Genomic DNA, 72,089 nt, shown 5'->3' on the forward strand with positions numbered 1-72,089 from the left:
AAATATGGCATCTTGAAATTCCCTGGCAAGTGGATGGAACTTGAAGAAACCATCCTGAATGAGGTAACCCAGTTACAAAAAGAGTAAAATAGTATGTACTCACTCATATACGGATTTTAGATCTAGAGCAAAGGATCACCGGCCTATAATTCATAGTGCCAGAGGAACTAGGATACAAGATGTATTCTAAGAGATTCATATAAGGACCCTCACAAAAGGGAGAAGGGACAAGTCCCCCAGAGCACATGGAAAGTGGTGGGGGCAGTGAATGGAGAGAGTACTAGGAGAAATGGGGAGGAGAGGAAAGCTCTTGTGACTAGAAGACTGAATCAGGGTAGGAATAGAAGACAGAAAAGAGAAAGAGAGAGAGAGACAGAGACAGAGAGGTAAAGGAAGAGAGAAAGATATATATATATATATATATATATATATATATATATATAGAGAGAGAGAGAGAGAGAGAGAGAGAGAAAGAGAGAGAGAAACATAAAAGAGGAAGCCATTAATTGGTTTGAAGAGAAAACTGAACCTAAAGAAATGTCTAGAGGCCTACAAGACTGAGCCCAACAACAATTTGAACAATCGTATAAAGGCTACCAGAAATGCCCTTCCCTGATAGTGAGATCAAAAACTACCTTATTCACCACCATGCAGCCTGCATATACTACCTGTTGGAAACAGAAGTAAACACCTATAACTAACCACTGAGTCGAAGTAGAATACAGATGCAGAAAGAGAGGACAAGACCAGTTTGAAGAAACACATAGATACAGCTGACCTGAACAAGGAGGAGCTAATGGGCTCCCCAGACTGATAGCTGGGAATCCAGCATGGGACTCACTCAGACTACCTGAATATGCGTCTCAGCAAAAGGACTGAGCAGTCTAAGAGACGTCAGACTGTGTTACCGGGATATATTCCTGGTGAAAAAAAAAATGACTACACATTTTAAAAGACATAGCATGCAGATAGAAAAACACATAATTGTTATTGGCACCAAATATTGGAAACAAAGTACAGAGTTCAGAATGCCAGGGAAGTGTCACTCAAAGCAACTAGACAGGTTCTCTGTTTCATTTCCTAGTTTTACACAAAACTTCTGCTTATTTGTTCAAAAGTGTGGTCTTGAGAAATAGAAGTTCTGTTTTCTTTTGATATATGGAAAGCAGGTAAGGTAAAACTCAGAATTACAGTTCTGTTAATTACTCTGATTATTGGTTAGAGATGAGATGATGGAGAACCCCTCTTACTACTCATCTGTAGATTTGTAAATCTCTTCTCAAAATCAGTTTGTCAAGTTTTTTATGGTAATTCTGGGAAAGTGGTTTCACATTAATATGCTATTTCTGATAGATGTTAAGCTGAATTGTTTCACACTACAAGAATGGATTTCAGAAGCACTCAGGTGGAGATTTGTAAGTGCACCACTTTCAGATATTTCAACAGGCTTGTTGGAAGATCTCTGAGAGAATTCTTATCAATTGATCAGCCATAATTATTATCCTCTAATCTTGAAGTCTGGCACAATGACCAAATGGTTCAGTGGTTTACAAGAAATTATCAATAAAAATAAAAACCACAATGGCCAACATAACTGGATTGCATCTCCGGTCTTTAATCAAAACATTGATCCATTTAATTTAAAATAGGCTGAACATAGTGTGAGATAATGAACTGCTGTCAGTATCATCTGTTGACATGAAATGTTAAGATAATTATATATATATATATATATATATATATATATATATATGTGTGTGTGTGTGTGTGTGTGTGTGTGTGTGTGTGTGTGTGTGAATTGTGCCCACACACTATTTCCTGGAACTAAGCCTATTATACCGCTGTATTTTTCACAACATAATGGACTGAAATGTATTTTCTTCCCTTTGTCTCCATTGGTTATTTTGTCACAACAGCAAGAAATATAACCCACAGGCACAGCTACTAAGATCAGGGATGTGACTCATTTACCTGATAAGAAAGCAAGTCTCTTTTTTTTATCATTATGAAGAGTGATTTTATATAGTATTATTGTGTTTGGCTGTATAATAATGTGCATGTATTAGAATGTATGAATGAAGTCTTATGTCTTCTACTTTGTAGCCCAGAGTCAACTCTCAGTCTCACATGGAAAATAATTTTACCCATTGAGCCATTTTTCAGGATCAGAATTACATAGCAAATACATTTACACATTGAGCCATTTCTCTAGATCTGTAAGTGTCTTTTGGAGGTATCCAAAATTATTTACCCAGCCTTAAGCATCCTTCATCACCTCTCAGGCATAGCAACACTACAAATCAAAGAAACTATTGCTCTCCAAAGATATGAGTGCTCCAAGATGATGGTAGACTAAAACACTAGACTGAATGCTCATGTCAACTCAAACAAGAGTATATTTTTCTCTTTATCTAAAACTCATTCAGCAACAGAATATATGAAACAAAAATATGTGGATCTCTGTGAATTTGAGGCTATCCAGGTATACATAGTAAGTTCCAGGCCACCCAGGACTACATAGAAAGGCCCATTCTCTGATTAATTCATTAAATAAAATTAAAATTAAACATATATATATATATCATGGAGGAGATATATGCCTTCATCATACATACAGAGCACTAAAGCTCTCTCTTTGACTCTAATATCTGAGACATGAGCAGCTGCCCAGATAGTTGAAGTGATTAAACTGACATGCATTTGAGAGGGAGGTTTGAAAAAAATGTACAAGCAAGGCTATCTGAGACAGAGGAGCTAGAAAATTCTCTGCACATAGGAAAGGCTTTCTATAAAAGTATCATTAACTTAAACCCCAAATACTAAACAAGAAATATGTAAAAAGTAGAATAATTCAGGATGAAAAGACTCAACATATAATTGTTCCATATGTTCTGAAATCTTCTCTATACACCTGTAGTAATCAATTCCCTCTTAAATAAAGGTGCCATGTTTATAATGACACACAAATATCTAACAAACAATTCAACAAATGGTTGATTATATCCAACATACATCCCTCTTATAAACTGAATTTCCTACAACCACTGTAGCTAAAGAGTTTGGGTCATTTCAGAATTTCTGTTTGTTTCAACTGCAAGGTCATTGTCACTCACCTGAAAACCAATGAGTTCTCTGTGTTTGGAAGGAGGTAGCTCTTCTTCTAGCTTGCTAGAATTTTACTCTCTGAGTAACTGTCACAGTTAACCCACATTTTCTGCTGAAAATAACTATTGCTTGCTTACAGCATTTTAAATATAATCCAACATCCTTACCACAGACTGTATGTTTTGGAAAGTGAAATATGGGCCAAGGAGTTCAAAGCTCCAGTTGGTGGAGGAGAGCAGTGATGAGTATTTAAAGTAGAAAATAAAAATTTATAGGGGTCCTCCTGTTACCCTCTTGCTAATTTCTTTCACTTTGCCCAGTAACTGATTTTGCACTTCAGGAAATATAGTAAAATTGTGTTTGTACCTTTTAAACTATGACGATGTACACAGAGCCTTTCCCTTTTTTATTTATTTATTTATTTACTTTTGATGTGAAGATTCTATGACATTTTTGGCTTTATGTATGAAGAAATAAATTCTATTTAATCATTCAAATTTGTGTTTGAAAGCCTCACAAAACTGGAAAAAGGCTTTCTGTACTTCTCTTCCTGACTGCATCAAAGTGTATATTTAATAAACCATTAAACTTGGCCTGATCTAAACCTCAGTTTTATGGTTTTCTGTATTAGGAAGAACAATGGGTATAATAAGTAGGAAATTCAAACCCCAGTCCAGTGATGCCATTCTCATCCTACAATCTCTCTGAGCCTAAACTTCCTTGGCTCCAAAACAAAAACACCGAATCCCACCTTAACATTGCTATTACTGCCGAATAGGACCAATCACAGAAAGAGTTCTAGATGTAATGCCTTGTTTTAAGGAACATAGGAACAAGGAAAACAACCACTTAGTGTCTGCTTATATGGAAAAGTGAGATTTTGCTTTATGAACTTGAATCAAAGCGTCATGACTTTAAGTAGATGTAGAATTCTATCAATTCATGAGACTGTTAGTGCTGCCACCACGCTCCCAGGACATGTCTAGAAAATGCTAGGAGACAAAATAGCTTGGAGTATCCACTTTTGAGAACTAGAGAGCTGGGCCTGAGTCTCTTTTCGTCCCATAAGCATGATCTCTCTAATGATCAGATTAAAATGCCTAATCACATTCCCAGAGCCAAGTTTATGGTGTCTCTTCACAGCAACAAAAAAGCAGATTCAACAATGCAGAGGTCACATTTTTCTGATGAAGCCTGCCACAGTCTAACTTTGGCTTTCAGAAGAACCTACACAAACACATTTAGAAGAAATCTGTTTAAATTTTTAGAGCTAATTCTACTTCTTAACAAATATCAAACTCCTATGTACATAAAACCTGCTTAAGTCTTCTTTGGCAACAATGAAAATCGATTCTATTGCATAGAAACAAATATTTATTGGACATAAATAAATGCCTTTTGGGATTCTCAGGTGTGTTTATACTGAGAGAAGATGTAATCATTCTGTTTTCATCACCTGTTGCTTTTTAATTTCCTCTCTCATTGCCGCTCATAGTGCCACACAGACAATAACATCACTGTCTGAGTGTATACATACAAGCTGTACTGGAGCTTTGGAGCTGGGACAAGATTCACTGAAATAATAAAGGAAAATAGTTCACACTTTCCAAAGAGCCTCATGGAAATACCAAAGAAGATGTGCTATCAGTTATGTTGTTTACAGAGTAGAAGTCATGAAAATAAAACAGAATTACAAATTTTCTGGAACTTATTTGAACATATTTCAAAGATAATTAAAATGATCTAACAATGCCAACATTGCTGTGTGGTTTCTTATGTATTATTCTACAGAAATACATGCTCATGATTCTGTAACAAAAAATGCAGTTATGAAATTTCAGATAAATGGATGGAGTTGGAAACAATCATTCCCAGTGAGGTAATGCAAACCCTGAACAGCCATTGTGTTCTCACTTATGTGTGGATCTTGGTACCAGACCTTTACTTGACTGTGTATAATTTAGAATATCTATAGAATGCATGAAACCAGAAAGGAACTGAGGAAAACTGTATATTCTAAAAATGACAAAATGGCTGTACTCACGAACTCATGGTGGTGTGTCTAAATGTCCAAGACCTTCCAAATTCAAGTCAATTAGCATTCTAGCATGGATGTGAAGGATCTCATGATCTCTTACCCCTGAATGGGGAGCTATAGACAGTGGTTGGTTCTAAGGATTAAACAGGCAACTTTTTTAAGGACAGGACACTTGGAAGGTTGACATGTTCCAGTGAATAGCAAGTCTAGATAGGAAACAGAGGCCTAATTCAAATAGGAATAAATGGATTATTAAAATGAAAGGGGAAATACAGGAAGTTGAGAGGGGTGATTAACTGAGTAGTAGATCTTGGAGGATAAAGAAAGAAGAGTCAAGGATGAATGTGAGCAAAATACTTTCCCTATTGGGGTAAGGGGAAATTTAGTACAATAGAAACTCCCAGAAATCTGTGAATTTACCCTAGTTATAAGGCCTAGTAATGGGGGATATGAAGTCTGAACATGCCATCCTCTGTAACCAGACAAGGTTTCCATTCTCCAAACTAGCCCCCCCCCCAAAAAAAAACCAAGATCTAAATTTTTTCCTTCCTGCAAGATATGTGGGGGTAAAGGTAGAGCAGAACTTGTGGGAGTGGCCAATCAACCACTGATACATCTTGAGACCTATGCCATGACAGGCAGCACAAACATGACACTCTGTGGAGGGTCAGGAACAAGAAGTTAGGTAGCACAGAGACATAAGATAAAACCAAACCCAATCTGGGTAAAAAGTCAATGAAGTGATACCTAATGGTGCTCTGCTATACTCATACCAGAGCCTAGCATTATAGTCATCACAGAGCTTTCATAGAGTAACTGATGGGAACAGATGCAGAAACCTACAGCTAAGTATTAGGCAGAGAAGGAGGAATCATGAAGAAGAGGAGGAGAAAGGATTGTAGAAGCCAGATGTGTCAAGAATACAACAAGAAAACCCGCAAGGCTCACAGAGACTCACAGAGTTTAAACTAATAATCATGGAGTATCCATGGGTCATCTATGCATGTGTTAGAGTTGTGTAGCTTGGTTTTCTTTTGGGACTTCTAACAGTGGGATCAGAGGCTGTTTCTGAATCTTTTGTCTGCTTTTGGGAACAATTTCTTCCCACAGGCTTGCCTCAGCCAGCCTTTATGTGAGATTATTTGTCTCATTTTATTGTACCTTGATTTTCCATGTTTGGTTGATATCTATAGGAGACCTACCCTTTTCTGAAGGGAATTGGCAGAGGAGTGGAACTGGGGGGAAAAAGGGATAGAAAGACGAACTTGGAGGAGAGAAGGGAAGGGAAACTTTATTTGGGATATAATATATGAAAGGAGAATAAAGTTCTCAAAAAGTTAATAGAATATTTTTAAAATGACATGCTGGGCCCTAGGTTCCAGGAAGTTAAATACAAAGTCACTTGGTGGAATATAGCTGGCTGTTCATCCCCTGTGAGGTCCAGTCTCTCATTTATTAGAAAAAGTGGAAAATACTTATTCAGACGTTGCTATAACTATAAGACTTCTGTTATGAATGTCTATGTCCATCATTATTTAGAAGACAAAATACTGTATTGTTTTGTGATATATCATACTATAATCATGGTATCCAAAAAGTATCATCTATTCTGAATGTCCCTGCTAGTACAGAAACCCATTCTTCTGAATTGTTTTGTATTTGTATGTCATAAAAACAGTTTTAATCCTCTGCCTGGAAACCTTGTCCTACAAGAGTGCTATGGTGCTCGGTCAGGAGGCCACAACTACAGCAGGTAAGTCAAACTGTGTTGTCTGTAGAGTTCATGACCTTAAGGCCAAAGGCATCTCCATCTTCTGTTTATCTCCAGTATGTGCTGATTCTCAGAGGGTATTCCACAAGTTGGATGTATTTGAATAAGGCATGAGCCACTTTCTTTATTTTTATGACAAAATTACCTTAAAGGATGACATACTTTGTTCCATTTTTGTTTCTGCTGTTTCATGGTTTGGGTGTATCATTAAATATAACAAGGAGGTATGGTTGTTGGAGTTGAGACATTCTCATTATACCTGAAGTCAGAGAAAAGATCCTGGTTCTCAGGCCTCTTTTGCTTTCATTACATCAGTGATGTGATGTAGCCATGGCTGCTGTTTCCCACAATGGCATGCATCTTCCCACTCCAATTAACCCAGTATAGAAACTGCCTCACCAACATACCCAGAGATTTGACTTCTAGATGATGCTGTCATAATCACAATCAATAATACCATGATAGACATTATGGCTATCTCTCTAGGATCTACACATATTTTCTTTAGTAGAATTTCATCCTTATAAATAAGTATTACATAAAGAATTTATGTGTGAGCTGCTTTTATAACATTCTGGTATGGGCTATCAAGGTCCATGGAATATAGTCTGTGTTCCTTTCATTTAAGAACAGATGGCACCTTTTTGTGAGATCTGTTTGACTATTTACCTCCCCAAATCATACTGGGTTAGCCAGTCATTTACTATCCCATCACGCCAAAAAGCGTTTGTTGTTGTTGTTGTTGTTGTTTTGCTTTGTTTTCTAAGGTTACTAACTATATCACTGAGATACAAGCAGAGTCTGTTCAGTAGTACATGGTAGAGTGGAAAAGACATTGCCTGTATGGATAAAACATTAAGTAATCATTAAAAATTGGTTAAGACTTTCTGGTAAAGAGTTAATATTTTGAAATCTTTGATATCATGAAAATGTGATTTGAGTATGTTACCACTCAGAATAGAAGACAGTGTTGGACACTCTTTTCCTATCACACAAACACTTATAGCCATAAACATATCTATGAGAATTAGTTATTGTCTTGGAAAGGCAGAGACCACAGATACATTTCTGACACCTTGGGATCTCAGTCAGACAAATTAAACAGTCACCACCTAAGTTTCATTTTCTTTATCACAGTATCCCCAAAATGACCTGTAGCTGCATCTTTATAAATGAGAACTTCCACCCCAAAAGTATCCCATCCTCTAGGAGGTATTTTTAAAGGAAACATGAAAGGTGTTTTTAAATATAGTCCCTGACATTTTAGAGGGGGGGAAGGAAAGACATGTAGTGTAAAAGTGGATGTGTAGGTAGATAGACAAAGAAGTAAAAGTTGTGATAGTGATAAAATTGGAGGGGAAACATGATAAATAATGATAGAATATTGTCAAAATATATATGATCTTATGTAATAGTGATATATACACAGACAGAAAAAGTTCAACACATATGCTGACTGCTGGAGAAGAATGTGGTATTCATGAACAGATAAGTGACAGATGTTTCTACATATGCCAGCAACTTTTCTCCTTGGGACTAACTAAAATGATAATGAGGCATATTCAAGAGTCTCTATCTCTTTCACTTATTCTAATGTATAACTAAAATATTTAGTTGGCTATTCAATATATAGCACTTTAATCCTCAACTCCTAACCTTTTTTGATAAATGAATAAACAGGTATTTCTTTTTGTTCCTTTTTCATATGTAAGCATAGCAATACTGATAGAAACATTCATCATTTTCTTGTGTCCCAGTCATGAGGCAATTCATATATATATATATATATATATATATATATATATCCCTCTGCTGTGATTGTTTATTTACATCTCTTAAAAGAAAATATATGTGCTCAAATTTAAATCCTAGTTTACTGGTATTAAGATCTGCCACTTTTAAGAGTTTTATAAGACATGAGGACACAACTTCATAGAATGAAATTTTCCTCCTTTTAAAAAAGGGCTAATCGAGGTTGCCCCATCTTTCACCAATAATGATGACATGTTGTCGAGCGTTATCGCCTTGCCTGCAAGAACGACGCTCAACAACAGGATTCTTCTGCAGCTATGTTTATTGCACGGCTCATTACAGCAAGTTGAGGAAAGACCCCGAGATGGAAAAAGGGCTCTGCTTATATATGCTCAGAGGAGTCGTGTCCGTTACTAAAAGTTCCAGCCCGCAATGCTCGTAAAGATTACCCCATGATGTGGATCGCACCTTGATGTTTTATGGATAGGAAACCGGCGCCATCTTTGGGAATGGCACCGGTGGCTCTCTACATCTCCCCTTTTTTGTTTTATAAATGCAACAGGCAAGGGTAGTGGTCTGATCTCCAGTAGTGAGATGAACATTGTAATGACCCTGAATCCTGGTAGTCAGCCAAGTCAGTGCCATACCTGTCCGGCATCTTTTCCCTGGAGGTGGGGCCTTGGACACCAACCCACATGCAACCAGACTTGCCCTTCTCGGAGCTGCTCATGGCCAGAGTCAACCCAGAGTGCAGTGCTAAGCCAAACAACCTGAGCGTGAAGAATTTATTACAGTAGGCTAAACTAAAGAAGCACCTGTCTGCGTGCAATGGGAAAAAAAAACCCGCAGAACATTAGGGCACCCTAATGGACACCCTAACCTGGTGCAATGTCATAGAAGACTCAGGGTGCAAGGGCTGTCCTATTGGACAATTAATGTCCATTTTTTAACATGCTTTGCCACACAGTAGGAGAGAAGCCTATCTCCATAGCAGCTAGGGCTTGAGCGATAACCACTTTGTCATGTGTCTGTTGAGCACGTAGCTTACACACCAACCAGAGCAGGAGCACCACCCCACCATATAACAGCATACAACAAACCCCATTACACCCACCCACTCCTTAAAGTGGGAAAAAGCGGTGGAGATCCAGGAGAACGATCCTTCTGATAGAGAGGCGTCCACATGGGTGGAATTCACATGGACGATGGCCATTCGAAGTTGGTCCATCAGGCTATCAAATTCTCCTGTCCATTCACCTAAAAGATACTGAAAAAGTTGTTTAGAAAGGTTTGCAGCTCTTACATAATTTTCGTATTGTACACTGGTGACACATAAACTGGAATATTTCCATTGACAACCCAATTGGGCTAGCTGCCAGAGTGTGTCAATTTGTTCCTGTACCAAATCAATTCTCTGATTGACTATTATCAATCCTCCTTTTAATCGTGAATCAAGGGAGGCCTGTGACTGGCTAAGATCATGCCATATGGCTTTCCATTCCAAATATTGCCCCATAGTGAGGCATGATTTTGTGACAAACATCCAGTCTGCAGGCGTCATAGCCACAGCAGACAGTCTCTACTTGTGAGGAGGTGTAGTTAGCATTAATGCCATAAGCACAGACAGATTCAGCCAATTCCTTAACCTGCTTATGTTCCAAAGGTTGATGATTTCCATCCTCCTCAAAAACAGGAAACATCTCAGTTAACTGCCCTGTTGAAACAAAAATAGAAATCCTTTTCCCCAATAACTTGTTCTTGAACTTAAATTTTGGAGTCAAAGCATTTTTAAAATATATAAATTGAATTAATCCAGCAACATTTCCTTTAACAGTTGTTTCCTCAGCAGTCAAACAATACAAAGACAATATAATAGTGTACAGTATCCAGATTCTCTCCATCTGTGGCTTTTTTATTATTCTGTTTCTTTTCTGTTTTATTTTTTATTTTTATTTATTTTTTATTTTTTTGATCAGTCTCTCAGGGCTCTTTCACTTTCTCTTTGCTAGCCTTTTTCTTTTTGCACGCACCCAACTTTTCCTCATGTTCTGCTTCTGACATGCTTTCCTGATAGCATGTCTATTAGAACTTACCTTATTTTCATGTTCTGCTTCTGACATGCTTTCCTGATATCATGTCTATCAGAACTTTCCTTATTTTATTACCTGTCTGCCACAGTTCTGAATCCTCTCCAGCTGACTGAAGGGTCCCCCTTGGCTCCGGGGTTTCGGCACCACTTGTCGAGCGCTATCGCCTTGCCTGCAAGAACGATGCTCAACAACAGGATTCTTCTGCAGCTATGTTTATTGCGCGGCTCATTACAGCAAGTTGAGGAAAGACCCCGAGGAGGAAAAAGGGCTCTGCTTATATATGTTCAGAGGAGTCATTTCCGTTACTGAAATTTGTAGCCCGCAATGCTCATAACGGTCACCCCATGACGTGGATCACGCCTTCCTGGCTTATGGACAGGAAACCGGCGTCATCATCGGGAATAGCACCGGTGGCTCTCTAAAATATATAGAAGTCATAAAATATTTGTGTTCTACCTATGACTTCATAGCTACATATGGGTACATTTGTCTGAGGACTTGTATACATGCAGTACAACACAAACTGAACAAAGTACTTAATCCATTATGACTTTGTATATTTATATTTACAGTTTTACAGTTCTTTAATACTGTGTTGCAATGTCAAAAAGCTGCATATGCCTGTGTGAGGTCTATTCTCTCTTCAGATAACAAATCCCTTATTCTGTTCTAGAACATTCTGGATTCCAGAATTATGAAAAGTAAGTTTTTATTGTTTATAATATCCAGCTTAAGATATTGCATTAAAGCAACTCAATAAGTGACAATAATCTTTTTGTAGTTCTCTCTCTCTCTCTCATAAACACAAAATATATACACACATAATACACACACACATACATAATCACACAATGCACACCCACAGATACTCTAAGTATGATAGGCAAGAATGTGAAAATAGAAAAACAAGAAAGTTGGAAATGTAGCTGTGACAGTCACCAAAGTGGAGAAAGGGTTAGTGGCAGCAGAATACTGTCTGCCCTAGACATAACTCCCAGGCAGGGAACTCTCTGCTCTCCGATTCTTTGTTTTTCTTATTCTGGAGAAACAGATTTTACACTGCTCATCTCCAGAATATTAACAACTACTTAAATAAATTGAAAAGTGTAGAATTTTATAAATCAGAGAGAGAGAGAATGAAAACAAAGCATACAATTATTTCAGGTTCACCTGGTTGTTGTAGAACATTGTTTCCAACTCAAAAGCCACTAATTAATTATTTCCAAAGCCACTTGTGTCACATAAGGTAAAATAGACAGGCTCTGGGATTTAAGAGGATGCCTCCCTGGATCACAGCTTCACATAATCTACTTTTGGTCTGAGTCTTCCCCATGAACAAATCACTGTTTTCATCATTGCCATCAACATTCTGTCAAATAATCATCTGTATTTTTGTCAACCTGAAGAAGTGTACCATTTTTCATGTACTTATTAATTTTTTCTCCCGTGAATTTCCTGTTAAGTATATCGCAATCTTCTGCTAGATTGGCTGCCATCATTTATTTTCCTTCCATGTACTAAATGTTAATGTTTTGTTTATTACAGCATTGCAAATACATCTTTAAAAATCAGGTTACCAGCCTCACAAATTCTTTCTTCATGCTTCATGCTTTTGGTATGGTACTTCATGAATGTTTCCATATCTGAGGTCAAGCAGATGTTTGGAATCTTTCTGATAGTTTTTGAATCTTGGCTTTTTTCTTCATTATATTTTCCATGCTTTCATTCTGAATCTACATAGAATATATATTTGTCTTGTTTAAAAATAACAATTTATTTATTTTGTTTTTTAATAGAAATATGTCAGTACTAAAATATAAAAGTACCTATTCCATTAACTGTCAATATAACTAGTGTGCTACGCATGTGTATGTATGTATGTATGTATGTATGTATGCATGTATGTAATATTCGGTGCTCTACACTTGTGTTTACATGGGTCTATGTAGTTGTCATATTTTAAATGTCTTTCTGTCATACATTTAACAAATTTTTTTAGATTGGATCATTTATTCAACTGGTATTTACCATATAGGTTAGGCTGCCTTGCCAGTGAGTCTCGGGTAGTATCCATCACTATACCCCCACCTAGTTCTGAGAGCATTTATTTAATATTAATTATACTAGCAATGTAGTCTCATTTCCTTTTTTAACCTTTATCCCGCAGAAGAATTTCAGTAAGCACAAGTCTCTGCAAATAGAAAAAAATTACAATTGTTTCCCTTCTCAAATGATAAGGAGAGTTTCATTAAGACGTCACCCCTCAAAGATATAAAATATTAAATTGGCTTGGAATCTCCATTAGCACATCATTTTCTTATAATATACTAGCTTGCCTTCCATATAGTCACAGAAATATCCTACAATGACAAAGAGGAAGGACATCAGATGCTCAATATTATTATAAATGACAGAACATGAATTTCCCACTTTCCTTCTAGTCTCACTTCCTTTATGACCTTTTTTTAAATTTTAACTTACATTGATTCTTTGTGGATTTCATATTGAGCATTGTGATCATTCTTATGTCCCCATTCCCTCACATCCATCCTCTGGCCTTGAAACCCCCCCCCAAAAAAAAAAAAAAAAAAAAAAAAAAAAAAAAAAAAACAAATTTCAATAGAAAAATCAAAAGCCAATGAAACAAACACATAAAAAAAAAAAGAGAGAAGAATCTTGTCGAGGAAGTTGAGTCACACAGTTTACCCTTTAGTTCATTCATCTTCCCTTATATATTTTATAAAACAAAGTCCATTTAAATGAAAACAAACATTTATAGACAATATTTGGGAACTGCTGGTAAGGGGCTCTGTCATGGGGGGATTCGAAGAAGATTCAGAAATCCTGGCTGTAGTCTATAAGGCTACTTTGTCCAGCTGTTTTGAATGTAGGATCACCTCATACTCTGTTTCAGGCAGACTGGCTTGATCAAACCACATTAGTCTGGAAGGAATCCACATCTTTTAATTTTCTGTGGAAACAAAAATAGAAATCCTTTCCCCCAGTAACTTGTCCTTGAACTTACATTTTGGAGTCAAAGCATTTTTTTTAATTTAATTTATTATTTTACATGTTGATCGAATTTCCCTCTCCCTCCCTTCCTCCCTCCCTCCATATCCTCCTTTCCTCCCTTGTTCCTTCCCTCCCTCCCTCCCTCCTTCCCTCCCTTTTACCCTCTCTGCCCTCTCACATGCACTCTAACCACTCTCCCCTCCCATCCACCCACCCCAATTCCATATGTAGGGGAATGACATCCAGTTGGGGTCATGTAGATCTGACATGCCATGTGAAGTAGGGACTAGGGCTTCTTTTCTGTCTCTAGATTAAGGCAGTTTTCCCTCCATGGGGGATGTGTTTGCAAAGTCCTTTTGCAAACCAGGAATACATCCTGGCTCCACTGTCTGAGGTCCCTTAGACTGCTCAGTACTTCTGGCTGAGACCCATATTCAGGGAGGCCTGAGTCAGTCCCATGCTGGCTTCCCAGCTATCAGTCTAGTGGCTGTTAGCTCCTCCTTGTTCAGGTAAGCTGTTTGTATGTGTTTCTGCTGCCTTGTCTTGTCCTCTCCATCTTCATCTGGGTTCTACTTGACTCATTGTTTATGTATGGGTGTTTGCTCCTGTTTCCAACAGTCATTAGTTGAGGGCTCCATGGATAAGTTAGTTGTTGATCTCACTTTCCGGGAAGGGCATTTATGATAGCCTTTCCAAGGAAGCTCAAATTTTTAGTTGGGAGCAGTCTTTCTGTAAGGCAAAGGACACATTGGACAAGACCAAACGGCAGCCCACAGACTGGGAAAAGATTTTCACCAATCCTATATCCAACAAAGGGCTGATCTCCAAAATATACAAAGAACTCAAGAAACTAATCAACAAAACACCAAATAACCCTATTAAAAAATGGGGTTCAGAACTGAAGAAAGAATTCTCAATAGAGGAAATCAAAAAGGCTGAAAGACACTTAAGAAAATGCTCCACATCCTTAGCTATCAGGGAAATGCAAATCAAATCAACTTTGAGATACCATCTTACTCCTGCCAGAATGGCTAAAATTAGAAATACCAATGATGACTCATGTTGGAGAGGAAGTGGAGAAAGGGAAACACTCCTCCACTGCTGGTGGGAGTGCAAAATCATACAGCCATTTTGGAGATCAGTATGGCGGTTCCTCAGGAAAATGGGAATTAGTTGACCACAGGACCTGGCAATCCCCCTCTTGGGCATATACCTAAAGGATTCACATCCATGCAACAAAGACATCTGTTCAACTATGTTCATAGCAGCACTATTTGTAATAGCAAGAACCTGGAAGCAACCTAGATGTCCCTCAATTGAAGAATGGGTAATAAAGATGTGGCACATCTACACAATGGAATACTACTCTGCAGAAAAAAAAATAATGGTATTTTGAAATTCGCAGACAAGTGGATAGTACTTGAAGAAACCATCCTGAATGAGGTAACCCAGTGACAAAAAGAGGAACACAGTATGTACTCACTCATATATGGATTTTAGACCTAGAGCAAAGGATCACCAGCCTATAATACACACCACCAGAGGAACTAGGATACAAGGTGTATTCTAAGAGATTCATATAAAATCCCTCACAGAACTGTTAAGGGACAAGTCCCCCACAGTTCAGCGGAAGTGGGGGGGGCAGCGAATGGAGAGAGAAGTAGGAGAAATTGAGGGGGAGGAAAGGAAAACATGTGTGACCAGGAAGATTGAGCCTGGTTATGAATAGAAGACAGGAAAAAGACACACACACACACACACACACACACACACACACACAGAGAGAGAGAGAGAGAGAGAGAGAGAGAGAGAGAGAGAACATAAAAGAGGGAGTCAATATTTGTTTGAAGATAAAATTAAACACATTGTTTTGACTTTTGGCTTCTGCTATACCACCAATAATGTACTCTCTTTATCCTTATCCTGCTGTTGTCCTGTTGAGTGGGGATACTGCAGTTTTGGACCTAAAGGTTCTCTCCCTTCACTTACTCCAATAGTTCATATATTCAATGGATGTTGGAGAGAGCCAACTCATATCCCTGGTTCAAGGTAGGCCACTGCACAGCCCTCAGACACCTTCATGGCCTAGAATTGTGTGGCCTTTGGTTGACAACATATAATATGAACATCATCACAACCCCCACATCATCAACCTGAACCCAGTGTCATCATGGCCCCAGGTAGCAATCAATGAAGCAATGCAGGTCATTCAGATCAACATTGCCATGGTGGAAGCAGGGTCCTCAGATACCAACTTGGCCCAAGTTGGCAGCCCAGACTAACAGTCTCTGCATGACCCTCAGTGGCAACAAAGCCACAGACATCAACACAGACCCCCTCAGGTATTTCAAGGCCTTGGACTAAGACCTGGCCCTCTACATTAGCCTCTGCTAGCAAACCATTCACATCAGACTGTTCCTCATTACCAACACCACATCAGATTCACCTCTCTTCCCAGTCCATCAAACATTCTGCCTCTCTCATTCTTATATTTCCCCATTCTTCATTTGTTCACTATAATGGCTCCTGGTGCCTTCAAGGCTCTTGGTTGAGTCATGGGTGGCCCTTGGTTGTTTCTTGCCTGGCCAAGCCACAAGCCAAAGTGAAGAGCTGTTAGTTTTCTTCTCTCATATGCCCAGGCTGTAGGTAGCTCTTGATATGATGGTACCTAACTGCCCATCACAAGAGGTACTCTTGGATGATTGTGCAGACTGAAAGACCAAATGTTCTTGTGGGGAGCCATCTTTGTTCTCTACCAGCTCAGGCTTGGAAAATCTTAATAATTTCTTATTAGCACACATTCATGCAAAACTACTAGAATAAATTGCTGATATATCCATTATAATAGTTTTTAGGAAGAAAAAGGATGGCTATAAAATATCTCTAATGCTATTTATGAGCCTTAGCAACTGGAAAAAAAAACATACCCCAAAGAATCAAAGTTGTCTTACAATAGATACATACATACACACACAAACACACACACATACACACGTTTATCACAGCATCATGTACAGTATGTACATGTATATCATGTACAGGTATGAAGCTAGCTAATGTAGCCATAAATTCATGAACATCCTAAGACAATATGACATATATACTACACAGTAGAATCAGTAGAATTTTACTAAAATATAAAGAAGCACTCAATTGTGTTGTTTGAAAGAAAATAGATGAAGTGAAGTACAACTTGGGTAAGTGAGATAAGTTGGACTTCAACAGACAAGTACATGTGTCTTCTCATAAGTGGGACTTAGAAAAAGAATAACATGAAATTGAAAGAAGGACAACTGGTGACAGGAAGAGAAAATTAGGAATAGAGCAGAAATAATAAGAGATGCAGGAGAATCCCATTAAAATACTGAAAATATTTACAATGACAAGATTGGGAACAGTACTCAGAAGTTAACGTGTGCACTGCACTTGCGAAGGACCCAAGCTAAATTTCTATCACCCACATCAGACAGACAAACATCTGTAATTCCAGCTCCAAGAACCTGATAGCTTCTTGCACACACAGGCAAACAACATCTTTCCATATTACAAAAATAAATGTATAGCTATATGTTTACAATAATAAAAAACAAAGTTTCAGCAATGTTGGACTTTCAACACACTCACATATCCCTACATGGTAGCAACTTACTTTGTTAATTTGGAAAAATCTCTATGATGACAAGGTTGATTAACATCCATCAACTTGCCACAATGACATACCAAAGATGAACTTTCACCAAATATAATCAATTCCTTTAGCATTCATTTCTCACTTGTAACATTACATAATATACATTGATTCTTGTAATTGTACATCAAATACTCTTTAATAAAATCATGCCTCTCATATAAACAACCATAATGAGATACTGATGATTTGTTTGTTTTTTTTACAAGGAAAATAGTGAATGGTTAATCTCTTACAAAGAATAAAAAAACTGCAGAAATTCAGGGAATAAAAGAAAAAATGCAGGAGTGAGGTTACTACAAATCCTTTACAGTTATCCTTTCCACTGTGCAAAACATTTTTATATCTACTGGAAAAAATTCATTTCAGAACACATAATTTTACCGTCATGACTTTAATAAATAGTAAACAGTGCCAATCAAAAATAGATTTACATAGTAACTATAGCATGAGTTCTAATAGGTCATAATAATAAAAACCCAGAGTATGATATCAGGGTAAATACTGAAAGGTCAGATAAGTAAAGGAGTCAGCCACAAGAAAGACCTCTTACCTTTACTAAATACCCGGACCAAAGTAATGATCCTGTCCCTACAAATTCTCAGATGGAATACATTGAGATCCTGTCTCTTTCCACCTTATTTTCCTCTCTCTGCCTGTCCACATCACTCCTGGTCCTGTCTCCACCTCCTTAGTGCTGGGATTAAAGATGTGTGAGTCTCAAACACTGGGATTAAAGGTGTTAGGCCACTCCTGTATGCTATGGGGTGTCTTTCTGTGTGCTTCAAATATGGGTTGCTTTTATTGGTTGATAAATAAAGCTGTTTTGATCTACAGCAGGGAAGAATATAGCCAGGCAGGAAATCCAAACAGAGTTGCAGAGAGAAAGTCAGAGTGAGGTAGAGGCCATATAGCCACCAAAGGAATAATGTGCTAGCACATAGAGCATTATGGGTAAACCACAGCCTCTTGACAATACACAGATTAGTAGAAATGGGTTAATTTCTGTGAGAGATCAGCCAATAATATCTCTGACCCATTAGCCAAACAATTATAACTTAAAATTAACCTCTGAGTGATCATTTGATAAGTGGCTGTGGGAAACTGGTGGGCAGAAGAGAAATTGGTCCAATGGGTCTGGTCTAGACAGAGTGTAGTGAGATAGTCCTTCTGTGGCACTGACCACGCCCATTGGGGGGTGGAGCCATGGGCAGAAGTGACCTGGGGAAGGAGGTCAGAGAGCTGGGAAAAGCTCTCTCTTGCTGGCATGACTCTGACAGGAGAGCATCAGGTTGAATTTCCTGGTGTTCATCTGTCTAGGATGTAAGTTATTTCTTCCTGAATAAATATCTATTCGGCCTATTTGTTTATCCTGATCCTTAATTAACCATGATATCTGGTGTCAGAAGTGGGATTAGGATTTTCACAGGACCTGGGTTTCACCCAGGCAGCAGACGCCGCCCCCCTCCCCCACCATCCCCAAGGGGCAGGTCCCTTGCCTAACCAGGTGGACTCACCACAGCTTTGGGACATTTGTCTCTTCCTTATGGCAAAGGAGATCTTTGTTGCCAAAGCTGGCCTGAGAAGGCACTCACTGCTTCTCATTTTTTGCCCATTTCCGCACTGCACTTTGCATTCGCGCAGAGCTGCTCAGCACCCACCCTGCTTGTACATTTTCCTGCCTTTAGTCTTGTGTTCCAACAATTCTACAAGTCTCCTTTTAACAAAATTTCGCTTGCCATTGTTTGTTAAGAGCTAGAAATGTAAAGTGCAATATAAATTATTCTAAATTGTATCAATATACTATATATAGTTTTATATTTGTGTGCAAAGCATCATAAACAAAAAGAAGACCCTACTAGACAACATGTAAGAATCTAACAATTTATCTATAGCTAATGATTGCTAAAATTAGTTCACAAGAAGATATATTAATCTGCCCATATCCCATCCTAACCATACCTTTCCAATCCATACCCTTAAACTTATCTAAGAGAAATACCCAAGTCTGACCATCACCTTCTTACACATAAAACAAATGATTGTTGTGGTGCTCCAGCCCTAAGGATGCAGACCCTGCCACCCCAATGCTGCTTTCCAGGTCTAAATGGGGTTTCCAACCCGATGCTTTTCCTTTTAACCAGTCATATCCACACCTGTGACCACACCCAAAAGGCACAGTCAATGCTACAGGTGTGAAGACAGATATATCACTATACTGGGTGGCTTTCAACTTAGAGAGATCCGTCTATCTCTTAATCCTGAGTCATAGATTCAAGTTGTGTACTTCTACTGAAGGAAGTCTATAGCCTAAGGCTATAGACTTCAATTTTATGAATCCTCAGACAAGCTTTAACAAATCATAAATAATATACCACTAAAATAACTTTGGAAATACATACATCTATCTCATTGCCCATTTGTTCTGTTTTTCAGATAAAATGCCATAACTGTACAAACATTGAGTTTGCTTAATATTCTTCCCATATAATTATTAGTAGTATAATTGACCCTATTTTCTTTCAAAACAATCTTTGTTTGGATGGGTTTAGATACTGAAAAACTTTGGTAAGTATATCATTTTCCTACTCATATTTCTAAGTTCTTCACAGAGCAGTAAGAATGGAACTTTCATGGTTTTAGAAGCCCTAAACTGAAAATTGAAGTAAGCCAGGGAAGAAAGAGAAAATATGTTCCGTAGGAGTTTTGAATAGAATGAAGATACAATGACACTAACAACTGCCTAATTCTTCCAAAAGGGGAAGTGAGAACATTCCATATATTTTTGATTTTGGATATGTGTTCAGGCAGGCAAAAGACAGAAGAATCTGATCTGGAACTGATTAGCAACACGTAGAAAATAAGACTGAAATCACTCATCAGCCACACTTCAACATCTAAAAATAGCTTATTGTGGCTGAATACATAGTACAGGAACCAAGATGATGAGTGATGCTGGAGATCAAGTTGTAATTGGTCCACTCATAAAATTCTTTACTTATACTTCACAGAGGCAGCAAACAGCCATATTTGCCCTGAATAGAAGGCTGAATTGGGCATAAAGACTTTGCATTATAGAAAATACACATCCACAAACTAATGGGAGTTACTTTAATAGTCATTTTGATGTCCTCTATCTGATGTTCTTTGTGTTGCTTAAACAGGGTGATCAGAAACAACTGAAAGAAATGAGTATTCTTGGACTTTTGGTTCCTTGTGGGTATGATATGTCACAGCAAGGAGACCTGGGAGCAAGTAACAGATTACATCTCACCCAAAACCAAAAAGGAAAAGAAAGCAATCTGAAAGTGGGAAAAGACTAAAAGTTCTCAAAGACCACCACTAATGGCATGCTTTATCCAGCAATTCTTTATTTCCTTAACATTCTGTAATCTCCCCTAAGCATCACTAGGTACCATATGTTCAAATGCATGAGCCTATGTCAGACTTTTCTCATTCAAACCACTACATTCCACAGCCTTGCCACAAAGGCTCATGGCCATTTCATAATGCAAAATGCCGTTAGCCCAACTTCACAGGTCCCATTATTTTTAACAAGCTCAGTACTTTTCGGGACTCTGAAATTCCAATGTTTTATCAATGACTTAATGTCTTTATTATGATCAAAAAATCACATTATAATTTGTAATTATAAAATCAAAATCAAATTAAAGTCTATTATAAATTTGTAACATATAATGGCAGAAAATAGTTATTACCATTTCAAAAGGGAGTTATGAAATTCTGTACCACAGCAAGAACAGAACCCAGGAGTGTAGTGAGATAGTCCTTCTGTGCCACTGACCACGCCCATTGAAGGGTGGAGCCATGGGCAGAAGTGACCTGTGGAAGGAGGTCTGAGGAAGAGCCAGGAAAAGCTCTCTTGCTGGCAGAAATCGGACAGGAGAACATCTGGTGGAAATTGCCAGTGTTCATCTGTCTAGGCTGTAAGTTATTTCTCCCTGAATAAACATCTATTCGGCCTATTTGTTTATCCTGATCTTTATTTAACCGCAATATCTGGTGTCAGAAGTGGGATTAGGATTTTTAGGGGACCTGGGTTTCACCCAGGCAGCAGAAGCAGCTCCCCTCCCCCACCATCCCCAAGGGGCAGGTCCCTTGCCTAACCAGAGAAGGCACTCACTGCTTCTCATTTTTTGCCCATTTCCGCACTGCACTTTGCTTTCACACAGAGCCACTCGGCACCCGCCTTGTTTGTGCCTTTTCCCACGGTAAGTCCTGCAATCCCAGCAATTCCACAAGTCTCCTTTTAACAAAATTCTGCTTGCCATAGTTTGTTAAGAGCTATTCTACAGGGAACAGGATCAGAAGGATCATCTTCTGCCGGACAATATTTGGCAGTACACTTCCTGGCAGAACGGGCATCAGACAGGTCCTCTGTGGCTGGATGCTTTTTGGTGGTACACCTCCAGGCGTAACTACCACAAGCTGAGATCTACAACTAAAAGCATCAAAGTTCCAGGACAGCAGAATTACACCTAAGGTAATAGTAACATCCTTTGCAATTTAAGCTGATATAATATCTGAGATCAATTGTTCCATAACTATGGAAAATAATTTTATAATGCAGGATTTAGGAATTATTTTACTTCATATATAGAAGGGATTTTAGCGGAAGAAACTTATGACTGGACCAATATGTACTTTTATTTTGTAATAGCAACGGGTTTCATCATTAACATGATATTCTTAAAGAAATGGTTTGAGATTACAGCAAACAATAAGGAACCTGTACAAACCATAGGAGACTTAGTAACAAGGATTAGAAACTTTGAAAATGATAGAATTCAAAGCATAGAAAGTATAGGATATAGGATTTTAAAGAACCCCTCAATATAGCTGCTGACTCTCAATACGCAGAGAGAGTCGTTTAACACATTGAGTCTGAAGAATTTATTCCTGACAATACAGAATTAACATTATTGTTTATACAGTTACAAGATACTATCAGAAAGAGGACTCATCCTATATATATAACACACATCAGATCCCATACAGGTCTGACAGGTCCTCTAGCACAAGGCAATGATGAAATTCATCGTTTATTGACAGGAAGTGTGCTAGAAGCCTCAGAGTTTCATAAGAAACACCACGTGAACAGCAAAGGTTTAAAAAAGGATTTTTCTATCACTTGGGAACAAGCCAAGGAAATAGTGAGGAAATGTCCCACTTGCTCTTTCTATAACCAAACTCCTTTACCACCAGGCAGTAACCCTAAAGGTATAAATAGGAATGAAATAGGGCAAATGGATGTGTTTAATTTTGCAAAATTTGGAAAATTAAAATATGTACATCACACTATAGATACATTTTCAGGGTTTCAATGGGCTACTGCTCTGAGCTCTGAAAAGGCTGATTCTGTTATCACACACCTACTAGAGGTAATGGCCATTATGGGCATACCTGCACAAATAAAAACTGACAATGCTCAAGCATATGTCTCCAGAAAATTGAAACAGTTTTTTGAGTATTATAACATAAAACACATAACTGGTACACCACACAATCCTACAGGACAAGCAGTGGTTGAGAGATCCAATCATACTTTAAAAGAAATGCTCCATAAACAGACAGGAGGAACCAAGACACCCAAACACAGATTACATAATGCTTTATTAACATTAATCTTTCTTAATGCTGATGAAAAAGGAAAACAGCTGCAGAAAGACACTGGACAATAGAAAAAACTTCTGAACTAAAGCAGCCAGTGTACTTCAAGGATGTACTGGCCTCAGAATGGAAAGCAGGATATGTGTTACGTTGGGGTAGGGGTTTTGCATTTGTACAGGAGAAGAAAAACTATGGATACCATCTAAGTTAATCAAGATCTGAGTTGAACAATAGAATCATCTTAATGAAGAGAAACAATAAGTCATCTAACAAATTAGGTCCCATGAGGTGTGCGGAGGCCTCTCAGAGGTAGGGGAAGTGTTCTGTTCTTGTTCTTACAGGAAAACAGAGAAAACCTATCATCAAACAGCCAAAAGACACTGAACATGTAAGTACCTACAGAGGAGAAGACAGCTCTTCAGAAACAATCACTTAGTGAAGCAGAATCTGATATATGGTAAAAATACTTAATTGTAGTAAACTATTTCTATGCAGAAATCTATTTCTCTACTATCTAGTATTCCAGAAGTCCCAATTCATGTAAACCAATGCTGGCTTTGGAGTTGGATTTGGCTTTCCTTCTCTAAATTCAAGCGTGTTGTTAAGATTAAATTCATGGTTTCTGCCTTGAATCAAGAAGCCAATTGGTGTAACGCAAAGAAAACAAAATCTGGGGACTCATTCCTTATGCAATTTTCTCTCTGAAATCCTAATTTTCTCACATAACTTTTAATGCTTATTGTTGTCTTTCCCTAATGCATACCTTAAAACTTGAAAATTTTACTTTAATATTGATGTGTAACTTTTCCTCAAGGAAAATAACGATTCCTAGCAGCAGTCTTTGAACTCTCTGGAAAGAAGATGGGGTCCCACATCATCGTTTCCACTTGACTCAACCTGATGCATCTGAACTACAAGTATCACCCTAAAACGGGTTTGATACTGTTTTGCTCGAGACAACTCATGACTATCTAGCTGTAATGTTGCATCTGTTTATTACACCCTGGCCAGAGTTTCAAATAGAACTACAGTCAAGCATTTTCTGCCACACAGTGACTAGCTACATATGTCACAGCCAGTTCTGTTGAGAAATTTGGTTGCTAAAAGTTTTCTTCCTACAGGATATATTGGAGCAATCATTGTCCCATTTCAGGAGGAAGTAACCTTAAGATAATGATGCCCCTTTTCCTTACCCTTGGAATTTTGGGATAATAGTCATCCTCTTTGGGTTGGTTTTGTTATTTAGGGTTGGGTATGGAAGGTGATGCTTACACTCGGGTTTATCTTTTAGACTGTAATAGGGAATGTTTGGGAAAGGTATGGTTTAGATGGGATAAAGGCAGATTAGGCTATTTTCTTGTGAATTTGAGTAAAAATGAGATAGTATTTTACAGCTTACATTGTTATATATTCTTATATGTGGTAAGCTATGTAAAATTAAGTTTATATTTTGATGTATTGTTTGAAATCTTTCAACTTATGATGTTTTATGCACATTATTTTTTACTATATTCTAGGTATATATACTTTTCTTGTATTCAAGACATTTTGTATATTGATACAGTTTGGGATATTTATTATGCTGCCCTTTATAGTTCTACCTCTTGTCTTGACATTTCTACTCTACCTCTATTTTAGGGATTTATATGTATGTATATGTATATAGTTATATTGTTTAAGTATTTGTTCCTGCTTTACTCAGGGATGTTTTAATCAGTCTTTTTAGCTAAGTTCCCGAGTATTACAGATTATCTTCACTCATATTTCCTGTACCTATGAGATTAGTCAGATATAGATGCAGAACATGGCATTTAAATGTTTTAATATTAGTACTCCATTGACATGAGACACTGTTGCTCCTGACAGCACCGTGCACTTTCCCGAAAATATGTTGGACACTGTTGTTGCTCCTGCTGGAGTTCATTCTCACCTCAGCTAATGGCCTGTTGGGCAAAGAATTGCCCCCACCTTGACCACTGATTTGGACATGCAGTCCTATGTGCTTGCAAATATAGAAGACTGCTGGACCTTGCCAAGTCAGAGTAAGACAGCCATTCTACCTCTCTGCTGTTCTTGTGGTCTATCAAGTTCTCTGGGCCTTAGCCAAAACTGGGTATACCAACATTGCTGAGACCTAGGGTGACTGTCCAGGTGGCTTGCTGTTTTTGTCCTTGCTGCACCTTTTGGAAGTTGTCCATCTGCACTTCCTGTCTACTCTAGTATTGTTATTTCCTTCTCAGGTCTTGATGAGGTTGAAGATTAGACTATCACAATTATTTTTCTCTCTTCCTAGTTAGATATATTAGGTACTAGACTTATGTTTCCAGCTTAGGACAACTCTATTGTAAACTCCATTATGCCTTCACCCTAGGAATAGATATGTAGGTCATTTTGTTCTCGATTTTCCTTTTCTTAGAGCACATTTGTTATTCACTGTTTTGTATACAGTTTTGTATTAAGCCTAAATCTTTTCTTTAGATTAAAAGGGGAATTGTAGTGAGATAGTCCTTCTGTGGCACTGACCACGCCCATTGGGGGGTGGAGCCATGGGCAGAAGTGACCTGTGGAAGGAGGTCTGAGGAAGAGCCTGGAAAAGCTCTCTTTTGGCGGGACTTGGACAGGAGAGCATCCAGTGGGAAATTGCTGGTGTTCATCTGTCTAGGTTGTAAGTTATTTCTCCCTGAATAAACATCAATTTGGCCTATTTGTTTATCCTGATCCTTATTTAACCGCAATACAGGAGGGCAAACAACAAATTCTATAGCTCCTAACAATGGAACTAGATAGCTTAAATTCTCTAGCATTGCTGTGTATAGCATACAACTGTCTTACATAAGGTATTCTCTATGTAAGCAACTCTCCTTGGCAGATATCTGACAGCTCTTGAACTTCCAACACCTTGGATCTCTACCACAAACCAGGTTTCACTTTCATGGCTTCACACAATGGCCTCTTAGAGCCTTTTTGCACTGCTACATATTGTCTTGCCTTGACAACACTTTAAAAAAAATGGAGAAGAACTGTATAACACTTTGCTTTTTAGTCTTTCATGTCTCTTAATGAACTTCTACTCTATCTTGATGACACCATTCAGTTTGGCAATCAACTTGGGGTGGACCATCTTCTACTTGAATCAATATAATAGCAGCGACTGTGTGTAGTTGTTTTCTCGGAACAAAACCCTGCCAGATTCTATTTCATAATTGAAAGGTGAGCCTGGTTGTGTGTTGCCCTCAGGATGCTCTTTCCATTGTTATAGTGCAGAACTTGGGGCCATTCCTTAATGGTACTAATCTTTTTAACAGATAATGCTTCCCTTTCACCCAGTCCTTGCCTGTAATATTAAGCTTCCTGTTATTTTTTCCTCCTGAAAACTGTGCATTTTCTCTTTCTTTTGCCTCACATGTTCTTTTTCATTATAGGTCTGCATCTGGGTAGGCAGGAATAACTATGCTAGAGTCAATGCCCTGTTGTCTTGAATTTTTCTACACTGGCTACTTTTTAAATTAGTCTATATAACTTCTCAGGATATGGACATAAACCAGTCTGATATTTGACAAAGTAACACACACATGTCTTTTAATACAGTTGGTAACAGACACCTTTCTTCACTCTTAAACATCATGAGGTAGGCCTACACAGTTCACATTACTGTCAGTGCCACTATTTTCTAGCTAGGCACTTCCTAGGGCATCAATTACCCTCAACTTTTAGAGTATAACTGCTTTTGTAGTACAAGTTCCACAGTCTTTCATATGTTTCCAAAGACAGTATAGTTGGGTTCCTCATAGCAATGCATAAATTCTGATTATTATTTGTTCATTGCTTGTTGCTGTGATAAATTGCCATGTCCAATAGCAACCTATAGAAAGGAGAATTTATTTTGGTTTATGGTCTGGGGGATAAGGGCTCATCATGGTAGAGAGATATGATATTGAGTTACAAGCCAAGAATTGGAAAGACCCTATCTTAACATCAAAGAAGAAACAAAGAAAGAAAACTAAAAATGGGTCAATGCTGTAAGTTATTTTTTTATTTTTTTAATTTATTTTATATAACAAAGTCCATTTAAATGAAAACAAACATTTATAGACAATATTTTTGAATTTGGGTGTTGTTCTTTCCAAACTATTTCGTGCTGGTAAGGGGCGCTGTCATGGGGGATTCTAACAAGATTCAGAAATCCTGGCTGTAGTCTATAAGGCTGCTTTGTCCAGCTGTTTTGAATGTAGGATCACCTTGTACTCTGTTTCAGGCAGACTGGCTTGATCAAACCACATTAGTCTGGAAGGAATCCACATCTTTTAATTTTCTGTGGAAACAAAAGTAGAAATCCTTTCCCCCAGTAACTTGTCCTTGAATTTAAATTTTGGAGTCAAAGCATATTTTTTTTAATTTAATTTATTATTTTACATGTTGATCGAAGTTCCCTCTCCCTCCCTACCTCCCTCCCTCCATATCCTCCTTTCCTCTCTTGTTCCTTCCCTCCCTCCCTCCTTCCTTCCCTCCCTTTTACCCTCTCTGTCCTCTCACATGCACTCTAACCACTCTCCCCTCCCATCCCCCCACCCCAATTCCATATGTAGGGGAATGACATCCAGTTGGGGTCATGTAGATCTGACATGCCATGTGAAGTAGGGACTAGGGCTTCTTTCCTGTCTCTAGATTAAGGCAGTTATCCCTCCATGGGGGATGTGTTTGCAAAGTCCTTTTGCGGACCAGGAATACATCCTGGCTCCACTGTCTGAAGTCCCTTAAACTGCTCAGTACTTCTGGCTGAGACCCATATTCAGGGAGGCCTGAGTCAGTCCCATGCTGGCTTCCCAGCTATCAGTCTAGTGGCTGTTAGCTCCTCCTTGTTCAGGTAAGCTGTCTGTATGTGTTTCTGCTGCCTTGTCTTGTCCTCTCCATCTGCATCTGGATTCTAGTTCCACTCAGTGTTTGTGTATGGGTGTTTGATCCTGTTCTGCATCTCTTTCAAGTAAGTCTTTACATTTTAAAAGTTCTATAACTTCCAGTAACAACAATACTAACTGACAATGGAGTTGTTGTGATACCTTGCTTATACAAATAAAACTTTTCTGAAGATCAGAAGATGGATCTTGCCTCTAGCTAACCATAGATGACTAGAAGTCTGTACAGAAAGGAAGTGAGATTGGTGGGGTAAGATAGTTTATAAACAGGAAGAAACAGAATCTTGCTCTCTTTTCTGCTGGGGAGCTAATCAGGTAAAAGTGGCTTTCGCTTGCGATTTTTTTTTTCTTTCTCTGATCTCTCAGCATTTCCTCTATGTCTGATTCTAGGATTTTAATATTTAGACTAATGAAGAACTCCATCAACACAGAGTATCCAAATGGAGGATATTTTTATATTCAAACAACTATGCCTCCAACTACCTAGGGATAAAAATAGCTAGGCTACATAAGTTAAATATCATCTAGTAAACTATTTGTACACTGGTATAATTTGAGATAGTAAAAATTTTAAAGTGTGCATTCTGGACCAACTCCTTTGAAACTGAAGTGAAAGATGTAATAATGGGTGGAAATCATGTTTGAGTTTTGGTATAAGAATGTGGGAGGACTTAGAAAACTCCAATGGAATTTCTGGATATAAAATGATATTTCATTTTGGATCCACATAGGATAGCCATAGCCAGATATCTATATACTTTTAGTGACCAAATCTAGATTATCCAAAAACCAAGAACAAATTTGAAGATGTCTTGAAAAACGATGCATTCACTAAATGGGTTGGTAGTGGAGGCTCGTGGCCACAGTACTCTCAATAGTAATGATAAAATTCTTGGTGAAATGAAATATAACAGTGTCTGAACACACTCAACTATGGTTAGTCATACCTTCTTTTTTATTTAAAACAAGCTTGTTTTACATATCAATTCCAGTTCCTGCACCCTCCTGTATTCTCCTGTTCCCCACCAAACCCATTTCATTCCATTTCTGCTCCCCAGGGAGGGTGAGTCCTTCCATGGGGAGTCTTCAAAGTCTGTAATATCATTTGGAGCAGGGCCTAGGCCCTCCCCCATGTGTCTAGGCTGAAAGATTATCTCTCTATGAGGAGTGGGCTCCCAAAATCCATTCATATACTAGGGGAATCTTGTTATGCTTATTTATGCACTATCCTCCCCTCCCTTCCCACTTCTATGATATTACTTATTAAAGATATACTTTCTAACTATCCCTAGCACTGCTTCTCTAAACTACTACTACAATGATGTCAATTAAATAAATCTCTTTATGAATGCCTTGCAGAACATCATGAGTATGGGTTAAGTTTCTTATCCAGTGCTCCAAATGTGGAGCCAACCACTATTGCTTCATTCCCCTTGGGATTATAAATGTAAATAAACTGAAAGTATTTCATTAGTGTTCAATATCTAGCAAACAAGATAAAGAGAGAAATAGCAAATGAGGTAAACTAAGAAAATAATAATGTATCTTTGTTTTTAAAAGATAAACAAATCATTGGATGTTTGAATTTCAGAGAAAATGAATCAGAATGACATGTAAGTGTCTCACTCCCAAAGGTTGGAGAACCCATTCTGGCAAGTAAAAACAAGAAAATAAAAACATCAGCTTGACAAAACTAATTTCATCAAAAAATATATAAACAGAAGTGTACAGCTTCATTAATTGATCCTTGATATGGATGGATGCTGGGCCCTAAAACTCCCCTTATATGGTGATTCTTTATACAACTTTGAATCTCACTTTCTTCTTCAAATGTAGGATCTTTTTCAATGATTCTGTGAGTATTAGGTGACTCTCTTAGACTTCAAAATCAAAGTAAGAAATCAAATATTTCTGGATGTAGATATGATGCAGATATTTTGAAACAATTTTCTTTGCAAAGCAGTTACCGTGACTCCCTTCCTTCAATTTCAAATATGAAGGTTTACAAGATTGTGTTTAACTATATTTCATGGAATATATCCTCTTTATTATTAACATAGTTTGTTGTGGGATCTATGACTGTCTACATATTCCTATTCCAAACAAGGAACAGGAAATGCCTTGTTTTGACTAAAAAGTGGCGGGGGGGACAAAATTTTGCTTAAGGCCATGAAATTGGGTAGAATATGTTTACAGAACCAGTACTTTGAAGTCTAAAACAAATAACATTCATATTTCACCATAGCTGGAAAGGGAGTCTAACTATGCTACCTTTAATAGTGATTGTTAGAAACATGTTTGCTTTTTATGGGAAATATATCAGTAAACTGAAGGAAAGCAAAAATCCCTTGTGAATGAAAATAATCTTAACTTTAAAAAGAAATCTAAATACATGGTATTATGTCTGTTTCACCAGTAAAGAAACAAAGGCTTAGAGGTACCAAATCCTATTATTTCAAATACATTCTTCCTGGATCCAAAGCCTTTTATCTTGATATTATGGCTTATACTAAATTCATGTACCCACCAAATTGGGACATTCACCCTCCTTCACACTTCGAAAACAGCATCAACAAGTTTAAATCTGTTCAAATAGCTCTGGTCCCTTTTGGGAATTGACACTCAAGTCCCCACCTGCCATTCTGAGTGTGATTGCTGAATCCAGAGCCATGCATCATTTAAGATCATTAGTGTAAAATCAATAGCTGCAGGAAATAATTGTAGCTGTTCCTATGACCTTGCCCCTGTGGTACTTCATCCTTGAAGGTTATTTAATTAAATTCCAGGCAAGTTAGCTTAGTGCTAGAGTGTTGTATACTGTGGAATTGGCATAGCACCATGGGGAAACAGCTTTCATGTCCAGTACTGCAACACATGAACCCAGAAGACAGCTCACAACACTCAGAGTCAAAAGACTGGGATGATTTATTAAAATATGGATAATTTATCACACATACATTTTCAGTCTATAAAAAAGCTCAATATGGCATCAACTCTAGCCACCATCCAGGGTTTCATATGTGAATGTAGCAAATTAGCTAATCATTGTACATTAGCATGCTATCACAAAACAACACAGATTGGCTCTTTTATTTCAGAAACATGAGCCCATGTGTATACACACAGACACCAAGACACACCACGCGTGTGTGCACGTGCATACGCGTGCACACACAAACACACACACACACACAGAGTCATGCATGCACACATGTACTTAACAATAAAACAAATATTTAAAAAAATAGAAACAATAGAAATTTTACTTCTCAGTGTTCTGGAGACTAAAAAGGCAAGCATCGATACTATAATTACTTGTTCATGTTTATAGGGTGTTTCTACTTCAATTTTTGAGGATGATCTATCCAGTTCATCATTCCAAATATTGATGTTGTGGTTTAAATATTTTGGCACTAATTTTTATAAATCCTTTGTATATCAGAGACATTGTCCTGTTAGTTGTATAATCAGCAAAGAAGTTCTCCATTCTATTGGCTGTCCTTCCACTCAGTTGTTTGCTTGGCCATGCAGAAGTTTTCTCATTTCATGAGGTCCTAAGTACAAATTCTTGGCATTGAATTTTTGGTGATAAGTTCAAAGTCCTTGTATAGAAAAACAGGACAGAATTATGATTAGTGGAGAATGTAAAGGGATTCATAATTTAAAAAATCACAAAAAACATCCAAATGGATGTAACAATCTTTTAAAATAATGTTTTTAAGGGGTTAAAGACATGTCTCAGTAGTTCAGAGCCCAGCCCACACTGCTCAGTCAGAGGACCAGAGTTTGATTTCCATCCCCCATGTCAGGTGGCTTTCAACTACATATATATATCTTTTTGTAAGAGAGTGTTTTTAAAAACAATAGTTTTAATCTTGTTAAAAATAAAATGAAATAATACCTCCAATCTTATTCTATGAGGTTCCAAACTACACAAAGATATTACATTGCAGTCTAGTGGTCTTAATAGGTATAGATTAAAACAATTTTGAAATATATCAATAATTTTACTCTTACATTAGATGGGGAAACTAACCCATTCTTAAGGAAAGAATCAGTTTAGCATTACATGCAAAGATCTACTGAGATCCTACAACATAGGAGTTGATGGATTAAATCCACAAACCTATTTCAGATGCAGGAAAAGTCACTTCAATAAGTCCAATACTTCTCCATGATAAGCTTTTGTTAATCAAAGTAGTCACTCTTTCTTAGAATATGTTGAAAACAATCAATTAAAAAAATCTGAAGATGCTGCAAAAGACTTCTTTAGGAAAAAAAGGGTATATTTCAACCCCTCTCCACTTGCCAAAGACTGTCAGCATTGTCCTGTCCACCATGTAATCAAAATAATTAGAAAGCATTAACATTTGAAAAGAAAAAAATAAAACTACCTTTGCTTACATATAATATTATTATAAGTACCAAGAAAATCTAAGGCAGATACAAACACATAAATGTACATATGTATCCAAATAAATAAATATATCCAATTCATAGAACACAAATCATTATATAAAGGTAAATCACATTTTTATAGGTATACTGGTAGTTGAAATTAACCGAATCCAGTACTTTTTAAAGAGAACACAATACTTAGTTACATACCTAATATAAGAAAGGCAAAACTTATACCATATTGGTAATAGATAATAGATATTAACTGATGCTTGATATTTATGAATACTAGCTATTCTTGGTGATTATCCAGGTTCTATTCCAAGCACCTACATGACAACTCAGAACCATCTGTAATTCTAGTCCCAGTCCCAGGAGATTCAATGCCTTCAAAGGCACCAAGCATACATGTAGTGCACAAACTTACCTGAAGTTAAAACACACATGTACATAAAATAAATAGATAATCATTATTGAAAATCTAAGAAAATTAAATAAACAATCACATAAATGAATAAGTTTTAATTTTCAGGTCTCATGTGTCTCAATATTGTTAAATGCAAATGCTTCTTAAATTAATCCATATATCAGAATAATTGGCATCAGAAAGTAGGCCTTTTCTATTTTCAGAAGTGACATTCAGATAATAAATTTGATATTGAGATGAAAAATACAATTAACCCAAGCAATTTCAGAAAATTACACAGATTGGCAACACCTTCAGATATAAAAATTACAATGAAGTTACATATGACAAGTCCATTACTCTCCCAACCCCTAGCACTATCAAACACCCACCTCCATACACAGAATTGACTAGAGAGCATAGGAAGGATCATTGACCTAGCTGTGTTATTGTGCATTGAAAGCACCTAAAATACTATGAATAGTTTCTTGTCATTTTTTTGTTATTTAAATATCTTGAAACAAAGCAAAAATTCAAAGAGACAAAACTTTCCGTGAATACAGTGAATACAGGGCAGATGTGTGAGAAGTTCTAGGAGAAGATGCATAATGGAATCCCAGAAACCCCAAATAAAACATGGTTTTATGGAATTGGTATTAGGAATTGAGACTGAAGACAAAAGTCTGTGAATTGCAGAATTCAGACAACTGACTTTTAAACATCAGAAACATGTAATCATGAAGTTTCACCCACAACTACCTTGGATTTATAAAGTTACTCACATGTTTTACATAAGTGTTAAGCAAAAATTTGGCAGATGCCTTGATTTCAGTTCGGGTACATGCTATATATGCTTTTTTAAATACACTATAAACAGACTTCAAATGTATTCCCACTCCCAACATTAACTGTACTCAGCTACAAGGTTTCATTGAACTGTGCTTCAAGTTCAGGTCTAAGAAAGAATATGATAGAGTGCTAATACTATTGTTACTGTTTAAGTTTTAGTGATCTCCATTGTAAAATCAATGTGTAAACTTATAGAAATAGTAGCAAGTTCAGTGTCATGAACATTTAGTTCCTCTGCAGGTGACAATAAGAGATGGCAATGGTATTATCAATATGTCTGTTACCAATTTTTAATTCTCTATGTCTGTTAAATATCATATGTTATTGGGCATTAAATAGAATGAAGTGATGAATTAGTAAATGACTTAATACTTAGGTGTATTTTCTGCTATAGCAATTCTTGGATTAATATCAGTTTGTTTGTTCATGATATTACCAGAGCTCTTGTTTTTTCTAGACACCCATACTCTTTTCCTGGTTTGCTTATATTAAAGTAAAATAATTTATGGTTGTTTAATCACAAATCATAAGTTTATAAAGATTATGGTGTCCTATATCCTTACAGCTTGTTTTTATTTTATTTTTTATTTATTTTTTATTTTACATGTCAAACCCAGTTCCCTCTCCCTCCCTCCCTCTTACCCTCTCTAACCCCTCAAATACACCCTGACCACACTCCCCTCCCATCTCCCCACCCCAATTCCACATGTAGGGCAATGCCATCCAGGTGGGGTCATGTAAATCTGTCAAGTCATTTGAAGTAGGAACTAGGACTTCTCTCCTACTGCTCATATTAAGAATATCTTTATTCAGAACCATGAATCCTAGAGTTTTTATTTACAAAATAATATTATGAACACACACACACACACACACACACACACACACACACATATATATATATATATATATATATATATATATAATTGTTTTATGCTAAAAATGTTTTAAATAAAAAGGTATGCACCTAAAATTTTAATTCAAAAATTAGGGGCAATGGTATAAGTGTGTATGTGTTTATTTTAAGGAAATACTCAATTGTTTATACATTTCTAACAAGTACATTATATTACATAAGTTATTCAGAAGTTATTTATATGCTCTGTATACACTGCCATGAGTTTAAAATTTAAACAAATACTTTTTCTTATATACCTTGCTAGCTTCCTAGGTGACAATCAGTTGACTGGGTGAAAAAGAAGACAGAGGCAGATATTTTTACAGTTAGTGCCATCTATATATGTACTATGACACTAATTTGATAAGGACAGGATAAAGGTTGGACAGGTAACTCCACTAGTGAACATTTCTGAATTTTTTTATTATTTGCAACTAAATTTTTAAACTATCATTCATTGCAGTGAACTTCGCCACGCTAAGATCTGAACATGCAACATGGGGCTTCCTAGACAACATAACCTACTGTAATTACTTGTAAATCATCCAGACATTAGCTCAACAGCAGAGCCAAAGGCAAATACAAGGTACCTAAGTTTAAATGTAATAGCTTTTGTATACCAAATGGCTTAAAAGTTACAAATACACAAACCAGTCCACTTTACTTTAAAAAAAAATAGTTGAATCTCACAGGAAACCCACACAATAAGTGTTGTAGAATTTATATTGTAAACAGAAAGCAGTAGCCCTGTCAAGCATATGGAAGAATAGAATGCAAACTCTGGGAACTTAATCACTGAGTAACTTTTCAGACATGTCCAAATCTTGTGATCCTCTTCTCTTCAGGTGTCTGAGTTAAGACTACATTGGTGAGCACTTTCTTAAGTGTCTTTCTGACATTCTGGATTACTGTATTGAGAATTCTCTCTTCAGTTCTGTACCCCATTTTTAAAAATAGGATTATTTGATGTTTTGGACTAGTTTCTTGAGTTCTTTGTATAGTTTGGAGATCAGCCCTCTGTCGAATGTAGGGTTGGTGAAGATTTTTCCCAGTATGTGGGCTATAGTTTGGTCTTTTCAACTGTGTCCTTCCCTTAGAGAAGTTTCTCAGTTTAAGGAAGTCACATTTATTAAATTTCAATCTCAGTGTTGTGCTACTGGAGTAATGTTCAGAAAGCAGTCTCCTATACCAATTTGTTCAAGGATACTTCCTAATTTCTCTTCTAAGAGGTTCAGTGTGGCTGGATTTATGTTGAGATCTTTGATCCACTTTGACTTGGGTTTTGTGCATGGTGATAGATATGGATCTATCTGCAGTCTTCTACACACTATCATCCAGTTGTGCCAGCACCATTCGTTGGCAATGCTTCCTACTTCCGTTGTATACTTTTAGCTGTTTTGTCAAAAATCAGGTGTTCATAGGTGTGTGGGTTAGTATCAGGATTTTGATTATATTCCATTGGTCTACCTGTCAATTTTAATGCCAATACCAGGCTGTTTTCAGGACTATAGCTCTATAGTAGACCTTGAAGTCAGGGATGGCGATGCCTCCTGAACTCTCTTTATTCTACAGGGTTGTTTTGGCCATCCTGTGTCTTTGATTTTTTCATATAAAGTTGGTTATTATCTTTTCAAGGACAGTAAAGAATTGTGCTGGGATATTAATGGGAATTTCATTGAATGTGTAGATTGCTCTTGGCAAGATTGCCATTTTTACTGTTTATCCTACCTGCCCAAGAGCAAGGGAGATCTTTCCATTTTCTGGTATCTTCTTTAATTTCTTACTTTAAAGACACAAAGTTCTTTCTATACAGGTCTTTCACTTTTTTGGCAAGTGTTAGCCTAATATACTTTATGTTTTTTGTGGGTATTGTAAAAGGTGATATTTCTCTGTTTCTCTTATTTCTTTCTCAGCCCTTTTGTTCTTTGTTATCTGTATATAGTAGGGCTACTGAATTTTGTTTTGTTTTGAGTTTTTCTTGTATCCTGCTAGTTTGCTGAAGGTGTATTGTGAAAGTCTGGCTTTCTCAGTAAACATCTTGCTTTCCTCATCTATAGTGATTGAGGGATTTGCTGGGTTATAGTAGTCTTGGCTGGCTTCTGTGGAATCGTACTTGTAGAACATCTCTCCATGCCCTTCTTGCCTTCAGAGTTTCCATTCAGAAGTCATGTGTAATTTTGATAGGTCTGCCTTTATATGTTACCTGGCCTTTTTCTTTCACTGCTCTTAATATTCTTTCTTTATACTGTATGTTAGGTGTTTTGATTATTATGAATCAAGGGGTATTTTTTCTTTGGTCCAGTTTATTTGATGTTGGGTATGATTCTTGTACTTTCATGAGCATGTCCTTCTTCACAATGGGAATGTTTTCTTCAATGAATTTGTTGAATATGTTTTCTTCACCTTTGAGCTGGTTCTTCACTTTCTTTTATGCCTAGTATTCTTAGGTTTGGATTTCCTTAATGTTTTGTGTTAAGGATTTATTGGACTTAAGATTTTCCTTTTGTTGATGATGAATTTATTTCCTCCAGTTTATGTTCATTCACCACCTGAGATTTTCTTTGCCATCTCTTGTACTCTATTGGTTATGCTTGTGTCTGTAGTTCCTGATCGTTTTCCCAGTTTTTCTATTTCCAGCATTCCCTTAGTTTGTGTTTCTTTATTGTCTCTTTCACATTCCAAGTCTTCAACTGCTTACTTCTCCTGTTTGATTGTTTTTTCTTGGCTTTCCTTACCTTTTTTAAAGAGATTTGTTCATTTCTTACATTTTTGGCTTGGTCTTTTACTCTATTTCTTAAAATTTTTGTTTGTTTTCTCTTCCATTTCTTTAATGGATTTTCTCACACCATTTTTGAGGGCCTCTATCATTTTCATGAAGATATTTTTTAAGTCCTTCTCTTCTGCTTCTTCTGCATTATTGCATTCAGGTCTAGTAGTTATAGAGTCAGTAGATTCTGGTGGTTTCATACATGTCTTTTTAATCTTAGGTGTTTTCTTGTCTTGCCCTCTTCCTATCACTTTTTCCAATTGGCACAGGTAGGGTCTCTTTTCCTATGCTACTCCCAATGGGCTTAGGTGGGTTCAGGAGTTTGATGTCTGTATCTCTGGATGGCCCAAGCTCTCTAGGAGATGTCTCCTCAGTCAGGGGCATGGTGATGTGTAAGGAGTATGGGTTTTTCTGCCTGCCGCTGCCCTGTCTTGTCCCGCCACCAAGCCAGCCCCAAATAACACACAGAGACTCTGTATTTGATACAATGCTGTTGGCCCTGTTAATTGTTTCTTATCAGCTAGCTCTGCCTTAATTATTAACCCATTTCTGCTGATCTATGTATTTCTCTTACCAGGGAGCGGCAGCATACTGCTTTCTCCAGACTCTCCATCTTGACTCCTCCTTCCTACTTCCTATTTCCTCCTTCTCTCCTAGTCCCTCCTATCTTCCTTTCCTATTGGCCAACAGTGCTTTATTATTAACCAGTATGAGAAACATATATACATAATGGTATCTCCCATCATCTCCTCTTTTCTGTTTAAATAAAAAGAAGTGTTTTAACCTTAACATAGCAAAATATATAACATATCAGTTATCAAATAAGAATCACAGCTAACAATATTTAGTCCATTAACATTTAGCAAGACTAAAAGAAACTATTCTATCATCTATCCTATATTTGTGAATCTAAAGTCCTATATGTAACTTATCTTTAAACCTAACTAAGGAAAACTATAACCATAACTATTTGTCTTTAACTCCATCAAAGACCACAGAAGGATAGTATATAAACTCTAGAAATGACAGAAACAACTCAATGCCTGGTCACCCTATATTTTGGGGCTAGTCTCCACATTGATCTTCACTTTGCGGTTTTCTATGATGGTCCCCATTTACTCTAAAGAGAGCCTTCTTAGATGAGGGAAGGGTGATATAACTTTGTGTGTGTATAAGGGTAAGATTTAGAATGTGGTTAGGAATTATACTTGTCTAAGAAAGTGACAAGGACAGATATTTTTCAACTCATTTACATTTTTAGCATACCAAAGAATCCCAAAGGTAAGGATTCACACATGCAAGAGAGGCCCTGGCATTTTAAGAAAAGCAGAGATTGGCACTCCACAAGAGGTGAGACAGGGAGTCATGAGTTGAAGTCCAGTTTGGACTATAAAGGTCAAGGTCAACTTCTTTGGGTACAGAGTAAGGCTTTGCAAAACAATACAAAATAAAAAATATAAAAAACAAAAATTACAAAGATCATTTACAGAAATCAAGGAATTTGTATGAAATCAAGATATGCTAAACTGGCAGGTATAATTAGCATCATTTGTTGTCTTCAGTTGTCCTGTGAGTATGTGACAATGGCTCTCCTTTCCTTTTCTTAAAGCAATGACATGAAATTGAGATTACACACATCTTCCATTCAATCCCCAAAACAGATAATGAAATATATAATGACTCTTTAATTACTCTAGAAAAGAAGCCTTCAGCACAGAGTTATATTTAAAATGCCTTTCATAAGCTGGGCGGTGGTGGCACATGCCTTTAATCCCAATACTTATATTTGAAAGAGGAGGTTGATGGATCTCTGTGAGTTCCAGGCAAACCTGGTCTACAGAGTGAGTGCCAGGACAGGCTCCAAATCTACAAAGAGAAACCATCTCCAAAAAATCCAAAAAAAACTCCAATTCCACATAAAAACAATGAATTTGAATGAATTGACATTGTAAATTGTTATAGTTTGCTCTGATTACTATACTTGTTTTCCTGGACTACTGTGTATTTACTGCCATTGTTCCTCATACACATCTTTGAATATAAAAACCCACAGGCAAAACAATTAATGTTGAAATGATTTCTTTGACTGAACACTCATTTAATGGGTTTAGACCTTATTCTATTAAATTACATATTTCTAGGAAAGGTGAAGTAGTATAGGGGGATTAAGTGTAGAATCCTAAGTGAAGCTGCTGTGAAGTACATTAAGAACTTAGGTTAGTCATCATCTAAGCATTCTGTAACTCAAATTTTTTTCACATGAAAAGTGAGGATTATGGATTGTGGCCCTGTAACTTCACAGCAATTTGATGATAGCTAGTTTAGTCAATATTTAAAAATAGTTTACAACAAATATAGTCACAAATGGCAAAACCAAGTGAATGCTATGACAGACTCAATCTGCTAAAATGTTTCAGGACTATCTTCCCCATACTATTCTCCAAGTAAAATTAAAAGTTTATGTCACAAATGTTGGTAGATAGGAGAAAGCCATGAGAGCTCATAACTTAGAGCAGTATTCAACCTAGGATAGTTCAAATGCATATGCCAAGTACATAATATTCAGGATAGACACATGTAATTTATAGTCATCCACCACAAGTGAACACCAGGCTTGAAGTCCTGTCCACCCTCTCACACTGTCTTATGGTTTATTTCATTGTTATCTGTTTCAGTCATGCTTCTGGCACAAACTCTTTAAGCAGCTACTTTGTATGTAGACCCAGGGTGTACACCAGGGCTTTGGGCTTTTGTACCCTGTAGATTCAGGAGATAAAAAGGTTGGAATTAGTATCAACCCTAAACTACACTTTGCAGTTGTATCAATAATGAAATTTAGAGTCAGATAATTATTTAATAAGGGTTGCATATCCTCCAGGTTATGAGACAATTAGCATATCTAGCTAATTGCTAAAAGTGCCAATAGTAACTTTTATCTCCCTTGATAAGACGACAAAAAGTTTCTTCAGATGTTAAAATTGGATGAATGAATAGATAGATAGATAGATAGATGATAGATAGATAGATAGATAGATAGATAGATAGATAGATAGATGAGGACATGACTACTCCAACTACTTCAAAAGTATGGATAAAGTTTTTGTTCCAGATATAAGGGACACTGAACTGGCCCATGTGAGGAAAGAGAGGAAAGAGCAGAAAGGAGGGTGATGAGACCAGGAGACCAGGAGACCAGGAGGCCAAAGGAGCAAAGGACAGTTGGATTGTGTAGGAAAGAGCAGCTTGGGGAAGAGGAGTCCACCATAGTTCCTGGGCTGCAGAGTTCTGAATAAGGGAAGGGTGTGCCTGGAACTGGCAGTACTGAGAGAGTAGTGGTGCTCAAAGAGTGGCAGCCAATGACTACTTTAATATGTAACTATGCACCTTAGTTAGTCTTTTGTCCTAGGTTTGAGACATAATAAAAATGTTTCCTGAAAAGCAAATCACAGCAGTACTGAACAACTAATCTGAATAGAGAAGAAACCGTCTAGCCAGCGAAATTTAAATAGCTGATAATAAACTGCAAAGAAAACATAAGCAGTTTTCTATAAATATGAAAATCTTAAATAAACTAGTTAACAAATAGAACTTACCAAGCATTAAGGTATTAACATAATCAAAACAAGTAACGTACACACTGACCAAAAATGATAGTTGAAAGTAACAAATCTATGAAAGACAATTTACTCAGTAGATCAAATAAGAATAAAAGAACTTAGAACATTGGTTATTTTTAGAAAAGTATTTGCTAAAGTCCAAATTTTCTGTTTGAAAAAAAAACACATGCACAAAGAATAACTTGTGTGACATTTTATTTAACAATATGTTAATGTGAACTTTTGTTATATATATTAATTCAATGGCTGTTACAAATTTATACTATTTGGTGTCATTGTTTTGGGGAGTGATATTATATTTACAAGTTACATTGAGTGAACCAAGAAGTTGGAAATAAAAGGTTATACAAATAAAAACATAAATTGTTTAATAAAGGTCAACCACACTGAATATGTGAATGGAATGTGTTCCACAAAAAATAAAGTTGGTTTTGATCACCTCAAGGTTATTGCTGACCATGACAGGAAGAATTCCAGTATGCTGGTTGAGATAAGGTCCCATAATGGAATGGATTGAAGAGTAAAAAAAACTAAAAGGGAATCTTCAAAAGAGAAAACTATTTAAGTGGTGCATAGATCATATAAGATCTCAGAGCAAACAACATTTCTGAATCATTTTAGCTCAAACATTTAAAACCTGGTGAAGCCTGTGTATACTGGAATATAAGTCTGTGGCAGAAGCAGGGCTTTGTCGCATTAGTGTGAATATATGGGCATGGAGGTGGGTACATTCAAGAAGAATAATGACAAGTGGTCTCTGTTTCCTCAAAGTAGTAAAAAGGAAATAAATTCATGCTGAGAACAAGAGGTAAGAAGTCTGTGAATAGTTTGGAAAATAAAAAAAGTACCATAACAAAAGAAAAATAATAGTATATTGGGTGGTAGACCTGTAACAATTTTAAACATATACTGATAAATAATAAACCAATTTGAAGGGCATTGAAAAGAAAGAAGTAGATAAAGTTGTACTGGAGGTCAAAATGGCTTTTTCTTTCCTTTCCAGGACACTCCCAACTGACAGCAATTCAGTAAAATGGCTACATATAAAATGCATGTGTAAATTCCAGTTGTAGATGCAGGCACATATTCTTGGAAAGATAAAATGGACAATAATTATTCCCAAGTTGTAGCTGTGTGTTGTATCATGGATGAACTGTACATTGAAATATCTATGTGTACATTTGCAGTTTATTTTCTTCTTTTAGATGTTTCCATGGTAAATTGAGAGACATTTGTCTTCATTCTCTTCCATTTGTCTATTAAAGCATCCAAGAGTCCAGCATCCCAGGAACCAGAGCAGGAAATTCAAATGGATAAAAACAATGAATTGTGAATGGCATATAACTTTGTTCCTGTGAGAGGGAATCCAGCAGCTGTAAGCCCCTCCAATGAAGGATGGTAATCTCTACACTTTGATACCTCCATAACCTAAAAAGAATGGAAACTCCTGTTGTGTATGTGTCCTTAATAAATCACCTCGATTCATGTATTTCCTATGTATCTGTGTCTTAGTTATGACCAAGGTTACTCTTATAAAGAAAAAAATTCAATGGAGCTGCTTATAGTTTATGAGTTTAGTCCATTATCATCATGGCAGGAAGTAAGGTGGCATTCAAGCAAACATGGAGCTGGAGAAGCAGTTGAGACTTCTCCATTTTGATCTGCAGGCAGCAGGAAAAGACCACAAGCAATTGGCCTAGCTTAAGAATCTGAGACCTCAAGGCCCACCCCCCGTGACATAATTACCCTAGTAAGGCCATAGTGACACCAAATATACCATGTTTCCTAATAGTGTCACTCCCTCTGAGCCTATGTGGCCAATTTTTTTCAGTCCACTCCAATCTGTGGTTTTTATATCTGTCTGGTCAATTCTAAAGAATAAATTATTACTCTTTATACTTCTCTCAGCAATGAATGTAGCAATTTTTACCAAATTAGAAATTATTTTAAATTTTTTGCATAGATTTTGCATGAGAAAATATGGCCTTTAGAATTATAATATTTACATTGCATCTGAGTTTGTTTCTATATATGGTCTGTTGGCACTCAAATATTTTAGATAAAAAATTCCTAAAAATGAATTAGTTAATTAGTGTATTGATTTTTGTCAATTTAGTATTTGAAATTTTTCTACCCAAATGTAACCTGAAGTTTTCTACATATCTTAGTTTGTAAACATTTAATCAAGACAAGCTGCAGTATGGGGCCCCTCTCATATTTGTAATTTGTTGGTTTAAATTTGAGCATCCAGAAGGGTAACTTATGTTACAACCTCTTAGTTCTAGCTCAAATACTTCTTCTAGGAGTGACCTGGTTATGAAGCCAGTGTTTCTTTTTGAACTTGAGGTTAACTACCTCCAATCTTCAAAGGAAACCCATGGGACAGTTGCTTTCATCCGTTGGTATTCCACTTTGTATAAAATGTACCTGCTCTGCACTGCTTTCTCTATTGCCTGGATTGCATCTGCTTTCTGTGTATTTAGGGGCATTGTATGCAATGTATCATTTTCTATATTTTTAGCATGCATGTGGCTAAGGTCATATACCAGGGGATAATGGTGAGTGTTCTCCCCTGTAGCTTTCTACATTATTTTTGCCTGAACAAAACTAAAGTAAGTACAATTGCTGCTTCTTGGATATGGATAATAGAATACATTAAAATTGACATTTTTGATGGTCAGAGGTGATACAGACCTTTAATCTCAGCACTTAGGAGATAGAAGCAGGAGGATTTCTAAGTTTAAGGCAGTCTGGACTACAAAGTTTGTTCCAATATAGCCAGAGCTACACAGAGATAATCTGTCTTGAAAAACAAAAATATCATTTTGTTCTCCTTTTGAATTTATCAGCTTATTTAATCTATATGTCTACAATGGCTTGACTGTTTATGCCCTCACAAAATTTACGTGATGGAATTTGGATGTAGCACACTCATGAGTCAATTTGGAAAGTCTTAATCTTCTGGAGTCCCAGGCCCCTCTCATAGACCCAACTATCTCTGCTGGACCACACTGGGTTTCTGCAGGCATCTTCTACTGGATCCTCATCACTGACCCCATCCCCAGGTCTCTTTCTGCAGAGAGACTTCCTATAGAGCAGGCACCACCCAGAGCTACAGATATTGATCCTCTGACCCACATAAACCCACTGGGGAAGTACCATAGAGAGAGGGGAGACCCCACCAACACCTACTGGAAGAAGCTATGGGAAGACGACAATACAAGAAAACACCTAAAAACAGAAAGACAAAAATGACACCACCAGAATCTAGGGAATCTATGCCAACTAGAATGGAACACAACAACAAAGCAGAGGTATCAGAAGGGAATGACTTAAAAATTACCATCATAAAAATGATAGAGGCCCTCAAAGAAGATGTGAGAAAACCCCTTAAAGAGATGGAGGAAAAAACAAACAAAAAAGAGTAAGAAATTAATAAATTCCTTTAAAAAAGCAAAGAAAGTACAGAAAGCCAAGAAAAAAACAATTAAGCAGGTAAGGGAAACGGTTCAAGACTTGAAAACTGAAATAGAGAAAATAAAGTCAACATAAACAGAAGGAATGCTGGCAATAGAAAAACTGGGCAAAAATATGGGAACTACAGACACAAGCATAACCAACAGAATTTAAGAGATCGAAGAGAGAATTTCAGGCACAGAAGATAAACTAGAAGAAATAGATTCATCGACCAAAGAAAATCATAAATTCAAAAAATTCTTAACAAAAAAACTTCTAGGGAATGTGGCACATTGTGAAAAGGGCAAACCTAAGAATAATATGCATAGAGGAAGGTGAGGAAGCCCAGCTCAAAGGTACCAATAACATATTCAACAAAATCATTGAGGAAAACTTTCCCAATCTGAAGAAGGACATGCCCATGAAAGGACAAGAAGCATACCAAACCCCAAATAGGCTTCACCAAAGAAAAAAGACCCCTTGACATATAATAATCAAAACACATAGGATACAGAATAAAGAAAGAATATTAAGAGCAGTGAAGGAAAAACAACAGGCAACATATAAAGGCAGACCTATCAAAATTACACCTGACTTCTGCATGGAAACACTCAAGGCCACAAGGTCCAAGATAGATGTTATACAAGTATTAAGAGAACACGGATGACAGCCCAGGCTACTATAACCAGCAAATTTCTCAATCACTATACATGGATAAAACAAGATATTTAATGACAAAACCAGATTTTCCCAATACGTATCAAAAATGCAGGCCTACAGAAAGTATTGGAAGGAAAATTCCAACCCAAGGAAAGTAACTATGCCCACAAATATGTAGGCAACAGATAATCTAACTACATCAGAAACCAAGAGTAAAGCAGAACAAATATATTCTGAAAACAGCCTGGTATTGGCACAAAAAGACAGGTAGACCAATGGAATCGAATTGAAAATCCTGATATTAACATCCACACCTAAAAACACCTGATTTTTGAAAAAGCAGCTAGAATCATACAATGGGGAAAGGACAGCATCTTCAACAAATGGTGCAGGCACAATAGGATGAGGGTGTGTAGAAGACTGCAGATAGACCCATGTCTGTCGCCATGCACAAAACTCAAGTCCAAATGGATCAAAGACCTCAACATCAATCCAGCCACATTGAACCTATTAGAAGAGTAAATAAGAGGTACCATTGAACAAATTCATACAGGAGACTGATTTATGAACATAACTCCAGGGGCACAGACACAGAGAGAAACAATTAATAAATGGGACCTCTTCAAACTCAGAAGCTTTTGTAAGGCAAAGACACAGTCGACAAGACCAAACGGCAGCCCAAAGACTGGGAAAAGATTTTCACCAATCCTGTATCCAACAAAGGGCTGATCTCCAAAATATGCAAAGAACTTAAGAAACTAGTCAACAAATCACCAAATAACCCTATTAAAAAATGGGGTTCAGAACTGAAGAAAGAATTCTCAATAGAGGAAATCAAAAAGGCTGAAAGACACTTAAGAAAATGCTCCACATCCATAGCTATCAGGGAAATGCAAATCAAAACATCTTTGAGATACCATCTTACTTTTGCCAGAATGTCTAAAATTAGAAACACCAGTGATGACTTATGTTGGAGAGGATGTGGAGAAAGGGGAACACTCCTCCACTGCTGGTGGGAGTGCAAAATCATACAGCCATTTTGGAGATCAGTATGGCGGTTCCTCAGGAAAATGGGAATTAGTTTACCACAGGACCTGGCAATCCCCCTCCTAGGCATATACCCAAATGATCCACATCCATGCAACAAAGACATCTGTTCAACTATGTTCAAACAGCACTATTTGTAACAGCAAGAACCTGCAGGCAACCTAGATGCCCCTCAATTGAAGAATGGATAACGAAGATGTGGCACATCTACACAATGGAATACTACTCTGCAGAAGAAAAATATTGGTATCTTGAAATTCGCAGGCAAGTGGATGGAACTTGAAGAAACCATCCTGAATGAGGTTACTCAGTCACAAAAAGAGGAACATAGTATGTACTCACACATATATGGATTTTAGACCTAGAGCAAAGGATCACCAGCCTATAATTCACACCACCAAAGGAACTAGGATACAAAGTGTATTCTAAGAGATTCCTATAAAGTCCCTCACATAACCGGGAAGGGTCAAGAACCCCAGAGCACATGGGAAGAGGAGGGTGCAGTTATTGGAGAGAGAAGTAGGAGAAAGTGAGTGGGAGTAGAGGAAAACACATGTGACTAGGAAGATTAAGTCTGGTTAGTAATAGAAGACAGGAGAGAGAGAGAGAGAGAGAACATAAAACAGGGAGCCAATATTGGTTTGAAGATAAAATTCAACCCAAAGAAAGGTCTAGAGAACTACAAGACTGCTGCCAACTAACAATTTGAGCATCCGTGGAAAGCCTACTGTAAATGCCCTTCCCGGATAGTGAGATCAACAACTAACTTATCCATGGAGCCCTCACCTAATACCTGTTTGTAACAGGAGCAAACACCCATACATAAACACTGAGTCGAAGTAGAACCCAGATGCAGATGGAGAAGACAAGACCAGGTTCCAGAAACACATAGAGACAGCTTACCTGAACAAGGAGGAGCTAATGGGCCCCCAGACTGATAGCTTGGAAGCCAGCATGGGACTGACTCATGCCCCCCTGAATATGGGTCTCAGCCAGAAGTACTGAGCAATCTAAGGGACCTCAGACAGTGGAGCCAGGAATGTATCCCTGGTTCACTAAAGGACCTTGCAAGCACATCCCCCATGGAGGGATAACTGTCTTAACCTAGAGTCAGGAGAGAAGCCATAGTCTCTACTTCACATGACCTGTCATAGCTACGTGACCCCAACTGGATGGCATTCTCCTACATATGGGATTGGGTTGGGTGGATGGGAGGGGAGGGTGGTTAGGGTACATGTGAGAGAGCAGAGAGGGTAAAAGGGAGGGATGGAGGGAGAGAGGGAGGAAGGGATGAAAGAAGAGGGAACTAGGATCGACATTTAAAATAATGTAAATAAAAAAAAGGAAAAAATTAAAAGAAAATGAATTATTTCTGTTAGGGGTCTGCTCTGTAGGCAAGCATTAGAATGTGAGTTTAGATGAACAGCATCTAATTAAAAAATGGAAGTGATGGTATATGTCTGCAATCCCAGCACAATTGTGGCATTTATGCTCAAACATACTTTCAAAAAAAAATCCAACATAAGCAATATTCAATGAATTTATGAGAAAAATATTAGTAGATTGTTTATTACTGTGTTTAATAAGTTCTAGAGGATGACCAAGAGCAATTTCAATAGTCTGAAATGTTGAGGAAGAGAGAACTATGGGACCACACTGGGTAGTAATTCAAAAAGAGATGACCCATTCCCATTCCTAATAGTCAGTGACATCTGGAGGCGGTGTTATTCCCTAAAGTGAGGTACTTCTATTTAGGAATTTTCTAGGGTGGTTGGCTTCTGGGTGGCATTTTCAAAGGCCTTTCATATCAGTGTTGTTATGAACATCTTACCGTACAAAAGTAAAGTCAATGCAAATGTGAATTGGACACAACACTGTAGACATGGTTTGGTCCTTATATATTGTTTCAGATACCTAGTAGTTTTCCTAAAGTGTATAGAGTTGAGAGGTAACCCCTGTAATATCCTATCATTCATGCCTGTCTTTCAAATGTGATTTTTCCCTTTAGTACCAAGCTTGATTGTGTCCATCAGCTAAATCAGAAATTCTTGGAAGTATAGATATGACTTGTTAATATTATCATTTATCTTCTCTGCTCACATATAAAATAACATCATTTGAACACATCATTGTGGGTTAGACTTAACTGCATCATCCTCCATAATTTTTCTTGGCTTAATTAAGTTGTTTGATTACAAAATCTGAAGCTGATAAGGTTATTCAAAATTCAGTTATTCACTAACTCATGACAAATAATTTCCAACAAACCAGATACAGTCATTATGAAAGCGAATTAATGTTGGATTTTATTTATGATTCCATACTCTTCATGAAAACTAAAACTGACCACATGTGTGTAATATATATATATATATATATATATATATATATATATATATATCCCCAGATATACAATATGTATAAGTTAGGGGAAAAGTCAGTCATAGTTCCATACATATCATCCTTTACTAGTCAATTTAAGAACAGTCTAAATTTAATGTATATTATATCTTTATCTCATTTACTGTTGGATACCTTCACATAAGTGATAATCCATGTACTGTTCATAATGCTTTAAGTAAGATATCTCTTGAATATGTTAAGAACCCTGATATCAACCCCACAACTATTTAGCTCATAATTCCTTCTCAAATAACATCTGTCTATTAGATGGGCTAGGCAGGCTCAACCACAGACATGCATGCTCACTTCTTTAGAGACATTTTCCACTAGCCCAACTGGATGATAAATTCACAGACAACTAGCCAAGTATCATCCATGACTTAAGACAATTAGTACAGAATATGAGATAGAATCTTCAGTGTATTTGGGGATGGGAGATATTGAAGTCACAACCTGACAAAAACATCTACTTGCTTAGTATAATATTGCTGCAATTTGATCTTAATATAAGATTTTCTTCCATCTTAGAGTGGCAATAGAAGCTATAACATAACATAATATCCTGGGAGCTGACACAGTCAGCTGCAGCACAGAGAGCAGTACCTGACAAAAGAAATAGGTGATGTGTTAAATTTTTAGCATGAGCAAAATGCTGTGTCAGCACTGAGCTAGCCGCTCTCCTTGGTGCTGTTAGATACACATGGAAAGATTTCATTCTCATCATGTTTATTGCTCCAGCATTGCCTAAGGGGGTTATAAAAACCAGTAGTGGCCTGTGTAATTTTTCTGGTACTGCTAAGAGAATAGCCTTGAACTTGAAGACATATCTGAGTATAAAGTGGTAATGGGCTATCATTCACACCGTTCTTTCCTGGATATATTAAATAACACTTAGGTATTTAGCCATAATTCACTATCAGGAGTGGCTATATCAGGACAAGGGAGTTCACTTGGTTTGACTGCAACTTTAAACGCAAATGACATGAAGAATATACCTGTTAAAGTTACAGAAATTACTATTCTAGACTCAGAATTTTTTTATATATGTGTGTAATTTTTAGATCCTGTACTTAGTGAAGAGAGGGGAAATAGCCAGGAGCATGTAGATGGTTGTACCTTAGAGTCTTAGAATATCAAGAATAAGGCACACATTTTCTTTAATGGAAATTTTTCCCTGCTGAAGTCCTGGACTCTGAAGAAGGAAACTGCATTTAAATGTAGAAAAGAAATGTGCATGGAATGTTCTAAGTGAGGCTTTAAAACACAATCATCCCTGATAGCTAAGGATGTTGAGGACTTCCTTAAGTGTTTTTCAGCCTTTTGGATTTCCTCTATTGAGAATTCTCTATTCAGTTCTCTACCCCACTTTTTAATAGGGTTATTTGGTGTTTTCTTGACTAGTTTCTTCAGTTCTTTGTATATTTTGGAGATAAGCCCTCTGTCAGATGTAGGATTGGGGAAGATCTTTTCCCAGTCTGTGGGCTGCCCTTTGCTCTTGTCAACTGTGTTCTTTGCCTTACAGAAGCTTCTCAGTTGTGAAGACGTAACATTTGTTAATTTTTGATCTCAGTGTCTGTGCTACTGGAGTTATGTTCAGAAAGCACTCTCCTGTACCACTTTCTTTTCTATGAGGTTCAGTGTGGCTGGATTTATGTTGAGATCTTTCATTCATTTGGACTTGAGTTTTGTGCATGTGGATAGACATGGGTCTATCTGCAGTCTTCTACACACCACCATAGAGTTGTGACAGCATGATTTGTTGAAGATTACTTCCTTCTCCCATTGTATAATTTTAGATGTTTTGTCAAAAATCAGGTGTAAGTAGGTGAGTGGGTTAATGTCAGGATTTTTGATACGATTTCATTGGTCTACCTGTCTATTTTTGTGCCAATACCAGGCTGTTTTCAGGACTATAGCTCTGTGGTAGAAGTTAAAGTTGGGGATGGTGATGCCTCCTGAAGATTCTCTATTGTACAGAGTTGTTTTGGCTATCTTATATCTTTTGTTTTACTGTATAAAGTTGATTATTATCCTTTCAGGGTCAGTGAAGAATTATACTGGGATTTTGATGGTGAATGCATTGAATCGGTAGATTGTATTAGCAAGATTGTCATTTTTACTGTGTTTGCCCTACCTATCAAAGAGCAAAAGAGATCTTTCTATTTTCTGGTATCTTCTTTAATTTCTTTATTTAAAGAATTGAAGTTCTTGCTATATAGGTCTTTCACTTGTTTGGCAAGTGTTAGCCCAATATATTTTATTGTGTTTGTGGGTATTGTAAAGGGTGATGTTTCTCTGATTTCTTTCTCAGCCCCTTTGTCATATGTATATAGTAGGGCTACTGATTTTTTGAGCTTATCTTGTATCCTGCTACTTTGCTGAAGGTGATTATTACCTATAGGAATTCCTTGGTAGAGATAATTGGGTCGCTTATGTAAACTATCATATCATTTGCAAATAGTGAAAGTTTGACTTCTTCCTTTCCAAAGTGTATCCCCTTGATCTCCTTTTGTTGTCTTATTGCTTTAGCTAGAACTTCAAGTACAATATTGAAGAGATCTGGAGAGAGAGGGAAGCTTTGTCTTGTTCCTGATTTTAGAGGAATCCCCTTAAACTTCTCTCCATTCAGTTTGATGTTAGCTGTTGTTTTGCTGTTTATTGCTTTTATTATGTTTAAATATGTTCCTATTATCCCTGATCTCTCCAAGACTTTTATCATGAAAGGGTGTTGAATTTTGAGGAAGGCTTTTTTTAGCACCTAACATCCTTAGCCATCAGGGAAATGCAAATCAAAACAACTTTGAGATACCATCTTATTCCTGACAGAATGGATAAAATTAGAAACACCAATGACAACTTATGCTGGAGAGGATGTGGAGAAAGAGGAACACTCCACTACTGATGGTGGGAGTGCAAACTTGTACAGCCAATTTGCAGATCAGTATGGCGGTTCCTCAGGAAAATGCAAATTAATTTACTATAGGACCCGGCAATCCCCCTCTTAGGCATATACCCAAATGGTCCACATCTATGCAACAAAGACATGTGTTCCACTATGTTTGTAGCAACATTATTTGTAATATCAAGAACATGGAAGCAACAGAGATGGCCTTCAACTGAATAATGGATAAAGAAGATGTGGCACATTTACACATTGGAATATTTTTCTTCTGCAGAAAAAAGAAAAAAAGAAAAAAAAAACAATGGAATATTGAAATTCACAGGCAAGAGGATGGAACTTGAAGAAACCATCCTGAATGAGGTAACCCAGTCATGAAATGAGAAGCATGGTATGTACTCACTCATATATGGATTTTATACATAGAGCAACAGATTACTAGCCTATAGTTCACACCAACAGAGAAACTATGATACAAGGAGGTAAATAGGAGATTCAGATATGGTCTCTCACAGAAGGGGAAAGAGACAAGATCTTCTGAGCATATGGAGAGTGGAGGGGGGCAGTGAGTGTATAGGGAGCAAGGAGAAAGAGAGGAGGAGTAGTGGAAAGCATGTTGGACTAGGAAGTCTGAGCCAGGGAAGGACTAGGTGTGGGAGAGAGAGAGGAAGAGAGAGAGAGAGAGAGAGAGAGAGAGAGAGAGAGAGAGAATATAAAAGAGGGAGACACTATAGATTTGAAAAGAAAACTGAAGAACCTAGAGAAATGTCCAGAGACTTACAACTAACAATTTGAGCAACAGTGGAAAAGCTACCATAAATGCCAATCCCTGACAATGAGTTGATGGGAGATGTCATTCTGTATATGCTTCTTATACTGGTTAATGAATAAAGCACTGTTGGCCAATAGGAAAGGAAGGTAGGAGGGACTAGGAGACAAGGAGGAAAGAGGAAGTATTAAGGAGGAGTCAAGATGAGAGACCGGGGAGACCAGATGCCTGCCCCACTCCCCTGTAAGGAGACCACGTGGAAATACATAGAAATGGGTTAATATTTAAGGCAGAGCTAACCAATAAGAAACTAGTAGCTGGCCAACAGCATTGTATCAAATACAGAGTCTCTGTGTGTTATGGGGCTGGCACGGCAGTGGGACAAGACCAGCGGCAGTGGGTGCAAATGAGTTCAACAACTAATTTATCCACCATCATGGAGGCCTCATCTAGTAACTGATTGAAACAGAAGCAAACACCCACAACAAAACACTGAGCTGAACTGGAATCCTGATGCAGAGAGGGAGGACAAGACCATGCTGCAGAAACACAGTGGACCAGGACAAGGAGGAGCAAATGCCACCCCCCAGACTGATAGCTGGGAATCCAGCATGGGACTGACTTAGACCACCTGAATATGGTTCTCAGCTAGAAGGACTGAGTGGTCTAAGGGACCTCAAACAGTGGAAATAGGATGTATTCCTTGTGCACAAAATGACTTTGTGTGCATATTCCCCATGGAGGGATACTCTCTAAACCTAGATGCTGGAGAGAAGGCCTAGTCTCTACTCCAAATGACTTGACAGATTTAGTTGACCCCTCCTAGTAGGTATTATCCTATATGTGGGTTGGGGGTGGTGTGGGAGGGTAGGTTGTTCGGGAACATGGGAAGTTGGGAGACAGGGAAAGAGGGATGGTGTTTGGGAGGTAGGGAGTGATGGAGAGGAAACTGGGATTAATATGTAAACTAAAAATAATAAAAATAAATAAATAAAACACAATCAGTATACTTCAGGGAGGGTTAGGGGGCAAACTGCCAACCACAAGATAAATGTACTCTTTGTGGGAGATTGGGTGGAGCCTTACTGTTTGTTCTGGCATGACAACCTGATGGGAGATGTATGTTTCTCATACTGGTTAATAATAAAGCACTGTTGGCCAATAGGAGAGGAAGATAGGAGGGACTAGGAGACAAGGAGGAAATAGGAAGTAGTGAGGAGGAGTCAAGATGGAGAGTCTGAAGAGAGCAGTATGCCGCCGGCTCCCCGGTAAGAGAAATACATAGATCAGCAGAAATGGGTTAATAATTAAGGCAGAGCTAGCCGATAAGAAACAAGTAACAGGGCCAACAGCATTGTATCAAATACAGAGTCTCTGTGTGTTATTTGGGGCTGGCGCAGCGGCAGGACAAGACCAAGCGGCAGGCAGAAAAACCGTACTCCTTACAACAACCCATTCTGATATTTCAGGCATTATTTCATTTGTTATATTCAGTGCAGCCCCAATCTCATAAGTCTCAAAAGTTTAAAGAAGAAAAAGGAGATCCTAAGGGCTGGACAAATAGATTTTTTAGCATCTTTGAATTAGCCCAAATCATTAACTTATAAATAATTAAGTTGTAATGTAGCTTTATAAACTTAATAATGATTGTCAAAAAATAGTAGATATTGCAATTAACTAGATTTTGGGTTGAATTTCAGTCATAATCCATCATTGAAATGTTTCATAGAAATTATTTAGGTTTCATAGAAATTATTTGGGTTTCTTCATAGAATGGTCGGAAGTCACCATAGAATGCTATCAGTGTGTGCATACTGCTATCACAGCTTATATAGCAGTTGTAACACACATTTCATAGTAGCAATATAAATGAACAAGACTTCACTCAGCATTGAGTTGCATCATTCATTTTGTTTTCCTTCTTGTCTTTAAGTTATGACACTGAGGCTTTATTTCTTTTCTTTCAAAATCCTTACAACTGATTCACTGGCATTAGACAAATGGTTGTTGTGGTTTTCTGTCTTATATACAGTCCCCAACATATCTTTTGCCTAAGAATGCCAATTATCATTTAGTTTTCACATTTAATTTGGATTTGTTAGATGAGCATATTTTCCTTACTTTAATCACAAAACTGGTGAGATTCCTCATTCCTCTCTCTCTCTTACACTCTCTCCTTCTTCCTCCCCTTTCTCTATGTGTGAGAGAAAGAAAGACAGAGACAGAAGGAGGGAGAGGGAGAGAGTTTCTGTGAATTTGAACATATGCTTCAGTTTCTGACCCTCCATTTAGTTTAGTAGCTTCTGAACATATTTTATGAATTGTCTTTTCAAATATGTATGGTAATTAACTGAAAATTATATGAATGACAATTAAAATAAACCTGTCTAACTCACCAATAACCTCTCACCCCTTGCTACAGTAACCACTACTCATAAAACAATTAATCTTGTGGATTCAATAACAGCCCCATCCCTGGTTTATAATTCATTCCTATGTGGAACAGCATCTGTACAGAAAACAAGAACTCAAATCTGGGTACAAATAAATGATTGTAGCCTCCCCAAAGCAGAATGGTTCCTTTTTCCACTTTCCTATGTTCCTACAATATGTATTTAGTTTCATTCACCATAACAGATTGTTATAGCCTTGTTAAAAGCTGTGGAGACAAACTCTAAGACAAACACATAAGTAGATCCAGTGTTTGATGAGTGGCAGCATCTTGGTTGACACATGTCTATCCTATGTTCTGTCATAGATTGAAGAGGCAGAGAGAAAGTTTTCTTGCCTCTCCTTATTCTATTCATGAGAGTTTCATCTTCACAGGAAAATCATCTCTGAAAGCCTCACTTTCATATATGCTCACACTGGGAGTTACAATTTCAAAAGTTGTAATGCCATGCCACTGAGCAGGGAGGGGGCCCAAAGATATTCAATTGAGAACATTTTAGCACTGAAAAAGAGCCTCAAGGGTTTATGACCTACAGAGATCATAAAGATGTACTGCTGGGTAAACTTCGGACAGAGCCAATTCCTCAGGCCAATTTTTGAGTGGATTTATTGATTTTATAAGGCACAATCTTAAAGGGTTTTTGCAAACTTTAGCATGTCTGATGATAGAAAATCATTTTTTATTTTAAAACAATCTTCTCATTTTACATGCCAATCCCAGTTCCCACTCCCTGTTCTTCCCTAATCTCCACACCTTCCTCCCACCATACCCCTCACCCACTCCTCAGAGAGGGTAAGGCTTCCCATGGGAATTAAGCAAAGTCTTGCATATCTTTGAGCCTGGACCAAGACCCTCCCCCCTACACCTAGGCTGAATATGATATACATCCAAAGACAACAGGTTCCAAAAAGCCAGTTCAAGCACTACGGATAAATCCTGGTCCCACTGCTAATGGCTTCACAGACAGTCACCCACATACAGAGGACCCAGTTTGGTCCCGTGCAGGTTCCCCGGCTGTAAATATGGAGTTAGTGAATTCCCACTAACTCAGGTCAGCTGTTTCTGTGGGTATCCCCAAAATGTCTTGACCCCATTTGTTCATATTATTGTTCCTACCTCTCTTCAATTGCACTCTTGGATTTCAGGCCAGTGCCTAGCTGTGGATCTCCACATCTGCCTCCATCAGTTTCTGGATAAAGGGTCTATGAAGGTAATTTAGGTACTCATTCTCATGTCTCAAGAACATTAACTTAACTGTGTTCATAGTAGCATTATTTATAATAGCCAGAGCCTGGACACAATCTAGTTAACCCTCAAAGGAAGAATGTATAAAGAAAATGTTTTATATTTACAGTAAAAAAATAAAGTTATCTTGAAATGTGCAAGCAAATGGATAGAACTAGAAAACCCATCCTGAGGTAACCTAGAAGGACAAAATTGGAATGTACTCATTCATAAGTGGATATTAGAAAATTGTTCGAATGAGGGTATTTAAAATTTAAGTCTTTCTTGTCTCTCCTTATAAGAAGAGTTTTTCACTTCAGTGACAAATGCTACTTTACATATTAAAAAATATTACCCTTAAAAGGATGCCTTACTAAGTCATAAAATTCTGTAACTACATGAATCTTTTGAATTGAGCTGTTCTTCATTCTTTCTGTGTATACCATGCTTGAATGGTGTATAATATATGAAAATAAGCCATATTTTTAATGAATAACTTTCTAAAACTTAAGCTGTAACCCTTCTTTTAAGTATGAAAAATCTGCTAGGTATTGTTTCTAGATAGTTTTTTATTTAATATTTAGCTCATACATAAAATATCTCTTAAGTAAATATAGCAGGACTTGTTCTCTGAAATACTAATTGACTGGTATAGAACATCACAGCATATAAAACATGCAGTTACAGGACAACAGATTAAAATTTGAAAAGAGAACTATAACAGAAGTTCCAGGTGGGAAAGCTTCAAGATAAAGTATTTTATTCTGATTCTGCGAAAATAAAATGGCAACAGTGAGAATCAGATAAGATTTCTAGAGTTAATCAATGGAAGGTATGTTTTAGCCATTTGCCTGGCATACCCGCATGAGAAAAGCAAAGATGTTTGCAGTGGATGAAAACAGAGACTGTAACTTGTGAGGGATGGTACAGGAACTAGACAACTGCTCCATAAACTCTCACAAGCTCTTTAGCCATGCAGAGTTGAAAAGCTGTTTTATAAATTTTCACATAATTCAAAAGTCAGTGTCAATAGAAAATTGATTGAGGAAGGGTCAAACTCGACGAATTAAGTGAGGACCACGAAAGGACTCAATAGGAAGGGGTAATGCATGGCCAGTTATAAGCAGAAATAGGGACAGAGAAATATTGTTGAACATTCATTGAATAATATTTCTAAGATAATCTTATGTCTAATTACTCAATAATGGATTTCAAGATTAACAAAAGAAACTAATCTTTTTTAAAGAGCAGAGTAAGGACTCCAGGCCCAAGGTACCTCAAAATTTTATTATTTGTATCAAATGATACCTAAAGAGTAGAATACTGTGATTTCCGAGGAATATCACCATTCCCCTAGAAGTCACTTGAGTCTTCTCCATATCACAATCAATCGTACCTCCTTCTATTTCCTCTTCCAAGTGATATCTGTGGTGCCAAACAGTTCAAATTATCAAATGCAAATTATCTTCCAAAAATCAATTTCAGAATGCTTAGCCAGAGATACTGCTAAGCAGTTATTGACTAAAAGCAGAAAAGTTAAACTTGCAAATAAAATCTAGATTGCTGATGTCTGCTATGGCAGCATAATTGTCTAAGATTATAGACAGAATACTGCTACTTTTAGCATGGAGGAAATAGCCTCCTTGACGGTAGCTTAGAAGCAAGTGCTCCCTTCCTTATTAGCTTTTTCATTGACAAGAATAAGCAAATCTTTAAAAACATTATCTGTCAGAACATCCTCTCTGTGGTGTATAAGTGGAAACTTGGGGATCCAGAAGGTTCCTTATGAGGGTTATTGCCTCTTTCAGGCCCTCAGGGAAGTATTTGGTAAATAATTACTTCCTCATTTCACATGGATACCTTGATGTTCTATACATGGGCCATGATCAGGGAGTAACTTCTGAACTGGGAGGATTTGGTTGATTAACTTTCCATTAAATGCTTCCCGATTACACGCTGAAACTTCAGGGATCAAGCTGAGAGCTAAGGGAAAAGAAGAAACAACCTGCATGCTTCAGTGGTAATTAACATCACCAGGTGACAAATCAATACTACCTGGCTATTACCATAAACAATGATAACAGGGAGAATGAGGCTTCTAGCCCTTCTCTGCCTGGTTATTTTTCTATAGCTACAGAGAGATAAAAGGACAGAATGATTTTTTTTCTTTAGCTATAGGTGGTAGTGAATTCTGAAGAAGCAAGCAGATGGTTAAAGGGAAATGGTCTTTGATAAAAAAGTAAATACATTATAACCCTAAATGTTGGATAGATAAATATTTGTTATTTCTAAATTTAAATTTTTAATTTTTAAATTTCACATAATTTAATGAAGCTAGGAACTTGTTAATAGATGTATATTTGTATATTCCAGAAATTCTATCTCCAAGAATTCATACAGCAATATCAAGTAAGCTTATTACCTTACTATACAGTTTCTATTACTGTGATAAAACACTATGACCATAAGCAACTTGGAAGGAATGAGTGTATTTCACTAGCACTTCCACATCACACTCCATAATTATAGTCTGCATGGCAAGAAAAAGGACACAGAAATTGGTGCAGAATCCATGGATGACAGTGGCTTACTGACTTGCTCCTTCATAACTTACTTAGCCAAATTTCTTATAGCACCTAGGACCACAAACCCATTGGTAGCAACTGACCTGACTATATTACGCAAGTAAATACACCCCTAAGCTTTCTCACAGGCCCATCAAGTCCGGGTAACTTTTTTTTTTTTTGACATATTGATCTCAGTTCCTCTCCTTCACTCCCTCCCTACCTCTTCCCCTCTCTCTCACCTTCTCATGTTCCCAACATCACTCCTCTCCCATCCCCTCCACTCCACATGTAGGGTGATACCTTCCAGAAGGGGTCATCTAAATCCGTCAAGTCATTTGGAGTAGGGACTAGGACTTCTCTCCGATTTCTAGATTAAGGGAATATCCCTCCATGGGGGATGTGCCCCCAAAGTCCTTTCGTGTACCAGGAATACATTCTTGTTCCACTGTCTGAGGTAATCTTAGACTGCTCAGTCCTTCTAGCTGAGACCCATGTTCAGAGGGTCTGAGTCAGTCCTATGCTGGATTCCCAGCTATCAGTCTGGGGACCCATTAATTCTTCCTTGTTCAGGTCAGCTGTCTCTGTGGGTTTCTGTAGCCTGATCTTGTCCTCCCTCTCTGCATCTTGATTCCAGTTCGGCTCAGTGTTTAATTGTGGGTGTTTGCTCCTAAATGCAAACACATAGAAGCAACTCAGTGGGCTCTTTATATTTATTTTACGTAGGTGTGTATGCAATGATAATAATTAAGGAGAGAAAAATTTATTAATTTCTGATGGGTGTTTGGTAAGGACATGGGCAGAACTAATGGGAGCAAAAGAAGGGTGGGAATTTTATTAATCCAGTACTCATTTATGAATTCTCAAAAGATATTTAAGCAAAACTAAAACATATGTGATGTAAATATATAAGGATTTGTAAGCTGATAATATCAGACTGACTCAAACTCTATAGTCAGTTACTTGGCAGAGAATGAGCAATCAAATATTTGTAAACTAGAAATTAATTTTCCACCCTCTTGGATATGTAAGACATTTTTCTATTTCATTCTATCCCTATTCAAACTTATAGCATCACATTCGTTTCTTGCAAAGCTCACCATCACCTCTCCAGACTCTTCTTCATAAGAGTGAAGACTAGATTTTAGAGAGGTAAAATAAGTCATGGTAGTCAACATCTTGTCTTTTAAAGTCCAAACTCCAACAAGAGCTAACCCTTTTCATCATACAGGATGCAAACCCAGGCATGCTCAACTTAGAAATAATCACTTTGTTAGTCCACCCCCCAGCTTTTAAAAAAAAAAAAAAAAAACATATCTTGATTACACATTAACTTTATATTCTAGTAAACAAATGATGATGTTTTACTTTACATGCATGAGATCTAAACTTATCTAAGATATTGGGAATCACTCATTCTGGAACCACAGACCTCTAAGGTATAATCTAAAATTTCAAACTATATTTACTCTTATTGTCATTAGTTCCATAGAGGTAATTAGAAGGAAATGTAGCATTTTCAACCCAGATTCCTATTTCTAAGAATAAATGATCCTTAAATTTCCATTCCAAATCCCACTCCTCAGAACAGCTCCCATTCCACATACCAGAGATTTTAGTAAATATACAAAGTCTACACAAAATTGAGTCACTAAATTGTTTTCATTTTTACTTCTTTATTGAAAATAACTTTTTCTCAGACAATATATTCTGATTATTATTTCTCTTCCATAGTCTCCTTCCTACATCCCTTGTCCATCTTTTCTCCTTCCTCTCTTTCTTTAGAAAACAAATAAGCAAGCAAAGAAAAAAAAACTGAAAGCAGAATAAAATCAAAACAGACAAATAAACAGAAAAACAAATAAGCATGAAAAACACATGCATACACACACTAGTGGAGAGGTGCTCTCACACACACAAAACTGATCAAAACCATGAAACCAGAAGCCCATAGTAGATACAAAATGTTTCATAAATTATTTTTTAAAAAAACCAAAGAACTACAAGATAAAACATCTCTAAAAGTACCATTGAATTCATTTTGAGTTGGAAATCTACTTCTGGGCATGGGTTCTGTCCTTAAGTATGGTTTGTATGGCCAGTGAGACTCTGTTTTTGAGCAGGTACCAGTTGGAGATAACTTCTGCATTAGAAATGGGAGCTTGTGTCTATTTTGCCTGTCAGTGCTGGGATATAAAATTACTTGTCCCTGTGCAGACCACAATCTGTGTGAATTCATATGTGCTGTCAGTATTATTGTGTCTAGAGGATCTTGTTTCCTTATTTTGTACCATCCCCACTGGCTCTTAAAATATTTTTGTCTTTCTTTCACAGAGTTCCCTGAACTCTGAAGAGATGAGTTTGATGAAAACACTGCATTTATAACTCACTCTCAGTTGTGGGACTTTCTGTTACTTCATGTCTACTGTAGGAGGAAGTTTCTGTCATGATGACTGAGTGAGATATGATCTATGGGTATAGCAGAATGTCATTAGGAATTGATACATTGCTACATTAGTTTAGCAGAACAATGGCATTTAGTTTTCCCAAGCCTCAAGGCTTACATAGTCTCAAGTTCTTAGCCTCACAGTGTCAGGCTTTAGCTCCATCTCAAGGAGTGGGCTTGAACCTAATCAGATATTTCCCCCTGACTCTCACAGTTTTTTTGTTTGTTTGTTTGTTTGTTTTGTTTTTTGTTGTTATTTTGTTTTTTTTGTTGTTGTTGTTTTGTTTTGTTTTGTTTTTTGGCACTATCTTATTTGCACTAGCTTATCATGCGCAGATCACCATTGTAAATTGAAGGGCTTGTATCTGGTTAGTATTTATCTTTCTTTCTTGTAGCATGCAGATTATTTACAATCCCAGGAACACTATTGGTGAAGACTCTGTCTAGGCATCAGCTGAACCTTTCCATGTTCAATGAAATATGTAGATGTTGTCTTAGAAATAGGGCTTTACCATCAATTTGTTGACAGAAATCAATAACCTTGTCAGTAGTTTGAGTTATTAGGAAATTTCCATGGGACAGACCATTTCAGCCAAAAAATATTTTAGATATAACCCATTCCTGGCCCTAAAGGTTTTACTTGATGGTGAGAGAACTCTAGCTGATGCTTTGTCTCCCTTGTTTTTTCATTATTCCTTTTAGATTTCATATATATATATATATATATATATGTGTGTGTGTGTGTGTGTGTGTGTGTATGTGTGTGAGTGTGTGTGTGTATATATACTCATATATATTATATATACTTATTATATATTTTATATTATGCAATTATGTAATGAAATAACATATAATTAATAATATAAATGTATTTAATATATAATTCACATATATATTTAAGAAGTTTCTACTATAGTAAATTCCCCTATGATCCATCAAATTGCCCTTAGTGTTCCCTGTTCCTTCCTCTTTTTCCCTTCCTTACCCTTTTCTTCCCTCTCCCAACTATAGAGGAATTGTAAATTGTAAAACTTAGACCTTTCAATTTAAAACTTTTTGAGGTCTCTTCAGTCTATAATCCATATGGGAACTACTTTCAGTATAAATTACCCCATGATAGGCAAAGCATTCATAATTTCATCTTTCATCTTGCTAAACTTGGGAAACATTAAAAGCCCCCAAACTTTCATCTACAGTAATAGTGGCATAGAAATGTCAGGGTTTGTTTGAGATGAGAATATTTCTAAACTTTGTTGTGGTTGAGTTGAAAGGCTTGCATTCCAGAGACTTGACGGGCATCAAAGACTTTCCAGTTCTTGTCTCAAAAATTCAAAGAATGAAATTCCTCAATCACAGGGCAGAGATTTTTGAAAACAGGATTTTATTATAGGAGCTTACGGAGAAGAAAGAACTTGCAGTGCACAGAAGGAATCTCCAGATGTGGGTACCATTGAGTCTGGTTGCTTTGGAGTAAATGAGGCTTTAGTGGATGGAGAACTGGAGACAGATGAGCTGGCCAGGTCAAAGTGTATTTTTGTGTTAAGCTCTATCCTCAATAGATTTCTAAGAACAGGTATTTCTTTAGGGACAAGAAATAAGGGAAAACAAGACTCTTCATAGTGTCTCCAGCCAATGGTCATGGCAAGAGAATTTTATTATTCTAAACTGCCTAGCTAGTATCTACCTATCCTATTCAATAGTATGCCTGTGCTTTTCTGTTGGAGAGGCTTGGTCCCCCCACCCCAGCATTGTTGGAAAACAAGTACAAACACACACAAATAACTACAAAAATTCTACTTCTGTAATGAACAATTGTTTGTCCACTTTAAACAACTCCTGATGAAATTGCTTATAAAAGGTGCTGTTTTGATACAGACCACCATAGACATTTAGAAAAAGTAACTTAAATCACTCAAATCTGTTCTACAAGCTGACTCTTGTCACCTTCTCAACCCTTTCATTGTGTTAGGCCAATCTAGCAGTGCTGTCTTAGGCAGCTCCTTCTTTAACTTGTTTCCCAAACAGAGCAGTGCTTCCCACACCCTTTCTCAGGAAGGAAAGCTTTTAGTGAGACAGAAAAGATTTGATTAAGATAAAACTTTTTATTCAGCTTCTCATTATTTTACCTTCTCCTTGGAAACTTTATTTTTTTTATTCATCATCACAAAAGCTTGAAGCCTGATCATACTACTTCTTCCTTCTAATAGTGCTTGATTGGCTTTTTAGAAAGTAAATGCTCAGACACACAAAAGAAGTTTCTCCTAAGGAATCCTGCTCACTCTTTCTAAGCTCAGTTCCATTTGAAAAAGTACAGAAGTTGCTGTCAGGGCTCTGTCACCTGACCATAAGGTAAGCTCCCTTCATTAAGGATGAGGCTATCTCCAGTTCGGTTACTGTGTTGTTAGAGACATATGCAAGACAGTGAAAAAAAATGAAGATTTTATTTTATAATGAATATCAAATTTTTCTAATCCTGTTCTCAGACCAAAAAAAGAGGTCTGCTCTGACTGTGCAAAAAATTATTAATTTGTTTGCTAATAATCAGGATATCTTCCATTGGGGTCTCTTAAAAAGTCATCATTGCAATAAAATGATTTTCCTGCAGGTTCCATAAAACTCTGAATCTTCTAGAAAAATAAGGAAAAATTTAAGAGGTTTTCTAAAGATAAACAGACAGAACTAATTTTCCACAAAATATCTTGAATGACCAACATGCTTAGGAAAAGAAAAACAAAATGAGACAGGAAAATTATCTTTTCTCAAAATAATTTTTAACATGCAACACACTCTGATGTGATAACCCTAATAACTCATCTATGAGGAGTTATTCTCCATTAACGTTAAAAACAAGGCTTATCATAGCATTTATCTGTCCTCTGCCTTTCTACTTTATGCTGCATAGGAATACAGCTGTCTTTCTTCCATTGGACATAGGAGAAAATGCTATCTTAGTGGCTGCAGCAACCTTACCAGACAAGCAATCCCCTGGTCCCTTACTCTTTCAGTTAGCAGCCTAGACACATATGAGAAAATAAATATCTTGGGTTTTTTTTTAATTTTGAGATTGTATTTTAATTACAATGATTTTTCCTAACCTAACCTTGATCCAAATCTTCCCATAACCTCTCCCTGTGCACCTCCAAATTCATATCCTCTTAAATATACGTTATTTTTAAGTCACACAGTGTGGGTATTCTGTTACAGCTTCACAAGTTAACAAAGGCACTAGTGCAATACAGACTTTAATGTATCTCACTTTTTTTCTATGCATATATGATAGAACAATTCTAATATACACACAATTAATAAGAGTAGTTGTTTTTTTCCCCTCTAAGAGTAGCAGAAATAAAGCCACTACTGCTCTTATTGAAGTAAGGTATAAATTAAGAAATAAATCCTGGCTGCTTAGTCTTTCTTTTGCTTTTTAATGTCATTTTGGTGTTGACCTAGTTTCTCCCAATGCAGTTACAGAATTTTAACTTCACAGAAAGGAAAACCATTTAAAAAGTTACCATCATTTTTAAGTGATTATGTACAGAAGTATTCCATTGGAAAGGGAAGTTCAAATGTTTGGGATTATTTTTCCAGTTAAAGTGACCATTATAACTTAATAGAAGGTCATATATCATAGAAACAGGTCTGCAGTTATCTCTAGTAAGGATCTAGTGATGATAAATCTAATTTTCTTCATGGTTATGCTTTACAGAGATCCATAGATTGTCTGTGTCTCAGTCATCCAAAATAAAGTTTAGTGGCCCTTGTAATTAAGGTCAAAATTCTGTACATCTGCTCTTCTTCTAAACTTTGCTTTGTCTACTGTTTTATCATATTCAAGAGATGGACAAACTGATTTATAATAGCAAAGAAAACAGTTTTCCACTTGGCATATTATGTGTAATTATTTTTTCACGTGAAAGTCACATAACATAAAATCAAACATTTTAAAGTATAATGCACTGAAACTTTCCCTTTGGCTGCCAACTCACAAAAACAACACAGAGGCCTATTATTAATTATGAAAGTTTAGTCTATTATTAATTATGAAAACTTAGGTTTGTCCCACTAACTTAAATTAACCCATTTATATTAATTGACCTTCTGCTTCATGGCTTTTTACCTCTCTTCTATCTTGCACCTCCTGTTTCCTCTCCATGTCCTCTGGAGTTTCTACCATACCTAGATTCATTTCCACCTCTCTTTCTACCTGAAAGTCCCACCTTACCTCTTCCTGCCTAGATATTGACCATGTAGCTTTTTATTAAATCAGAAGATGCCTTGGCAAAGATACATCTTCACAGTGTACAGCATGATTATTCCACAGCAATATACAATGCTTCTGAACCACATTGTTCAGGTAGTCAATGGATTTCTATATCTGTAGATTGTACATCCTCTGTATATCTTTACATCTACAGAGGAGAGTCTTTCTCCAATAGTCAATCATTCTTTAGTCTGAGTTTTACAGAGAAACAACACCACCAGTATGATTATAAAAAGCAATTGGTGCACATGGCAGTTGAACCTACACATTCTACCAACTGCAGGGTCAAGAGAGGTACATATATAATTTCTACCTAGCTTAAAATTACTGTGAGCCACAGAAACAGAGGAGACATTTCTAGACTGAGTTGTTGCCTTTAAGACTTTAGTCCTGTCTCAATGGCAGCCAAGCCAACGGCAAATTAGCATGTGTTTCTACTTCCTTCTGTTCTATTGGGACCTTAACATGCTGGATAAACTATGTCCTGCATTTAGGGAAGGAGGGATGCACAATGTGCTTTACTCCATTTCCCAATAAAAATGTTCATAGTACTAGAAACTTCCTCACAGACACTCTCAGAACAAGGCTTAATCGGGAACCTGAGTATTTTAACCGCCCCAGAAAAGTTAATGAGAAAATGTAAAACTGCACTTTCTGACAAACTTGCCTTGTTGCTAATAAACCATCCATATCTCTATGGATTTACCAATTGTGAATATTTCATATAAATACTGAGCATTTAAAATAAATGGATTCATATTACATATGATATTTTATGATTCATTTTTGTTTTTCTTATACTTCTTCCATTTTGTGGAGAATGCTATTTTTGTGTATCTATAATACATTTTGTTTATTCATTTTTCCATAACAGGAATTTGAACTTTTATAAAAATTATTTATAATTAAAATATAAACATGAATAAATTTGGGTTATTATTCTTTTGTATATTGTATTCCTACAAACAATTAGGTAGAATCATATGTCGGATTTTTTTTTTCAGTTTTGGAAGAGTATACATGTCAAGCAGATTTATTCAGACATGTATTCTAGGTTTAAATATTCTATATGTTGTTAAACTACTTTCTACAGTGAATGCCATGTGTATAATGCTATCAAACTTGTACATTTCTAATTTCAAAAATGGTTATTTTAAAATTTATTTGAAAACCAAACCCTTTTTATTCTATATACAATGCTATACCTTACACATTTATTTGTATTCAGATCATCTTACTCAAGAAGATATTATTAATTTCTTTTTCATATAAATGTAATTAATTTTAAATGTATCAACTCATGTGCCTAGACCTTATAATATACTGCTAAACAGAAGTTGTAAGTTGATTTATATTTGCTGTTGCTTCCAGTCTTTTATGAGTATTGTGGTAGATTTTGTTTTATTACCAAAATATTTTATTGAATTAAAAGTGTTTATTTACTTATTTGTATCTTTAGTTTACAGAGAATTTTTGTTGATGTATTGGGTACAATGAAAGATTTTTTTGAAGTATACACGGAGAGTCATGAATGATAAGAGACAACAAAGTTACTTGATGGGTGGATGTCAAGGAAAGTTAAAATTAAAGAATGGATGGATTTCCACATGGGAAAATTGGAGAGTCTATTATTATTCTACATTTGAAGGAGCAGAGTTACATTCCCATATGCATACATGAACATAACCTTCACATGAGGAGGTAACTTTTCTAATTTTTTATAGCTCCCACTTTTTATATAAAAATAATTGTCTGTAGGTGTCCTAGCAACAGCCCCAGCTGGGGTCTCAGCTGACAGCCAGCAAACATTGCTAAATGGGTAAGTGAAGAAGTGTAGTTCGTGATTTCTACTAGCTGCATAAAACAGATTAAGAACCACCTGGCTGAGTTCAGTAAATCCCCAGAACCTTGAGATATGAATAAACACATGATTGTGTTTGTTTGGCTTCCCTGAAGTTGGAGGAATTTTGTTAGATAATAGGAGATAAACAGGAAACCAAGACAAAACTCCAGTTGAGAGGGAAGGCTGTATCACCCTAATCATGCCAAGCTAACATACAGAACTTTGTAAATGCAACTAATTCTTTCCCTATATATTTTGCAGAACGTATAGAAGACCAGATAACATGAATTAATAATAGTCACAGTATGAGAAAGACAAACATTACTGCTAACACAGTGACAGTTGCTCCACAAAAACAGTGTGAGAACAGGGGCTGTCATTTACTCTGATGCCTGGTTTTGGGACCTATTCCTCTCTCCTAATTGCATCATCCAACCTTAATAGTGGCTGCAGTGCCATGACTCACTGCAAATTGATATACTATGGCTGGCTGTTATCCATGGAAGGCTCACCCATATCTGAATAGAAATAAAAGAGGAGGAGTAGATGTAGGAGGTGGAGGGAAGAGGTGGAGAGGAGGAGCTGAGAAGAGAGGAGGGAGGGGGACTTTGGTTGGTATGTACAAATGAAAAATAAATAAACAAAACAACAAAGTGTGCATCAGTACTAACTTAAGTTGTTTATATATATATATATATATCCAACTGAAGTTGAATGGCTGATCCTTTCTCAAATACCCCCTACAATAATGATCTATGGCTTTTTATAGCTCATTGTATAAGACAGTGTAGTATATAATTATGATGACTGACAAATATGTTTTTTTCTCCTACAAAATTTGAAGCCACCAAAATTTTCCTCTACTCAGTGACTGTCTTCTTCCTGAAAGCTATTTTCAGTCCAGATCCCTTCAATGTGTCATCTGCTAAATCCTACATCATTTCACATCATTTTCACTAGTCCCTGATGTTTAGCCTGTTTTTTACTTCTTTCAAGATATGTATGAATATTTCTTCTCATTACATATAAACTGAAAAAAAAGAGAAATATTTAGGCAGACATGGGCTAGGATAAAATTTAATTCAAACAGAATAAAATTGTCATTGGAAGTGAAAGTGCTGATCAATGAAAACTTTAGTTTATATACCACAAGCCAGCTACGTCAAATGCATGACAGGCATGTTGGACAGGCATATCTAAGGGTTCCAATGTAATATACATCTGTGATTAAGGATGATAATATTGCTATCTTTTCCAAGTCAATTAATTCACTATATGTCAAACTTATATTTTTGCTTTTGATATTGTACCCATTTTTTTTTTTTTTTAGATTTACTGCTCAATTCCTTCAATGTCAGTCAAAATTGCTCACCAAACCTGGAGACTGCTAGCAGAGTGTCTTCAAATAAATATCTAGCTCAATGGTTTGTGAAGAGGATATTGAAAACCCTGTCTTGTAATGCAATATATTGAGATTAGTCTGGACTACATAAAGCATTATTACTAAAATGCACAGTATACACATTTGGTATGCATAATGCTGTGAAAAATAACTGGCACTCCTAAACACTGTGATGGACAGTGATCTCAGTAACTGATTGGTTGGGGTGTTCCCCACATAAAGTAGTTCTTTGCTAATTGGTTTGCTTTAGATTCCAGCCACTGTAATGTGAAGAAATCTAAGTCACATAGAGGTCAAACGTGAATATTCTTGTAAATATTCTAGTTAAGACCTCAACAAGTACACCATATCAACTTTTCATATTTCACAAGATATTATACTCTTAGCCTGGGCCTCTTCTATCTTAGGACCTTGAAACCACAGACTAGTATTGGGCAGTACTTCTTTACCTTCTCCAAATTTCCAACTCATGGATATTATGAAAGTATTTTTGGAGTAATTTCAGTGCAAAAATTAGATATGTAGTCAATTAACAAATTACATAACTAATATCCCCTTACTGAGAATATTTACTTTGTGTGACAGGATCCCTTAGGCAAACAACCAAGTCTTATTCATCTTTTGCCATCTCTGTTTTGAGCATTGATCCTGGCCCAAATAGCAAGCAATGATTATTTGCTCAATGAAAAGAAAAAGAACTTTACACGAAGAATAGAGACAGTCATTTTCTTAAGCATACTTTCTCTTTGTGTGATTTCTTCTGAAGAGAGTGTGCACATAAGCAAGCAAACCAAATTGTTCATTTATTACAGAAAATAAAACTTGGAAAGGTTACACAAAGAAAGCGAGCCATACGCTGATGATTTCAGAGATATTTTTTGCAGGAAAGCTGTTGAGCTAAATGTACCTTTTTAACAACTACTGAGACAAAAGAATATTCCTTTTTTTCCCCCTAGCATCATTTGTAGCCATGGCAATCTCCTAAGCCGATACCTTCTGATAATGAAAAAACCTAGAGGCCCAAATCCACCCTACTGTTGAACTTTAATTTAGAGTGCATTAGTGCCTCTTGGATGTGATGATCTGCTCTCTAGTCCTATGTACAGATAACATTGAAGTATCTGTAAGCCTACAAAGATCCCTTAGTTCCTTTTCTCTGAGTCTCTGATTCCCCTGACAATTGTCTCTGGGCTGTGATTTTATCTGTGAATCTGTGCAATACTCTGTGACAGAAGTCTTTTTCTGCATGTGTGGCATATTTTGCCAAAAGGAACTGAGGAATGATGAACCCATAAGGAAACTTTTATATCATGATAAAGACAGGCAAGCACAGACCCTTCTGGAGTTGAATTGAAATCTAAGGTGCTCTTTCCATTCCAGAATTTCAGAATATCTGTGCTTATCTTTCTTGACTAGATTACTTTTAATTTTTTCAAATAACAGGGTTTTAAATATACATAAATATTAGTGATGCAATGCCATTATTGATTCTACAAAGGAAAAATCAAGACTTGGAACACAATTCAGTAGAGTGATTGTCATGTGCACATGAGGGCCTGTTTTGTTTTCTAGCATTGCTAAACATGTTTTTGTAACTGTTCATTTCAAAACTATAGTAACCATATCAAAAATTAAAAATATCCAGAATAATTAGCTAATTATAGAATGACAGATCCAAGAGAAAGTACAGGTAGCTTGCAGTAACGCCAGTTAACTAATCATCCTAGCATCATCCTACTCATTATTATCATTACTCTCATTATCTTCTTTACCCTGCAAGACACACCAATGCTCCTACTGCAGTTGAAACAGTCATGCTTGTAATGAGTAAGGTTTTTCCCGCCCACCCGCTGCCTCGTATTATACTGCCGCCGCACCGCCAGCCCTAAATAACACACAGAGACTCTGTATTAGATAAAATTCTGTTGGCCTGGTACTAGTTTCTTATTGGCTAGCTCTGTCTTAAGTATTAACCCATTTTTGCATATCTATGGATTCCTCTTACCAGGGAGCCAGCCGGCATACTGCTTTCTCCCAACTCTCCATCTTGGCTCCTCCTCCCTCCTTCCTATTTTCTCCTTTTCTCCTAGTCCCTCCTATCTTCCTTTCCTATTGGCCAACAGTGCTTTATTCATTAAACCAGTATGAGAAACATATTTACAGAATCTCATCTCCCATCACCACTTCTTTTCTGTCTAAATAAAAAGAAGGGTTTTAACCTTAAAATAGCAAAATATATAACACAACAGTTATCAAATAAGAATCACAGTTAACAATATTTAGTCCATTAACATTTAGCAAGATTAAAAGAAACTATTCTATCATCTATCCTATATTTGTGTGTCTAAAGTCCTATATGTATCATATCTTTAAGCCTAACTAAGGAAAATTATAACTATCTGTCTTCAACTCCTTTAAAGACTATAGAAGGATAATATATAAACTCTAGAAATGATGAGACATCTTGCCTTGTTAGTCACCTGAAGTTCTTCTGTAATCTTCCATATTCAGCCCATAGGCCATAGTGTGTCTAGCAGACTCTTCAGCAAAGCAGGAAACTTTAAACTGTCTTCTTGTATTGGCAGTTTGTCAGTCACTTTTCTCTGGGTCCTGCAGACTGTCTGGCATACTCTTCAATGAAGCAGAAACTCTGTAGCAATGTCCATCTTGAATCAGCAGTCACGTTTCTGTGGGTCCTGCATGTCCAGTTTATATAGCACAACATCAAACAGTCCAGACAAGAGCAGTATCTTGTCCAAATGGCTAGTCTTGCCATATTGGAGGCAAACTCCATAATGTGTTTCTTCAAGGTCCATCTTCCTTTCCAAGGCAGGTGGCGTTGCCAGGAGCAGTTATGTCTCACTGTCAAGAAAAACCCTAAACCATTTGAAATGCCATATTCTGTAGGTCTTTGAAAGGTTTGAAGAATTCCTATCTATCTCAAATACATCTCTATATCTCTAGAAAACCTAACTCACCTAGCTATAAGTTTTTACTATTATAGGTACCTAAAATCTGTACTAAATTATACATTACATTTTTGAATGAGCTATATAAACACAATACCTAAACAAGAGGATACATATACATATCACAAAATTGAACTTAAATTGTATCAATAAATGAAAATCCATTCCAAAACAAAGTATTCATATCTATACCATAATCTCCCTTTTACCTATAAAAAGAATTAGCTGTGATCATTAACCAATTATAACCAACCCCCAAATAATTAGGTCAATGGCAATCTGACAGGAGTTGGTTTACAGATATTCATAAATACATTTGAAATGGTTATAGTATCATGCTCAGCAAGGTAATTTTAATTCAAACATCATCTCTAGAGATTTATGTGACTTGATACACAACAAACTATAACCTCTAAGTAATAAAACTTTTATGAAAATTCAGATCACAAATCATTTCCCATAAAGGAGTAGCTATAATATGATGGATATTTATTGTGTTACAGCATATCAGAGAGGAGAGGACTCCCTGAATCATAACAAATCTCTTGAAAGCAAATGGTGATAACTATGTTCTTTTTAAATACACTCAAATCAGTATACTAGACAAGGAGAACAGAAACATCACAAGAATACACAGAAACATGGTCAAAGATTCCTGGACTAGAGGATCTAAGCCTTGAATATTAAAGGTTTGTGTGTGTGTGTTTGTGTGTGTGTGTATTAACATTATTGTGAGTACTTTTTACATTAGAGGAATAG

The sequence above is a fragment of the Phodopus roborovskii genome, unplaced genomic scaffold, assembly GCF_943737965.1.
Source record: "Phodopus roborovskii unplaced genomic scaffold, PHOROB, whole genome shotgun sequence".
NCBI classification, from domain to species: domain Eukaryota; kingdom Metazoa; phylum Chordata; class Mammalia; order Rodentia; family Cricetidae; genus Phodopus; species Phodopus roborovskii.